This window comes from Zingiber officinale, chromosome 1B, assembly GCF_018446385.1.
Source record: "Zingiber officinale cultivar Zhangliang chromosome 1B, Zo_v1.1, whole genome shotgun sequence".
Taxonomy (NCBI): Eukaryota; Viridiplantae; Streptophyta; class Magnoliopsida; order Zingiberales; family Zingiberaceae; genus Zingiber; species Zingiber officinale.
Window position 1 is genome coordinate 161,868,259 of NC_055986.1, and position 71,805 is coordinate 161,940,063.

Genomic DNA, 71,805 nt, shown 5'->3' on the forward strand with positions numbered 1-71,805 from the left:
AAAAGCTTACAAGATGTACAATAAAAACCCTAACCCTAACTTCTTCTTCTTGTTTTTGATCCGCCTCTTGACTTGGAAAAGCCACCAAGAATCTTCAAGAACTAGCGATCTAGAGCTTGGAGAGAGCTATGGAGGTGCTGGAGAGTATCTGGAGTGAATCGGTGAAGTTCTGCCGTAGGAAATGAACGCCTGCGGCTTAAATCGACGCCAACGGTCGGATCCCGATCGATTGGATTGCTCCCAATCGATCGGGGAGGCTTTGGATCGATCCACGGATCGATCCAGAGCGCCTCTGTGTTCTCTGGAATAGCCTGGATCGATCGGTGGATCGATCCAGGGCTTATCGCGCATAAACAGCAGCTCCCAATCGATCCACTGATCGATTGGGACCTCTGGATCGATCCACCGATCGATCCGTAGGGTTTGTCGCGTGGACTCACCGGATCGATCGGTCGATCGATCCATTCGATCGGCGATCGATCCAGATCTGCTGGATCAATCAGCTGATCAATCCAAATCTGCTGAATCAATCGGCTGATCAATCCAGATCTTGGTTTTTACCCAAAACCAAGTCCAAAGCCCCCTAAACCAACATCCAGTCAACCATGACTTGTTGGTACATAAAACCTAGCATCCGGTCACCCTTTACCATCTAGGACTCTCTCACCAAGTGTCCGGTCAATCCCTTTGACCCACTTGGACTTTTCTCCTCTTGCCAAGCATCTGGTCAATCCCTTTGACCTACTTAGACTTTTCTTCCTCGTGCCAAGTATCCGGTCAATCCCTTTGACCTACTTGGACTTTCATCAGATGTCTGGTCAACCTTGACCCATCTGGATTTCCCCATGCCTGGCTTCACTCACCAGAACTTCCCTTCTGCCTAGCTTCACTCACTAGGACTTCTCTTCTGCCTGGCTTCACCAGGTCTTTCACCTAGCTTCACTCACTAGGATTTTCACCTGGCTTCACTCACCAGGATTTTCCTTTGCCTGGCTTCACTCACCAGGATTTCCTCACTGCCTAGCTTCACTCACTAGGTCTTTCACCTGGCTTCACTCACCAGGATTTTCCTTCTGCCTAACATCCTAGTTAGGACTTCTCAGTCAAGTATCCGGTCAATCCTTGACCTACTTGACTCTTCTTCAATCAACCTTGTATTGTCAAACATCGAAACGCAAACCAAGACTCAAGCTTGGTCAACCTTGACCTGAGGGATGTTGCACCAATAGGAGGAGCTTCTCCAGGAGTGTCGGTCGGCAGCTTATTTTGTCCCCATATGGAGAGTTACTCCGGCCGGTCTTCTTGAGCCGCTTGGCCTCCCGAGGTTGATGTTGCTTGCTGCGTCAGCCGATTGGCTAGTGCCTTTTGTTGCTGCTGCTCGACTATTTTTGTCGCCTGTATTTGTATAAGCGCGTTGAGCTCTTCTTGCATGAGCGTCACGGTGTGGACACGTCCAGCTTCTTCCATCTTCTCGGCTCGAATTCAGGTACATTCCCACAGACGGCGCTAAATTTGATCCTATCCGAGAGTGAGTTGACGGACGCTGGGGAGATGACACTCACGTTGACTAGATGTCGACTGAAGATGATGTGGACCTCCAACGAGCTGAGTTTGCAACCACAAGTCGTTAGTGCCGAGCCAGGGAGGGGTTCCCCGGCGATGACCCTCCGACACTCAAGTCAGTCACCGGCGGCAAGCGAATGCAATAGAGAAGAGAAGAGAGCAGTAGTGTAACTGTAGCTACAGTAGTGAACATACCTCCGTCGAAGCCTGGGGGTCCTTAAATAGGGCTACCAGGAGGTGCGTGCATGCTTCCCAAGGTGTACGCGCTTCTCAAAGCATACCTGGAAAGGACGTGTCAGAAAAGCGTGTCTGACGCCATACCCGAACAGCCCGAGCATATCCCTGACGTGACAGTAGAAGCTTCCACCGTACGATTCTCTGCCCGACCATGCCGCCAACCATGCAGCCCGTCGGTGACACTAGTCCCTAGGAAGATACTGCCAACTGCCCCTCTTGTCTGTTATTGGGTCGAGCGGGAGAGTCGCTCGGTCAGTCTGTCATCTGGGTGATATAATGGTCGGACCGAGCGTCCGCTCGGCCAATGATCTGCTACCCGGCTCCGCCCTGCCAAGCGAGGGAGCCCTGCTTGCCGGGTCGAGGTTGCGTCCACTGTTTAGCCAAGCGAGACGTCCGCTCGGCCTTTGTCCCTCCCTGCTTGAGCTTTATGAGCGTCGGAAGCTCGGTATCTGACCGAGCTGTCGAAGTGTCGGATCAGCTATTCTTCATGCTGACCATGAAGGTAGCTCGCCCGATCAGCCTCATGCCTAGGACGTTGACCACTTTGACCTCCTACCGGATGGACCCCACCTTACCACCGGATCATGTAAGGTTTAATTATATTTTTGAGATGTAAACTGATTTGGAGTCTCCCCTGAATTATAGATTTTCCATTTAAGTTTTTGTTTAGGTTTAATTAGGCTTAATCATTTTTTAGTTAAATTTAATTATTTTTTAATTAATTATAATTTAAGTTTAATTTTTTTAATTTTAAATTAATTAAGTTGATTAACTTATCATTCTCTAAAAGAGTATACTTATGATGTAAGTTTTCTTTTAATTTTGAATTTATTAAATTATTTAAATTATCTTTGTTTAAAAGATTATATTTAATATTTAAGTTTTTATTAATTCTTGATTTTGAATGGGTTAAGTTGTTGGAATTATCTTTCTTTAAATGTTTATTTTTAATATTTAATTTCAAATTTATTTGATTTTATTCTTATATTTTCTTTATCTTTTAAGTTTATATTATTAGTTTAATTTATTATATTAGTTTTATGTATTGATTTATCCTTAAGATTTAATTTTTATTAATTTAAGTATTTTGTTGGATAGAAACTTCTAGATTGACATTATATTATCAAATATTTTATTAATGTATTTATTAATTTTATCTAGATCTATTTTGTTATTTTTAATTTTTAATTTTTAAATTCAAATTTATCTTAATGTTTGAATTAATTAATTTATTTAAATTGATTTGGTCATTGTTCTATTTGACCAAATCAAGGTTGATGCCGATTTGGTCAAAGTTTTGATTGACTTGATCAAAATCTAGATTATTTTGTAGTTCTAAATGTTTAATTATATTTGAATCATGCAAATCTAAATTATCATGCACCATACACGGGATAATTTCATATTTATCTAAATTATCATGTAGATTATTTAAACTACTACTGGGGTATTTTGGTAAATTATACTAACCTTAAGTGCACGCCTTAATTTGTTCTCCGTTGGATTTGACTCGAGTCTGGATTCACTTTTAACTTAATCCTCTAGCTTCAATGGCTCCTCATGAAGCTTGGCCAGGCGGGTTCAAAACTCGCGGTCATCTTTGACCTTTCTTATCCTACATGTAACTTTGTTAGGTAATAAATATGAAATTAACTTTATTACTTTTTGGTTTGCTTTCGAATTCTGAGAAAATCGCTTCAACGCCATGCCACCATCGAAGTCGTTCATCAAGATGAAGTTTTCCATTTGTATCCTCCATAGATTGTATTCTTCCTTCTTGTATATCTTGTATGGAAGTGGTTTGTTGACATTTCGCCCGAACATTTCTTTATTCACCATTTTTCAACACTGGAAAAGAACTCACGAATATTCCAATACTATATCTTGGGATAAGTAGTGTGGGAGATAAGAAAATAAGGGTGTTTCACTAATTTCAAGAAAAAAAAATAAAATAGTAACAAAATAATAATAAAAAATATTATGAAATTTTTTGTCAAATAAGATATTTCACCAATTCTGACTCATGATGAAAAAATTAAAATGGAAAAAAAGTGTAAGAATATTTTTTTAATCAAAAACGAGATATATATATATATATTAAAAATAAAAGAACCCCCTATTTGATGGTTTCACCAATTTAGAGCGACCTTGATCTGATACCACTTGTTGGATTAAGACACATGTGAGAGGAAGGGTGAATCACGTGATTTTAAAAACTTTATCCTTTTCAGTTTTAAAATAAGTATGCAGCGGAAAAAATTAAACACGAAAGCAAAACAGAAAACTCAAACTCGGTTGGTTTTACTTGGGTCGGAGCCTTCGGCGACTCCTACTTCAAGACCTAGGTCTCGCGGATCTATTGATAGATAATATGCTAATAACCTCTTCCGGAACTACTGTAAGAGAGAAACGAGTACAATCAAAAAGTCAGGACAAGTGTAACACGCTACATTTTTCTTTATGCAGAAATTAAGTACAATAATAAACGTTCGTTACCCAATACCTTTGAAGATGATCGGATCTTGCTCGGTGTTGGACGACTCCTCAGCAATAGTCGAGTGCAGTAGCGTCATGGCAGAGTAGCAACACAAAGCTGAAGTAGTCAAAATGTCAAACGGATGCATAGAAGCTTGTAGTAGAAGTGTTGTGAAAACCTTAGTCGAATGTCTCTTTTATTGAGTGTTGAAGGCGCCTTCCATAGCATTAAAGGAGCCTTCAATCCCCAAAACTTATCTCGCAACTTCAGCTTCTTATCGTTGCCGAAGTGTGTTAGGACCTTGACGTCCGCTAGAGGGGGGGGTGAATAGCATCTCACCCAAATCTTTACTTCCTATAATGTTAGTGCACAGCGGAATACAAAAGCAAACTAACAAATACGAAAGTTAACCTAAAACAAGAAGGAAGAAGACAACAAACCAAACACAAACCCTAACACAAGGCGTGTACGTGGTTCGGAGATAACTTGCTCCTACTCCACGGCGTGTCCGTAAGGTGGACGATCCCTCAATCCGTCGGTGGATTAGTCCCCGGCAAACTCTGGCTAGCTCAACCTCCTTGTGGGTGGAGAAACCTCACCACAACTCCAACCAAGACCTCTTGGCACACAAAGATCTCTTGAGCACAAGTAGACTACTAATTAGACTTTAACCAAGTCCAATTTCGTCACCTTGGCCGGCCATACCAAGCTCCTTCTTATAGAGCTTGGAACAAATCAGAACCTGATTTACCCGTTACCAGTCGACTGGTCCTTGCACCAGTCGACTGGTGCCAGCCCAACGGCTCTATCAACGGTTCTGCTACAGTGCATCAGTCGACTGATCCATCACCAGTCGACTGCTACAGTGCGCTACAGTAACTTCTACAGTGCCGCTACAGTAACCCCTAAAACTAGTATTTTACTCCGAGTACAATCTCTCATGCACTCGTACCCTCACCCTTATGACTCATTTGACGCTTTCTTTGCAGCTTTGAACTCTTGCCTTCAAGCTTACTTCCTTTGGCTCTCGTCCCTCGGATGCATCCAAGCCCGCGGCTCGTCCCCAATGCCATCCTTCGCGTATGCCTCGAAGTCGCTTCCCTCGGCCCTTGTCCTCGCTGCCTTGTCCACGGTCCCTCGGATGCTCCATCCTTCACCGGACCCGAAGCCGTCAACTTGAGTCACATGTGTCACCTGCAGTCCTGCACAACTCAAGTACACATATCAAATAACGAGGGTAATACTAACTTAAACCCTTTGCCCAAACACCAAAACACATGGTCCCCCGGACCATTGGGATTGCTCCAACAATGTGTTCTGCGTAATCCGGCTGAAGGCACCTTCCATGATCGCATGGAAGACGCCTTGGGTTCTATTCACCCAAGGCAACTTGTGCTCTTTTTGCCCTGCAAGTTTATGTTAGCCCAAAACAAGCAATAACCTATAAAACAAAATTAGCACAATAAAAATAGTAATAATTAGTAATTAGATCCTATCTCCTTGAGACCAGGATCTAATTAGGGTCTCAATTTAGGTTTTTGAAATGGACCTAAATTAGATCGACGCCTATTGTCCCCTCAACTAGGATGCATCCTCATCAAGTCACTCTCTTCCAGTGACTTACTTTCACTTACCAAGTGTCAAGTTATCTTCTTGACATCTAATCTAACCCACTAGGTCTTCCTGTTGGAATCGCACATCCGGACTTTGCCAATCAGGAATCAAACATCCTGACCTCTTGCCGGAATTGCACATCCAGACTTCAATCTATCAGTAATCGAACATCCTGACCTCCTATTGGAAGCGCACATATGGATTTCAACCCATCGAGAATCAAACATCCTAACCTCCTGTCAGAATCCCACATCTGGACTTCTTGCCTGATGTTTGGTCCTTTTGACTAGTCAAGTTAGTCAACCCTGCGCACTCGGTAATAAGGTTAGATCAACCACACATCTAGCTTTAATCGACTTGTCATTTATCAAAATTCAGGTTCGATCATTAGTTCCAAACGCACCAACAACAGTATCTAAACTTCATGCAAAATTTATGATTAAGGATCTTGAGACTCTTTCCCTCTTCTGCGGTGTTGAGGTTTGCTCAACATCAAATAGTCTTCTCTTGTCCCAACAAAAGTATGTCACTGATCTTCTCTTCAAACATAATATACTTGACTCCAAGCTGATTTCCACTCTTATTACTGCTAGCTCTCATCTTACTTTGCTTTGATGGGTCTTTGTCTTTTGATACAACAAAGTTCCGACAGGTGATTGGGGGCTTACAACATCTCTGTATGACTCATCTTGTATTTCCTTTGTAGTCAACAAGCTCAATGGTACTAGGGATCTTGGCATTCGTCTTCTTACGGATACACCTCTTACTCTTCATGGTTTCTCAGATATGGATTGGGCAAGACATCCGGATGATCGATGTTCTATTGGTGTGTTTGTTATTTTTCAACGTGCTAATTTAGTTTCCTAGAAATCTACCAAGCAGCGCACGGTTGCACGCTCTTCAACTGAAGCTGAATATCGCATCATTGCCTCTATGACATCTGAGATCTAATAAATTAAGTCACTTTTGATATACTTACTTTTTCGGTTACCACGCTCTTCGATGTGCTTTTCATTGATAATTTGGATGTCACCTATCTTTCAGCTAATCCTATTTTTTTACTTTCGGATGAATCATCTAGTTATTGATTATCACTTTGTTCGTGATATAGTACAATCCTCCGAACTGCGAATACTAATATTCCTGTTAAGGATCAATTGATCAATGTACTTACCAAGTCACTTTCTCTACGTTGACTGTTTGTTATTTGTAGCAAGATTGATGTAATTTCTGGGACACCATCTTGAAGGGGTGTATTAGGAAATATTTATTTATTTCGGGTGTATTAGGAAATATTTATTTATTTCCTAATATTTTATGTGTTATTAGAGAATGTTTATTATTTGAGAATATTTATTTATTTCCTAGTATTATATATATATATATATATATATATATATATATATATATTATTAGAGAATATTTATTATTAGAAAATATTTTTTTTATTTCTTAATATTTTATATATTTTTTATTTTATACGAATTCTATCGTAACAGGATGAATTTAGATCGAAATCAATTGATATGTTTGAACTTAGGCTTTCAAAGTTAGGCCCAATTTTACGAATAGGATTCTCAGCCCTTTTTACAGCTTGATTTTTGTTGTAACCGATTGTGAGAATACGATAATTGTTTTTATAAAAAAAAACTCTACTTAATAAAAATTTATTGCTTACAAGATAATAAGATTAATATTATGGATCACTTTATTGCCATTTCAATAAAACTATCTTAATTTATTATATTGGGTCCATTTGTACTTACTAATTTATGTTGTTGTCCATATAAAATTTCTATAGAGCCAACTTACGTTATATATATATATATATATATATATAAAGCTCTCTTATTACACAGATGTGAATTATTATTAGTTTTTTAATCCTATATTTGTAATATTTTTAAAAAATAAGTAATATTACAAGTAACTTCCACGTAAGCATGCATGGATATTTAATTTGGTTTAATGAAGATTAATTCGCCTAGCAAATCAATTGCATTACCTAGTGTCGGTGTGAAAATAACCTTCTCATTTGCTTCCATCGGACGGTCCCAAACAGCCTAAGATACTTCATGCGGTCGTTGCGTCCGTGCGATCTCAAGCTTTCGGCTTCCGTGGGATGCTCACGACCCAAGCTTGGCTTTTCCGGTGCTCCGCCCAAATCACAGTAAAATAATTAAGGAGATCCAGCGGAGGAGTCAAAAGAGAGAAGATGAAGAAGCCGGGGTGGTGACCGGACCTCGCCGTCCCCCCAACTCTTCTCTCTCGCTTTCGGACCTTCTGACTGTACCTGATCCGCCGCTGCCGATGGGGACCCTCCGCCTCGCCGGATCGCCCATTACGTCGTTACTCCTCGTCACCATCTTCTTCTCCAGGGTGGTCTACTTGTCTGGAGCCGCCGACTCGGAGGTAGTCAATGCGACGGAGGTGATCAAGGGGGAGTCCGCCAAGGAGGACAGCTTCGCCGACATGATCGACCGTGCACTCGAGAAGGAGTTTCCGGAGAACGAGCAGAATGGTGGAGGTTCGTGCAGATCTGAATTCTTAGTCTGTCGTTCCTTTATTATCCGGATTGAGTTTGTTGACGTGTGGCAATGTGTTCCGGTGGTAGATCGCTAGGGGTTCTTACAGGCTGGACCTCTGCTTCCTTATCCTTGGTCACTTGGTCTTTAATATGGGGATGAACTTAGAAACGCCCATTTTAGGTTTTAAGGTCCTTTGCGTCTTCTTTCTTCATTTTCTCGTATTTTCTGGAAAGAAGTTCCACTATGTTCGATGTTGAAATTGTACCATTGGACTAATTATGTCTCTTGTAGGAGAGTCTGGTTGGTCGGCTGCTTTAGGGGTTGCTTTTAAGGCTCATTTAGTTGTTAATTTACGAGATCTGATTAATAGGCCTCAAAATTCAGCGTGGGTTCTGGGAATTTTGTAAATCAGGCTTTAGTAGTTCATAAAATGAAGTTTCCGATCCTTCATCTTGTAGCCATAACATTTATTTGTTTTTGTTATTTTTGTGAGATATATTGTATTTCATTGACTTCAACTGAAGTTTTATATTTTAAAGTAAAAGTTGATCAATCTAACCATTTCATTTATTCTGCAGAAATTGACCGTGGTGGCTTCAACAATAGTGTTGCTGAAAACCAGGTATAGTTTATAAAAATGTTTAGATGAGTGTTTTCATCAAAGATGAGCTTTATGCATAAGTATTTGTCTTTTAGCCTTACTCTTTCAGTTACAGATGAATTAGCTTTTTCCTCCATCTTTGTTTCTTGTCGTTCTTCCCAACAAGTACGAAGCACAGTTGTACATAGTCAACATGCCTTTGTGAGAATTAAAAGTTAAGTCAATGTAGTTGTAGGTGTTTGATGATGATTTTATTGGTTGTATTTACCATGCTCAGCATTTTCAACTGGAGTTAACTTTGTTTCTTATTCAAGCTAGATCTTGGTAGGAGGCATATTACCAAGCTGGAAATCTAAGTTGTGACGATAACATTTTGTACCTAATAAGTCGATTATCTTATCTTGTCAGTGGTATCTTGCAGATGGAGTTAAATATGTAGAAACACATTTAATGGATATCTTGGTGTTAATTTTGAAAGATCTGTGCCTCCTGATTGTGGTGTATAATTGCAGCAGTTTGGGCTGCCTCATTTGAACATAACAAGCTTGGAGATATTGATAGTAATTTGCAGGTGCTTTTGTCTAGTTGGTATGTGTTATAAAGAATAGAAGCAAGGAAGAATGATGACAGAAACCTTGCTAAACAATTGATTTGTGTATACAACTAGACAATAAAAACTATCTCTAACAGCTATTGGTGAGAATTAACTAGTTCATTGTTTAAATCTATTTTGACCCTATTATTTGTATTATTAACTGATGTTACTTATATCTGGTCTTTGCTATAGCACCAATCTTGATGCTGGCATGTATCTGTCAGGAAGTTACTGGATGTAGATTATTGTACTTTTTGAATATGTTCTTTTGATGTTCATAATTCTGTCCTTTCAAAAGATTTGTAGTTTCTTAAGCTTTTCTAGAGGTATATTCTCATCCTCACAATGCTTCTTATCCATAGTTTGAAATCTTGTATAGTGTCGAGCATCGTTTCAATAAATTACAAAAACTCAATATTACTTGACACATGTAATACTTCCTGTGCCGCTATATCTATCATATCGATGAGTATTGTGTCATGCCGACACTTGACATCCGACACCCCCCTTGATATGCTACAATACGTGCTTAAGATGAATTGAGATAAATATTGTTTAACTTTTTTTTAGCTTATGTCAGTCCGTACAGAGTGATATAGTACCATTTCAGATGGAACACAAACATTTAACTATATATCTTTTTTCTTTTTTATTTCCTTCCTCCTTGCATCTCTAATTCATCATTGGCATCATATATCAGAACATATTATCTTTCCGATCAAATACTAAAACTCTAACATGGCTCGAGATTTTGAACCTTGTTCTCAACAACTACATTGCTTCATGATGCTGACTGAATTCACTGTGGACTTATTACATGAATACATGAAGTTCCAACAGATTTACTTTTCATTATTATTATTATTTATTCATTTTTACCTAACTTTATTTAGTGAGGCACTAGCAACAATATGCATTTTGAGAACTTAACAGGGATAAGTCTTCTTTGGTATACTAGGCAGTTCTGGAGACTGTAGCTAGAGTCACTACAAAGAAGAATGAGACCAAAGAGGAAAAGTATGTGCTCCTTTCTTTTAATATATATTTTATTTACATTTCTATTCTTTTAAATGGTTTGCATAAAGTTCAATAGAGGGATAAGATCAATATATCTGACTCTGAGTACTTGGGAATATGTACTGCACTGCTTGTTTTATTTGTAAATGGATGTAAAATTATTTTTCACCAAATGACTTCCTTAAACTATCTTATTTTCTCTCTAGATCCTTTCAGTTTCATGATGTTTTTAATCTGGATAATGAGAACCGAGTTGAAGACATTCCTACCTTAATAGATCGGAAGGTACGACAACTACTTGCCCAAATTGCAAAAGTGTGAATGCTAGATAATTTGTTGTATACACTGATAAAATTAGTGAATCTTTTCTGTTTTCAGTTTTGCCTATGTACATATTGACCTTTCATCATTTAGAGTATTCAATTTTCAATGTACCCTGTTATAACAGGATAATGTCTTTATCATATCAAATCCAAAGTCAAAGTATCCAGTATTACAATTAGACCTGAGGTAAATTTTCTAGATTATGATTGCGAAGGTTTTATTAGAATGACTTCTTTGACTTACATGATATAGATGAGCTGTGCAGGTTGATTTCTGATCTGGTGGTGGTTATTGTGTCTGCAACATGTGGTGGAATTGCATTTGCCTGTGCTGGGCAACCAGTGAGTATTAAAGTATTAGAAAATGGTGTTCCTTTATCAGTATCATCTCCATTGACTGATTAATAAATTTAGCCATCATTATTATTTTCTTTATCTACACTGCACTCAAATTGCAGTTCCCTTTACTATGTGTTTTAAAATCTACTGATTTATGAAGCACTTTAGGTAATTACTGGCTACTTGCTTGCTGGATCTATCATTGGACCAGGAGGCTTTCGCTTTATTAGTGAAATGGTTCAAGTAAGTTGTTTTTACTTTCGTTGAAACTTGAAAGGCTACTCTGAAGTTAAGCCAACTCTGATGATTGAGTTTGATGACTTTATATTGTATCCAAAAACTTATCTCATTTGTTCATCAGTGTTATTTATATCTGGCTATGATAATCCACTTTCATAAATCAAAAGAAACAAAGAATACTCTTGAATATTTTTTCAGTGAACTATGCTCTACTTGTGAAACTAGATTATGATAACCCAACAAACGTTGCTTAGAATCAGTATAAAGAACTTTGCAAAGATTGGCAATGTTGCAAACATCTTGTGGTAGTAATTAATATCAATATTTTTTATCTGACTTATCATGTTTTTATTAATACATTGGCAACTATCTATGTTGTTTGTACTTAGCAATCATCTTTGGCATTACTGCATGTAGGTTGAAACAGTAGCTCAGTTTGGCGTAATCTTTCTTCTTTTTGCTTTGGGCTTGGACTTCTCCATAAGTAAGGTACTTTGTCAAAAATTTATACTTGACTTTGAAGTTACTTGGAAGTTATAAATCTTAATGTTATTATAGTTGCTCTGTCACTGACACTGCACTTACAGATTAGAGTTGTCCGCGCCGTGGCTATTGGTGGAGGATTTCTCCAAATTCTACTATTTATGTGTTTATGTGGTATAATTGCATCGGTATGTTTGCAAGTTACACACACTGTTTTTGTTGGAATATCCTTTCTACTATCATATGTGATTCATACTAATCTAACCTACTTTAGCTTTAGTTTATTCATCGTGACTGCAAAATGAAAGTCATTTCTTGCCCTTTGGTTTCAGAAAGTATACAGGCTGTATTAGAAAAGGCTCAATCTGTACCTTCATATTCTAAACACCATGCTAAAGTTAGACACATTCACAATGTTTGTACCATACTGATTTAAATTATCACAAAATCAATTGTAACAATAACAGAATGGCAAATAAATTTTAATTCTAAAGTAAAGCATTTATTTTGAATCTATGTTATTTATGTGTACTTCATTCATCACAAGCTTTCTGCCTATTTACCATACTCTTATGGCATCTTGATTCAAGTATGGCTTAGGTTTGTTTGTGCAAATGAAATATAATAATAATAATAATTCAATTTTAAGAGGTTGCTAGCATTGCATGTTAAGTTCATTGATTTATACAATGTTATGTATACATGAGTAGAAGAATTTTGCTTTGCTTTGTTCTAGTTTAAAATTTTGGACACTTACAAACAGCAGTTAAAAAGAATTTACCAGTGGGAATTAAAATGATTTTTTAAATTTATTTTCTATGCATGGAATCTTTGGCATAGAGCTTGGAACATTGTCATCAATATTTTATTTAATATTAGCTGCCTATTACTGTTCTTGTAGTTGTTGAAATTTTACTTTAATGTTTATGTAGCCTTGTCAGTCCCACTATTTCTCCTGTATCTGCTGTTTGCTTTGTGGATGTAGTTAAATTACTGTGTTGACTGTTGAGACTCTATGAATATCTAATTACAATATATAGTACTTCGCTACACTCAAGAATGGTTAGTGGTATATTCTTTATATGAGTTTGTTTTTCAGTTATGCGGAGGCAAAACTTCGGAAGGGATATTTGTTGGTGCCTTTTTATCTATGTCTTCAACCGCTGTGGTGAGTTTCCATTTAAACCATGATGTTAGTTAGAGGGGTTTTTTGTTCTTTGAGAATATAATGATAAATACTTCAGAAGTTAATACTAACAGCATCTCTTGCTTAGTAAATTTCTATTCTTAATTTCTTATCATCTACATCCCATTTCTTAAAATTATTTGAGAAAGCAAGAAATGGATACATCCCATTTCTTAAAATTATTTGAGAAAGCAAGTAATGGATCCCAAATAGTGTTTGCATGAACGTCGTCTTGTGAGTTTAAAGGCTTACAAATATGACATTTTCCCCCTGTGATTGAACTTGAATAATCATTGCCTTTAAATTTTTAGTACACCCTTTACATGTGTAAAGTAATATTGATGAAAGTAGTTCAACAGATGAAAATATTCTTGTTGAACTATGTAATGTTCAGGTATTCTTTCTTTTATTGTGCCCTTTTATTTCAAACTTGGTCCTTGTTGAGAGGTTACAATTTGCAATGAGCAACCAGAGGCTTCTGATCATCAACTAGCTACAATGGCCCAAATGATTCGTTTCAATTCATAGTTTTAATAGCAGGTTCACCTTCTCTATGTATTGAATAGGTAGTCTTTTAATAAAATGTTCCTTTGTAGCATGATGAAATAATTCTTGTTGTTTTGCAGTTTAGATGCCCAATGTTCTTCTAAACATTAGTACCGTTCATCCTTGTTTACTTGAAAATCATCATTCATTGGAAGCATTCGAGTCTAAGTCCCATTGAGTAGAATTTTAACAATAACAAACCTGGCGATGCAGGTTTTGAAGTTTTTGATGGAAAGGAACAGTATCAGTGCTCTTCATGGTCAAGTTACAGTTGGGACACTCATACTCCAGGTGCTAGGATTAATTTTAAAGAGTTTCTTCTAGTCCTTTTTGATAAGTCTTCCACAGCATAGTTCCTGTTTGCATGAACTGGGATATTAATAAAATTTTAAGAAACTTATAGGAAGTGCTATGCTAATTTCTTGAGATCATTGAATTTATGTTTGTTCTGGTGGAAACTTGTGCTAGGATTGTGCTGTTGGCTTGCTGTTTGCACTACTACCCATTTTGGGTGGCACGTCTGGTATTTTCCAGGGGCTTATGTCAGTTACCAAGTCGTAAGTAATATATTAGGTTTTTTAATCCAGTATTTTTCATCTCAAATGTAATTGTTTTAATTTTGTGAAGTTATTTTTCTATGTTAATTTTAGCCAAAAGATATAGCTAAATTTTATCTTGACATTGAAGTCCACTCTAGTGTTTTTTTTTTCCTTGTAAACTGTTTGAATTTTCAATAATTTTGTGTCTTTGTGTTAAGTAATTGCTTAGAGCTATTATATCAATCTGTGATCCATAGTATATGGGCGTTATGCTATCTTCTAACATATGGAGGATCCATACATTAGCTATGTCCAATTACCATTTATGATGGTAGTATTTAAATCTTATTAACACAACATTTTGTTTTTATTAAAATAAACATTAATTAGCTTCTATTTTAGTATTTAAATTACTTTGGCTAGTTGTTTAGAAGTTGTGATGGGAAACTATTCCTGAATTTACCTTCATAAATAATTCCCCGCCAATTGGGTGTTGAAGATGGTTACATATAGGAATAGGCTAGTCTGTAATCTAGTTAGATGTAAAACCGTTTACACTTTTGGGCAATTAAAAAAAAAGAAAAGAAAAGGTGGAAGCTCGTTTTGATTTTTTTTATCCTATTTTCCAAATTCATGGAGGATGAGAAATTGAACATGCATGCTTGTATGTAATGCCTCCCCATTTTCACATACTATCAAATTATTATATGCAATAATCCACATATTTCAAAGATAATTTATGGAAATAGATATCTATTTTCATAATCATCGATGCGGTCTTTTACAAAAGTGAAGCATATGAATGCAATCAATCACATGCCTATGTGCACCTGCAAGAGATGCATTAAAGATTTTGACATATTTCATTTGAATCTCCTTTTTCTTAGTTGCATCTGGCATTACCATTACTCTAGCAAATTACTTTCAACCTTTTGATACTCATTTATCAAATATGCATTAATAAAAATAAAGGATGATTAGTAGAATATAAGAGGCAAATTCAGAGAAAATGCATGCTTTCAACATATCTAACATGTGTGTATTTCAAAACAATTATTTACCATGCTTTCCTTAGTATCCAAATTAGAGTATTATTTTATTTATATACGTTCATGCCTGAGATGATTTATTAAGTGCATCGTATTGCATATCCATCAAATGTAAGCACATACCAACAAACTTAATTAAATATACTGCATTTACAAACGCATTATGCAATGAATATCATACATGTTACCATGTAAATCCATGATGCCACTATGGGATATAGTATAATTTAAATGTATACTTTTGCTCCAGATATTGCATCATATGTATTAAGTCAAATGCTTGCATTTGCATTGAATTAAATTTGCATTGAATTAATTGAATGCACATTTATGCTAATGACATTAGATCTATGGGTAGGTGCTACACTTGTTCACTATATATGCAAATACCGTGATGCCTAATGGGTATCTACTTTGGTCACTAATTAAACAAAAGAATTGTGTTTGTCATAATAATTCTAGTGAGCGTTTAACACAAATTGGAAACAATTTGGATTTGCCTATTCCAATCAAGAGATATGAGCATTAATAAACTTAATGCATAGAGATAATTGAATAAGTCAAATGAATGTAGAGATAAGCCAAAGCTCACTCTTCTAAGGCAAAGTTTCAACCTTTTCACCGGATTGATTTCAATCTTATACAATTCCACCCCCAAGGATGTAATTGATGACTTCCACTACTAGCACATCAGTGTGGTGGCTTGGTGTAGACCATTTCAATGTTCCACATCCTAGATTTCTAACATAATTACGAAAATATTAAAGAACTAAAAGGGGATGAACATTAGAGAAGTCATCACTACTTTTGACTAGGACTGTTTGCTGCATCATGACAATGGAATGGCTCTCCTTTCATAATTAGGGATGCACTATGTCTGCTTAAGATTTACCCTTATTGGCAAATCACTTTTTCCTTATCCCCTTGATTTCTGTGCACTTTGTCTGCTTAAGATTTACCCTTATTGGCAAATCACTTTTTCCTTTTCCCCTTGATTTCTGTGCTCTTACCCCTATTAAATTTCACAAACAACTACATTACAAGCTGTGTTGATAGCTACAACTGCAATCTAAATTTTATAATCTCTTTCCGTGCCTTTTCTTCTTTAGAAAGATGATCCAAGATGAGTTGTATGAACTTCTCACTGCATGGTGCATCCTCAAATGCATACTCCAAAAACATCTCACTGCAGTAGTGTGCATCCTTGAATGGGATTGTTGTAGTACTTATTGTCATATTTCTTCAAGATCTTCAAGTCTAAAGGGATGAGCTGTTGTCCCTCCCCTGATAGCAGGCTCAAGTACCTTAAACTCAAGAAATCAGAGTATTTATTGCAATGATTAAATTCCTTCAAGGTTTTGATTTGATCTTGGTCTTAGAGCCTCCCTCTGAAGCTAGGCATCTGACCTCCAAATGTGTGACTGTTTACGGTGATTAGTTAACAAATTTGTGAATTAAATAAGATTTTTATATGTTGCGAGATTGCAAAACTAGTTGGTACTTGAGAAGTGGATCCAATTGGTCAAGATCATACACCTGGAAGTTGGAGATGTATGAACTTTGGTGCAGGTGTCTTCTTTTTGGTCTCACTCAAGCTCTTTCTTTTGGCGAACTTTTTCTCCCTAACACACCTTCCATGTTGACACACCATGGTACACAGTTGAATCAGTGAGTTATGAAGGTTAGTCACAACAAGAATTCATCTCTGAATTTGAATTTGCCTGGTAGCAGTGTGGTTGTGCAACTCCATAACTCTTGGTCATCCATCAAAGCAAGAAGGCATGAAAGAACTGATGAGTTAAAGTACATTTTTACCTATCCTGGAATGTAATAATTTAGTTAGGCTTATTTAAATAATATCATAAAAGAGGTGGATAAACTACTGACATGGACAAAGTGCAAGGAAAAAAATTTCTCAGATAGAAAAATGAAAAAGGGATATATCTTATGTAGGCAATGGACCGGGTTTAAACTCGACCCCGTATTAAACCCGCCCCGTTTACGGGGCGGATCTAAACCCATTGACCGGGTTTAGAAGCGGGTTACGGGTTTCAATGAACCCGCCCCGTATATATATATATATATATATCTTAGCGGGTTGGCGGGTCCAACCCACCCCGAACCCACCGGGTTTTGAGTGGGGTCAGGGCAGGGCAAGTTGAAAAAGTAGGCGGGGCAGGTCCGTGTTCATTTTTTTTTTCTGGCGGAGCGGGTTCTGGGATTGGCCAAACCCGGCCCGAACCCAACCCGTTGCCATCCAATCTTATGTGGGAAAAATTATACTTCTCTTAAAATTGAAGCACTTCAACAGTTTCATCTTTGGTTTAGGTTAGTGAATTAATCATTCAATAACTTATATCCGTACAGTCAATATGAATTAAAGGGTTTCAATATGCACTGTGCATGGATTGTAATTGTAGTACATTATATTTTGGCTAATTAGCCACTGCTTTTAGATTTGATAGTAAATTTATGCCCAGATTGTGAATACTACATCATTCTTCCAGGCTCTTCTGCTTCATGTTCACATTTTATTAATTGTTGTGTTCCTGTTTATGAAAATGTCACCAGGTTGATTATGCTGTTCACTTTTTTAGCAATTCTTTCTATACTATCACGTACTGCTGTTCCATGGTTTCTCAGGCTGATGATCAGTCTTTCATCTCAGGTACTTTCAACCAAGTAACAAGCTGTTTGTGCAAAAAAAGTTTCTTTTGTTATCATGCTCAAATTTTTATGACATTTTCAATTATATGTTTACAATGTGCATGTCTTCTGTGCAGACCAATGAACTTTATCAATTGGCCTCTGTCGCATTTTGTCTGCTGGTTGCTTGGGTTTGTTCCATATCCCTTTGGTTGTTTAGTCTTATCCTTTGGATTATTTCTCCATGTTAGCACAATTTTTTTTTATGTTTTCAATTATTGCACTAATTTTTTTAATTAAATCAATTGCCTTTTACAATCAAATTGTTCCATATTTTAGTAGACACCACTTGTATTCATGAATGTTTGATCAACTAATGCCATCCAAACTAGTATTTTTGCTGCAACACACTGATGATGCAATTAGCACCAGAGACTGATGTGTTTAGTGGGTTCTGATAACATTTTTATACCATCTGAATAATAATCCACTCTCTAATTCAATCTGCTCCATATTTTGGTAAATCATATTAATGAAATAGGCATTCTTTTCTGATAGTTTCAAATTGCGCTTTTTCTTCACCATTTGAAGCGAAGGTTGGAATTGACAACCAAAGTTTAATTTACTATTATAGTTCATATTTTTCTTATCTTTTTTTTTTTTGAAAAAAGATCTTTTAGTATTGACCGTCGAGTATGACTATATATATTAATTTTTATTCTAAATTTAATTTACTATTAACCAAGGTAGTTAGATTGAGATCCTACATGGGAACAAAAAGATGTCCATGAGTTTAGATTGTAGCACTGAATTGTTGGATCATAAGATTCTACTTAATTCTAGAACTATATTTCGCATTTATGATTTATCATATATATTCACTTTCAATATTATAGTATTACATTTTTTAAAGTATCATTCCGATAGGCCGAAGCATAAACAAATATATACTTTATCTTTATATAGCAAATGACACTTCTATAAGATAAATTAATTAATATGCATGATAGTGATAATAAAAAAAAGAATATTCTTCTAATAAGGAGATGAAAGGAACCTAAATTCTATCTAGTCAAAGATGTTTGGGGTAGAGATCCTATGTGTGAATAGTAAGCAGGTATAGGATCAATTTGTAGGTTTATAAATCTTCGCCCAATTTAGATCATATTTGGGATTTGGATTGTTTAGGTCAATTTGGATCAGAAGATGCTGAGTTCTGGATTTCAATCTTGACTATCATTTATAACTAGTCAGTATTTTTTTTTTCTTTTTTCTTTTTTTTGAAAAAAAAAGGCTTTAGAACTGTTCCTCAAGTATGGCTATCTATATTCGATATTGATCTTTCTCCTATTTTTACAACATTTGCATTTAGTGTCTAGAGTTGTGGGAATTTATTTTGCAATGTTTGTGAATTGGCTTTAATTATTGGTGTCTCTGAGGAACTCTATTTGATCCTCTCTTCTTCTTCTTTTTTGTTTGTTTGTAATTTTGTGTTTCTTTATTTTCCCTCACCATCTAAATTATATGCTTGTTTTCATGTTATTTACTCAAAATCTTATACACATGAACATAATAGTTTTCTCTCAAATCTTTGTTTACTGCCTCTGATGCATTTTGCCTATTTACATTAAACATAATTTAAACCTTGGGATCTTCATCTTCTGTTGTTTTCTGCTATTCCTCCAGTTCTAGAATTTCATCATCTAAAGTTGTTTCTATCTCAAGATTTATCTTTTTCATTATCTCAGTGTAGTGACAAGCTGGGCTTGAGCCTTGAACTGGGTTCTTTTGCTGCTGGAGTAATGATATCAACGACAGATCTTGCACAACATACCCTCGAGCAAGTAAGTACTTTTTCATTACTGTATTTTTGACTCATAATAGAGTTATGATTCATGCTATTGATAATTTCCCTGTTTGATTAATTTTATTAAGTATGTAGACTTTTTTATTTGTGTGTAAACTTCTCAGAAGGAAATCTTTCCTTTTTATTTTTTTTTGCTACCTTTTTTTTTATTTGCACAATTGGGCCAACCTTTTAGTTTCACTTATAAGTTATAACTCATGTTTAACCTTTAGGAACGTGGCAATTTCCATACATATTTTTCATTAAACTCAATTTCAAGTGTTAGTGTTGTGCTTTACACCCTTAGTTATTCATTGTGCAAGAACAAAAAAGGCTTCAGGGCCTAAGGTATGATGCCTCCAACCTTGATTTCACACAAATTAGAATTGGTCTGACCCAACCATATTCCAAATCTTGGGCTTTACCTTGTCCATTTGTATCCAGGTCAGATGAGGTAATCTCAAGGTTAATGCTTAATGGTGTGTGGAAAGAAAACATCGAATATGCTAATCTCTAGTAGATTGTTCATCCTCTCTATCACTTGACTCCAGCTAAGCTATACATTTGTTATGATGCAATTTGGCTTCGTAATTAGTTGGAACTTGCTGACAAACTGATGAAATTGACATTGATAAAAATTCAATAATAACTCTTTCTTAAGGTGGAACTAAGATTTTTCTTAGGGTACACTATAATGATGTTCTCGTTTGTTTTATTGTTTCTCCTAGTATTGCTTTATAGTTGCAATATTTTCTTTAATATTGTCTCACTTTTGGTTCTTTCTTTCTGCAGATTGATCCCATCCGTAACTTCTTTGCAGCTCTTTTTCTTGCTAGCATTGGGATGCTAATACATGTTCAATTCCTGTGGAACCATGTAGATATTTTGCTCGCAGCTGTAATACTAGTAATTATTGTAAAAACACTAGTCGTGACACTAGTTGTGAAAGGATTTGGATACAATAACAAGACTTCCCTTCTTGTAAGAGTCTGAATTTCATTCTCTTATTTTTTTGGTTTTTGTTTTGTCATATTATGCTTGTCTTATTTCTTTCTTTTCAGGTTGGCTTGTCTCTAGCGCAGATAGGAGAATTTGCATTCGTCCTCTTAAGTCGTGCTTCAAACCTTCATCTTGTTGAGGTTATATGGATAATTCCTTATGGAATTCTTAATTTAGTTTGTGCTAATTCATCATCAGTCAAGTTTGGAATTGTCATCTGGTCCAAAGCTTCGCCTTGCATTGTCACTGAACTATTTTTTTGTACCTTTAATTATGGTTTCATGGGTCAGCTAAAAAGTTGACTTGTGCTTCAATCAGATATGTTTTAAGAAACTGCTTTCTTGCTAATTGCAATAGTGGTCATTTGATAGCTTTCTATTTGGAGCACAAATCTAGAGCTAGAATAAAGTCTTACTAGGCAAACACTAACCTGATGATAGGGCCCTATCCAGTTATGCTGCAACAAGAGTTGACAAATTTCATTCATATATACAATTTGTCTTTTTAATATCCTATATTGCCACTTATTTTGGATGTCAAATTTTATATGTAAATAATTTTTTCTGGTAGTTATCCTTGAAATTGTGTAACTTCAGCCTCCATTTTACAGGGTAAACTGTATCTTTTACTTCTGGGGACAACCGCACTTAGCTTGGTAAGTACTTCTCGAGAATCAATTATCTATTTGAAATTTAGGAGATTGGAAGCTACTGCTATCAAGATCATAGTTTAATTTACAGCTTTCTCTTCAAGATTTGTCATAAGATTACTCGTCTTTACCATGGTTACTCCTTACAAATTAGCATGCTAACCATGTTATTGACACGATACATGGTTCAGGTGACTACTCCATTGTTATTCAAGTTTATCCCTGCAGTCATTCATCTTGGAGTTTTGCTGCGATGGTTTGCTCCTGATAGCACTGAGGTAATGACTTACATCCTCGACTATTCTCTTTTGGATGCTTTTATGTTCCAGTTCCGTTCCATGTTAATAAACTGGTTTCTTCTGCAGTTAGGGCATAAAGGGGATAACCTTCGGTCCGATAGTGCGAATAAGCGCGTGACTTCAATGATTCAGGGCCCTCATGATTCATGAAAAGAATTTTACATGAGTTTATGTTGTGGATAATGATTTGCAAGAGCATGTGTCGCAGCAATATAGGCTGTACCGGAACCATGTTATTTCAAGGTTCATATTAAATTTCAAAAGCACGGATAAGTTCCATTGCATTGTCATCTGAAGGAGGTTACTTTCTATGCACAGGAGAAAGACTACGAGAAAGCTCTATTGATTGAATTTTAGCACAAAATGGGATTTAACCTGTTCTATCCTAGTCCATTTTTTGTGTGTAAAGTACACGAAATGTATATTTAGTTTATTGATATGCTGCACCTGTGAGATTTGAGTTTTCCTTCATATTCATACGAGTCATAGAATTGCTGATTCATCAGCATCCGTTTTGTACTTAAACCTTATCCTCAATTTTTTATTTGAAGTCTTGATTAGTTGTACAATGTATCCATATTGGTAACAGAATTTCTTGAAGTATTTCAAGTTCCTCACAACAAATCTCGGAGAATGACTAAATGGCGGAATTCAATTTAGTGCAGCTGTGGTTTTTCGAGCTTGTGCTGGGCCTGGGTTTAGAGGTGATACGGCCATTTTACTTGCTGAAGACTGTATACTATCTAATTTGGTGGTTCATTCATGTTGTCGCTTAGAACTTATTTCACAGTTATAACTTTCATCTGCAAATGCAACTTGTGAATCTATGATCCACTTATATGATTTCATGTAAGCGTAATTTTACTGATCCCAATCTATTTTTTTTTCCTGCTGAAACTTTTGAGTTCACTATTCCCGCTATAATTTCTAATTTTACTGGCAATGCTGATAGCCAACTCTCTTATGCCTGGAGCTCGAGCTGTCTGCATTATCTCAACGTTTCATTTATTTGTTTGTTTTGCAAATTGTTGACCCCTACTTCGATTCTCATTTGCAAGTGTTCACATCAAAATAGGTTGTTTTGTGGGTCGAAATTATGGTCGGCTGTTTGCTCAATCTCTTTACCTGAATCAACATGACCAAGTCAAGTTTAGAGCCCCATGAATGCTGATGACCCTCCTCACTGGCATAGTGATTCGTTCGTCATCATGTCGTCGTTTTTTTGTTTTTTTTTTTGTGAACGACATTTTATTTATTTAGCTAAGATGCATGGAAATTGCCATGCACTATCCGTGCCTTGGTCTTCGTCAATGACAACGATTGTGGGGCGTGATCTACCCCTTCCAAGAAATATGTGGCCGTTCAACGATCGTGAGCAGACTTGATCGCCAAGAAACTACATATAGGGACGAAGCCATCAGCCATACCGTGCGGATCAAGCTTCTTTAACTTCACTAAGTCACGTCCAGGTAGTAATAAAAACACAATAACAGCACGCCAACTAAGACCACTAGATGTGATGACCGTTGCCGCAGCCTCACCCAAGCAATCGCCATTAGCGAGGAGTTATACAAACTCAACTTGGATATCTCATCGATTTATCACGTGGAGACAGGGTAATTTTTTTTTAAAAAAAAAAACTTTCAATTAGTCCTTTTACTGCTCTTCAAAATGCTTTATTATTGTACCACATCATTGGACTAATATGTTAATTTCAACTCTGGGGCATCCGCATTAGTTTCCATGTTAATATATGCTATATTTATAAAAGTATGTCATGTATCTATTATATATTAAGAGTATCCATAGTGATAGGAGTTCTCCAAAAACTCCCATCAATATTACATCGCTATTTCAAAAAATAGAAAATTTTTATATATCTCTTCAATATGAAAAAAAAAACCTCTCAATAATCCCTTTATATAGATTAAGTACTTTTTTTAAAAAAATATCACTCTTATTATTTCTATTTTAAAAAAAACTAAAATAAAAATTCATGTAAATTAAAAAATAAAAACAAATGAAAAAAAAATCGAAGGAGCGACTCCCTAAACACTCTCACAGTTGAAAATGAAAGAGCTCCCCTATTTATGGGAGAGAGCTCCCTTCTACTATGTCAGAGCTCCTAATATAAATAGTATAATCTTTTTTTATTAATATACACTCATATTTATTTTAATATTAATATTGATTATTTGTTGGTCCTACAATTCACTCATATATTTTCATTCTTATATTTAAAATTATATGAATGGAGATAAATCATGAACGTCAACTTATAATAAACTGTCAAGTAGATATGAATGAGAGGAGTTTTTTTTCCAAGGAGATGTGATCGTCAAAAATATATTTACATCCCATTATAATAAATTTATCACCCTACAAAATTCAATATAATTAAAAATTATTAATATATAGGTGTTATAACCCTCATTCGATGATTATAATATTATTTAAGTATTATAACATTCCTATATTAACATAAATAGGGATGCCATTATAAGAAAATGTTCATTTAGTGTTAAAATAGAGATGAACATGTATACACGTTTCTATGATTTTTCTATTTTGAATGATGAGTGCGGTTGATCCCCCGTTTAAAAAATAGAAAATACTGGTCCACGTGGACAAAAAAAGGATCCCAGTTGAAGTAATCATCTCCTTTATACTTTTTTTAGCGACACAACACAACGTGTGCTAATTAATTCTATAAACAAAAAATAGAAAGAAATTGAAGTCCGTGTAAGCCACGTTTGATGCCGTTGACTACATTTATGATTTACTTACCCTACGTCTTCTCTCACTCTTCTTCGATCTCGAGAGAAAAAATAAAAGAATAAATAAAAGTGTCGTATCTTTAAATTATTAAAATATATTATGACTAATATTTTTTTTTAAAAAAAAATCTCCTCCCATCATGTTCCCACTAGAAATTAATAACTTAAATTTATCACTGAAACAACATCATAAGAATTCTTAATAGTTAATATATTGTTGGGACTATGATATCATGGTAGGATATCTAGATTATTTTTCAAATATTTACGATTCAAATCCTAATTATGATATATTTGTAGGAATTTTTTCTTTAAATGGGGGACATAATCAAAGGATGCTGGGCTTCTCGGTTGACCACCGCGTGTGCTTTTCGATTTACCTTGGTGACCGATGAGAAACTTCCGACTCTCCCAGAAATAGTCAATGAGGTTAATAAGGATTATCATTTTTTTTCTTAATAGTTAATATATTATGAACGTTAGAAATTAATTTTTTGGTCGATTAAATGGGAAAGAATTGTAAATATTTAAATCTAAGTAATATTGTTATGATAAAAAAATTAATCTTACTGTTTCTATTACAGAGTATAATCAATCGTCTTCAAAACAAATATATCAGCATTTGGTTATATTTAGTTATAATAAGTGTATATGTTTGGTTTTAGGAAATATATATTTGGTTAGTATAATAGTTATCTTTTTATTTTGTAAAAAAAAATAATTAAAATATAAGTACTTATGTTTAGCTATAAAAGATGCATTTATTTAGTTTTAAAATGTATTTAGTTGCACGCTCGTTTCTTAACTTATAATATTTGTCTTTATTTTTATAATAATATAAGCAATGCATATATATTTTTTATTAATTTGGTATATACATCGTACTAGTTTAATCTAGTATATATATTATGATAAATCAACACCTCAAACATATCCTATAATTTATCACTATCATATCAATATAATTAGTCATATATATTTTTTATTTTATTATTTATTATTCATTATTCATTATTCAAAAGTCATTATCATCATAATATAATACAAATACTATCTTATATATTTCATCATGTATCTTTCATTGTTACCAGACAAAAGATAACTACAATATTTTTTTAGGCAAAAAATAAAAGAGAGGTGGCACTTCTTTTTTATTTTTAATTAACAGAGCATCCCATCCCATAAAGTCAATCTAAATTCATCAATCCGAACTCGATCTAAATTGCTACCCCTAGCTATAACAAGACTTATTGTTCAATAACATTTACATTGTAGCAGTTAATAAATCATAATTAATACAACATAGATTTATATTGTTCAACAACATTCGTATTGTAGCAACAACAAAATCATAACTACTACAATATCGACTTGTTTTGTTCATACAACTAGCTGATGGGACTGAGTAATAGAAGATAATAATATGGGAACAATATTTTTTATAATCATATTCAGCTCTTGAAATCAATTAATCTTGGAAGTAATCATCTCAATCCAATGAAAATTTCTTATCTACTACCAGGATAAATTCAAAAGCACAAATGACTCATCGCTTCATAGCCACCATTTTAGGGTTATCTTCCCATCAGAAAAAAATGCTCAACAGAGCCCATAATTAGGAATCAACCTGTGGTTGTCTGATTAACTATAGAAGTTCTTTACCGTTGCGTCATAGCCAAGGGCATCCAAACTCCATTTTTTTCAAAACAACGAAACTTTGATACTGATTCAACACAATAAAGCCAACAAGAATACAATACTCATTCAGAGAAAAAGTTTATCGATTTTCAAAAGAAAATTATAAATTAGATTAACTCAAAACATGATGAATACATGGGATTCTAACTTAGAGGCTAGTGCCATTAATTTAGGTTGAATTTATTCGGTTGACTCATTATGTTTAAGGTAATTTTGATGAAGTTTAAATAATTTTGATTAAATTGGTAAATAATATTTTAATATAATAGTGTTTAGAAATTCTAAACTCTAATCTCACATTAGACACGTTATAGTAGTTACCTAGTAGTTTCTATACGCTGTGAAGTTACTAAGTAACTTCTCCACATTATAATAGTTATTAGATCATTTTTACACGTTATAATAGTTACTGAGTATCTTGTGCACATTTTGGAAGTTATCCAATAGCTTTTACATATTATAGAAGTTAATAACTTTTACATATTGTAAAAACTATTCGATAATTTTTACAATACCACTATGTCAAGAAATATTTTCGAGATAAAATTATGAGAATGATGTCCATTTAATTTTTTTTTAAAAAAAAGACAATTTATAAAATTTAGGGTGCTTTTTTATATTTTTCCCCTTAAAAAAATAATATATTATTGATATTAGAATCATTATAAAAAATTATGCGCAAATGATGCATAAAAGAGAAAGATAACTACAAAGATATTTAATTAAAAAAGTTCAAGTTGTATTATCCTGTCCAACACAAGTACAAATGATTTAGAACATCCATAATAGAGGTGTGTTTTTTAGCTTTTTCACTTTTCTCTTTTCGACATGTCATCAAAAACCCAGCTTTTAAGTTTGATGGACCACATCAAAAAGCTTTTAAGTTTTATTTCAGGTGTCAAATTTATAGAGCAATAGGCTTTTAAAAAATGTTTATTTTTAAATGATATTTTTAGAATTTAACTTCTACATTTTGATTAAAATTTAATTAAATACTAAATACTTCTCTAACATCACATATTATATTTTGAAATCCTAAAAATTAAATATTTGATTAAGTAAATTTTTTTTAAATCATTGATTTATTTACTACCTATTGATTTTTAACATCACATATTATTCATTGACTTCCACAATTGCTGATATGCATTTATTCGGCACATTTTTTGAATATTATATTTAGCTGAAAAAAACGGAGCCGTATATCATGAATTCTCGTGGATGCATGTTTTATTCGGCACCTTTGTCATTAGCATTGTCATTTAATTAATGAAGCCTAAGAAACACAATGAGATCTCAAGATCATAGGTAGGCCTCACCTTACCAATTGGTCAACCCATCGTGAGACACTTTTAGACCTTTTGACCGCTTTATTCTAACTCCTATTCATTATAATAGAACATAAAATTTTATTTTTTAAATAAAACTTTAAACTAACTATAAAAATTAATGAATTAAATAACTTTTAATAAAATTAAATTATTAGTGAATTCCTTAAGTATATTTTTATCCTAGAAGAAAATAATTAAATTGATTGTAAGTGTTTCCAAGAAATTTTTGTTTAAAAATTATATATTTAATTATATTTAGTTTAATTATTTAATAAAAAAATAAAAATCAAAAGGTACCTCAAATTATTAGAGAAATATAATTTGAGCATCCTTTTTCTTAAAAAAAAGAAATTAAATGGGCATCCTTCCATAATTTTAAGATTCTTCCATAATTTTATCTTAAAAATATCTTTAAATCAACGCTATTGTAAAAGCTACTGAATAACTTCTATAATAGGTTTAAAGTGGATTTAGAATTTAAGATTTACATGGTGTAAAAGTTATATAGTAATTGTTAGAATATGTAAAACCTACCACGTAGCTATTACAACATGTTCAGGAAATGTTTAAAGTTTAGCAATTACATAATAGATTCTGCAACTGTATTTAAAGTGATTTTGATAAAATTTAAATAATTTTGATTAAGTTAGTAAATAATATTTTAATATAATAATGTTTAGAAATTCTAAACCTTAATTTTACATTAAACATATTATAGTAACTACCTAGTAGTTTCTACATGAACTACGGAGTAACTTCTATATATTATAATAAATAATAAATAATAAATAATAAATAATAAATAACTTCTGTATATTATAACAATTACAGAATATCTTCTGTACTTTTTAAAAACTATCCAATAATTTTTACATAATGTAGAAATTATTTGATAATTTTCACATATTGTCAAACTAAATGATAATTTTTACAACGTCATTGGGTCCAGAAATATTTTCGAGATAAAATACGAAGAATGGTGCCCCTTTAATGTTTTTTTAATAAAACAATTTATAAAATTTAGGGTGCTTTTTATTTTTTCCCCCTTAAAAAAATAATATATTATTGATATTAGAATCATTATAAAAATTATGCACGAATGATACATAAAAGAGAAAGATAACTACAAAGATATTTAATTTAAAAAGTTCAAGCTGTACTATCCTGTCGAACACAACGTGTCCATGATTTATTGTCATCTTTCTCGAGGCACAAAATATAGAATATAAAAAACTCAGTTTACATGGGAAAAACTCTTTATTGCGCCTTTGAAAAACAAGATGTCTATTTTTAAGTGATATTTTTAGAATTTAACTTCTACATTTTTAATTAAAACTTAATTAAATACTAATACTTCTCTAACATCACATATTATACTTTGATGTCCTAAAAATTAAATATTTGATTCAATAATTTTTTTAAAAAAATCATTGATTTATTTACTACCTATTAGATCGACTTCACCACTTACTTCCAAAATTGCTGACATGCATTTATTCCATTCCATGAACTATTAATGAAAGTTCGGCCTTATTTTTCAGTATTATATTTAGCTGAAAAAGAAGGAGCCGTATCTCATGAATTCTCGTCCATGCATGTTTCTTTTTGTTGGAAAATAATTCAAAATGAAAGAGACAAATCAATATAAGCGATATAGTTGTTGTGCTGGTACTTCTCTTCCTATAGACCAGAGGTTATTTGCCATCTGCTCAGAGGAAATCCTTCTTCAGCGATCTCGATAAGCATGGTTTCTTCACAGTCACACAACATTCAAGGTAGAATCCTCCTCAACTCTATATTTCCCTCTGAAATCTTTCAACTTTCTTCTCCCTTTTATTTATTTTCCATTCTTTCGAACTGTTTTCTTTCTTCTTTCCATGCATCGATCTTCAGATAAAAAAAAAAATCTGATTTTGCAGGCTGGTTCAGCTTGATCTGTGAGGAAGGATTTGATCTGGGAGCGCCGTGCACAGAGAAGAGCATAATAGACTTGATCAACACTGTCTTCCTCATCACTTACACCCTGTGCTTGCTTATACTCTGTCTCAGAAGACAATACATCGGCAGAAACAGGCACAGGGAATGGATTCCCTTCGTCATCTCCCTTTGTTGTGCTTTAACAGGCATCTCATACTTGACTGCAGGTTTGAGAGCCCTAACTCTCAAAGAACACAAGTCTATCAACTGGTTCTTCTGCTTCATCAGAAGTCTAGTTTGGATAGCTCTATCAGTTTCCTTGACCGTCCAACCCACGAAGCAGCTGGTGCAAATCATAAGCTTGGTGTGGTGGACTTCATTTCCGCTTCTATTTTCTGCATACAATGTGAATTTCCTCTTGAGACATCACCAAAACCTTCAAATCCTCGATCTCTTATCCTGGCCCGTGTGCTTTCTACTTCTGTTCTACTCCATCAAGCTCATCGCTCGAAGGGAGCTTCAGGGAGGAGAACATGACTTATGTCAGCCACTGTTGAGCGGCCAGAAGAGCTCAAGGAAACCTGGTTTTTTTAGTCTCTTGGCATTCTCTTGGTTAAACCCTTTGCTAAAGCTTGGTTACTCCAAACCTCTGCAACTCAACGACATCCCTCCTCTGTATCCCGAAGACACTGCTCAGCAAGCTTACGACAGATTCTTCCAAGCATGGAGTACTGCTCGAAGACACAGCAAAGGAAAAGCCACCAATTTTGTTTCTTCATCACTGTTCAAATGTTACTCGATAGAGCTTTCGGTGTCAGGGTTTTATGCATTACTGAAAGCTGTAACGGTTTCTTCTTCCCCGATTCTACTCTACGCATTTGTGTGGTACAACTACCTCGAGGAGAGAGAGCTCAAGATTGGCCTTGCGCTTGTCGGTCTCTTGGTCGTGATGAAGGTGGTGGAGTCCTTGTCTCAAAGGCATTGGTTTTTCCAATCGAGGAGGTTGGGCATGAAGATGCGATCGGCTTTGATGGCGGCTGTGTTCGAGAAAATGCTCAAGCTCTCATGCCATGGAAGGAGAAGGCATTCCGCAGGAGAAGTTGTGAACTACATTGCGGTGGATGCTTACCGGCTTGGGGACTTCCCCTACTGGTTTCACATGGCGTGGAGTCTTCCTCTCCAGTTGCTGCTCTCAGTGGGGGTCATCTTCTGGGCTGTTGGTCTTGGGGCACTACCAGGACTAGTCCCTCTGGCCATCCTCGGGTTCGCGAACGTCCCCTTCGCTAAGATCCTTCAAGATTGCCAAGCCAAGTTCATGGTGGCTCAGGATGATAGATTGAGGGCAACATCTGAGGCCCTGAACAACATGAAGATCATAAAGTTGCAGTCATGGGAGCAACACTTCAGAAGCATGATCGAGAGCCAGAGAGATGTAGAGTTCAAGTGGCTTTCGGATATTCAAAACAAGAAGGCTTATGGGTCTGCGCTATACTGGATATCGCCGACAATTGTTTCCACTGTGATCTTGGCAGGAACAGCTGCCATGGGAACTGCTCCTCTGAATGCTAGCACAATTTTCACAGTCCTGGCAACACTCCGAGTTATGTCGGAACCGGTGAGAATGCTGCCTGAAGTGCTCTCGATTATGATCCAAACAAAGGTTTCATTAGACCGCATCAATGCTTTCCTGCTCGAAGATGAGATCAAAGAAGAGGATGTCATGAAAAACCAGGCACAAGATTCAAGCCTTGGCATCCGAGTGCGAAATGGATCTTTTCTCTGGGAGACAGATGGATCAGTTCCCACATTGAAGAATCTGAATTTGAGCATCAATAGAGGAGAAAAGATTGCGGTTTGTGGGCCTGTCGGTTCCGGAAAATCGTCACTCTTGTATGCTATACTCGGCGAGATTCCTAAACTTTCAGGATCTGTGAGTCACTAAACAAGTTGCTTTCATTGAATCTTTCAGTGAAACACAGTACTTCATAGCAATTTTTGTTCAATATTCTTCTTCTCTTGTAGGTCGAGGTCTTTGGATCAATTGCATATGTTTCACAGACATCCTGGATCCAAAGCGGGACAATTCGCGACAACATTCTATATGGCAAGGCTATGGACAAGGCACTATATGACAAGGCCATCAAATGCAGTGCATTGGATAAGGACATCAACAATTTCGATCATGGAGACCTTACCGAGATTGGGCAGAGAGGACTGAACATGAGTGGAGGGCAGAAGCAAAGAATTCAGCTTGCAAGAGCAGTCTACAATGATGCAGATATCTACCTCCTGGATGATCCCTTCAGTGCTGTCGATGCGCATACTGCTGCAATTCTTTTCCATGTAAGAAGTGTGCCATAAGCAAACTTGTTTGATTCATCTCATGAATATTTGTACTCACTTGAATGAGAACTTGTAGGATTGCGTGATGTCGGCTTTGAAACACAAGACTGTCATTCTAGTCACCCATCAAGTCGAGTTCCTCAATGAAACTGATGGAATTCTGGTGAAGTAGCTTTTTCTGAAGGATGATTTGCCTCGTGGTGATTTAAATCTTATTCGATATGTGGTTTTCGTTGCTAGGTGATGGAGAATGGAAAAGTTGCACAAGAAGGAACCTACGAGGAACTACTGAAGTCCGGGGCAGCTTTCGGAAAACTTGTAAATGCTCATCAATCTTCAATCAACAATTTAGGGTCTTCGCAACTTGAAAACCAAGCTCGAGCAGAAAACACTTATGGTGATCAAGAGATCAATACCAATCAACCCACAAAACAGGATAGTGAGGTTGAAATTTCGACAAAGGGTTTCTCAGCAGTGCAGCTAACAGAAGAGGAGGAAACTGAAATAGGTGATCTTGGATGGAAGCCATACCATGATTACCTCCAAGTTTCAAAGGGCTATTCTCTTTTTGTTTTGACGATCTTGCTACAATTGATATTCGTGAGCTTCCAAAGCCTTTCGAGCTATTGGCTAGCCATTGGTGTGCAAGTGCAGCATTTCAGCAAAGGAATTCTGATAGGAGTTTATTCATTTTTCGCCATTCTTAGTTGTTTCTTTGCATATTCTAGGACCTTGGCAGCCGCTAAGCACGGCCTAAAGGCCTCAAAAGCTTTCTTTACTTCGTTCATGGATTCGATCTTTGAAGCTCCTATGTTGTTCTTCGACTCAACTCCTGTGGGAAGGATTCTAACACGGGTACGATACATATTTTGGGTTCAATTGTATCATAATCTACATAATATGTACTTTGAGTTCCTATGCAGGCGTCTTCCGATTTGAGCATCTTGGACTTTGACATACCTTACTCCATTGTGTTTGTCATTGCTGGATCAACTGAACTCATCGCGATGATCGTAATTATGGCATCTGTGATATGGCAAGTTGTGATCGTAGCAATTCCAGTGCTGATCATAATGGTCTTTGTTCAAGTAATTCTCCATCATCAACTCTTCTACTGTTGAAAATTTTAAGCATTGTTTTACTTCTCAATCCAATCATGCAATTTCTAACTTCTCATAACATTCAAGAGGTACTATGTGGCTTCAGCAAGGGAGCTTGTGAGAATCAATGGAACAACCAAAGCACCAGTGATGAACTCTGCGGCTGAGTCATTGCTCGGTGCTGTCACAATTCGCGCTTTTGGCATGATCGACAGGTTCATCAGAACTAATCTACGACTCATTGATACGGATGCATCCTTGTTCTACTACACAGTGGGTACACTTGAGTGGGTGCTACTTCGCGTCGAAGCACTCCAAAATTTGACAATTTTTACTTCATCTCTTTTCCTTGTTCTGCTTCCTCCAACAGTGATTTCTCCTGGTACTTGAACTACCCATCTTTTTTTTGTTGCTTTATTAACCTTGTGTTTGATGAGTGATGACTAAACTATTTCAGATATGTTTCAGGATTTTCTGGCCTCTGCCTATCCTATGCTTTGACGCTCTCTAGTTGTCAAGTCTTCTTGACGCGATTCTACTCCAATCTCGAAAACTTTGTCATATCGGTAGAACGGATAAAGCAATTCATGCATATCACACCTGAGCCGCCGGCGATCATCAATGAGAGGAGGCCTCCACCTACATGGCCTAGTGAAGGGAGGATAGATTTACAAGAACTCAAGGTTAGATGTCTTGCACCATTTGAAAGACTGAGCTCTTTGTTCATAAAGTTACTGTCAACAATGTTCAGGTGCGATATCGTCCAAATGCTCCTCTTGTTCTCAAAGGAATCACTTGTGCCTTCAAAGCAGGCAACAAGATTGGGGTTGTTGGAAGAACCGGAAGCGGGAAAACCACCCTCATAAGTTCTCTTTTTCGTTTGGTCGATCCTAGCAGTGGGAAGATTCTTATTGATGAACTTGACATATGCTCGATAGGCCTTAAAGATCTTAGGATGAAGCTCAGCATAATACCTCAAGAGGCTACTCTTTTCAGAGGCAGTATCAGAAGTAACTTGGATCCTCTTGGCCTTTACACTGATCAGGAAATTTGGGAGGTCAGCCTTGTTCCCGATCTAAACAAACTCGTAATCGACTACGATAATTTGGTAACATTCTATTTGGCATTTGCAGGCTCTAGAAAAATGTCAACTGAAAACAGCCATCAGTAGCCTTCCTACTCTTCTGGATTCAGCTGGTGAGTGTGATTTCATATTCATCGAAATAAACCAAGATCTAGACTTGTGTACATTGCCTGATTCCTTTCAGTGAATGATGATGGCCAAAACTGGAGCGCCGGGCAGCGGCAACTCTTCTGCCTCGGCCGCGTTCTTCTCAGAAAGAACCGAATTCTCGTGCTGGATGAAGCAACTGCATCCATAGACTCTGCAACTGATGCTGTGTTGCAAAGGGTCATCAGGGAAGAATTCTCAAACTGCACAGTTATAACCATCGCGCACAGAGTGCCAACCGTCATCGACAGTGACATGGTCATGGTTCTTTCTTATGGTATCTTCCTGAACTCAATTTGTGCACTGAACTCAGATTTACTTTTTTTCTGCCATGGATTGTATTTGAGCTTAGAACATTATGTTTGTGGCAGGCAAAATGGTGGAGTATGATGAACCTTCGAGACTGATTGAGAGCCAGAGCTCTGCCTTCTCTAAGCTTGTGGCAGAGTACTGGTCCAACTGCAGAAGAGATTCCTCTCATTCACTTTCAAGCCATTGAGAAGGGATGTGCATCGTATAATATCTTAGTAGAAGTTAAGTATTAAGCATGTGAAATTAAATAAAGTATTAAGCATGTTAAATGAATTTCACGTGTTGTTAGAAACAGAAATTTATTAATCATTTCTCATTATTTTCTCCTCAATTTCTTAGATAAATTCAACTTTTTCTCATTATTTCTCTTTTATGATCTTCAATTGTTAATAAATATAGGTAAATGATGTTGTAAAAAGAAAATAATCTCCCGGAGATATTTGGGACTTTGTCGAATTTAAATTATACAAAATTAAATTTAACTTATATTTATAGATGACTTGAGCAAATAATCTTAGGTTATCAGTAAGAGCTGGTTTCTACTAGTTGTCGAGTGCAGATCGAACTCCGAGTCCGAGTAGCAAAGTCCGAGCGAACTAAAGGGTTGGGCGAGCAAGCAGTAGATTGGTTGATCGGGTAGACAAGTCGAGCGGGCAATTAGCCTTACAGTGGAAGGCAGAGAGGCTGAACTGTCCAAGCGAGTGGCCGGGTGAGTGAGCGACCAGATGGGCGAGTCGCAAACAAAGTGACTGAATTGTCGAGTGAGTAAGCGAGCGGCCAAGCGAGTGTGCGGCCGGACGGGAGAACCGGGCGAGCAAGTGGTCGACCGGGTGAGTGAGTGGTCGAGCGAGTAAACGAGCGAGCGGTCGGGCGAGCAGAGGGACTTAGCGGTTGAGCGAGTGACCGACTGAGCAGACCGAGCGAGTGACCAGGCGAGCAGAGGGCCGAGCGAGTTTGCGGCCGGACTGGAGAACCAGGCGAGCAAGCGGCCGACCGAGTGAGCGAGAGGTTGAGTGAGCAAATGAACGAGCGGGCAAGCAAACTGGGCGAGTGACCGAGCGAACTAAGCTAGCGAGTCGAGCCCGATCGGGCGTGCGATCGTACGGACAAAGAGGCTGACCAGGCGGTCAGAGAGGCCGATCGGGCGGTCAAAGAGGCCGACTAGGGGGTCAGAGAGATCGACCGGGCAGTGCGACCGGGCGAGCAAGCAGCCGACAAGGTGATCGTACCGAGGCCTGCGCTGGACGCAGTTTTCTTGAAACATATTCGCCCCACCTCCGGTTGTGCTTCAAGGTTTCCTCGAATCGTCTGTTTCCCAAGATAGAACGGTGAACCGTGATTCCCACTAAGCACTGATGGTCACGGCGAACTGAGAAGTACCTGACTGCTATCACGGGCTCTCCGCCGTGTAAGAGATGCACGACAAAGGAGAAGGGGAACGTTGGTGGAGAGATTCAACTTTTTGAGCATGTAACCTTTTGTTTGTGGTTGCAACCTCCTTATATAGGAGCTCAGACCAATGTGTAACATTAATGATCGTTTAATTATCATTATTTGCCAACTGTGAAACATCAATATTTCACTCGACTGTATTAATCTTTCTTTGATGCATCCGTTACACAATGTTGATTGTTCCACTTAGGTAAATTTTGTGCAAGTCGTGTCCGCACACGAGTCAACATGGTTCAATGCAATTCAAACCCTGGATTTGCACCTCCCTATGCACCCACGTGTGAGAGAGAGCTTCTCCCCATGCATTTATTCACATCATCAAAGCATGCGAATCAATATAAATCAACCAAAATGCTCTAAAACTCCTAATGTGGGACTAAAGTCTCATTCACAATGGAACTTCTTCCCTCTTCCACATCTTCTCCATTCACATATATCCAACAATCCCCCACATGAATGGAGATAGGGTCTGTGATAGCATTTAGCAATTGAGTCCAGTATAGGACAGGTAGATTTTTACCCTTTGAACCTTCCCTTTGTGAAGATCTGTTTACTTAAAGATCAAGAAACATAAAGATTGATAAGAGGATGACACGGTCTATGGCTCATGAATCAATTTAGATATTAAGAATAGAAGGACCAAGTTATACAAGATAATAGACACAAAAAGGTTAGGTCAGATCTAGACATTCTCATCACTTGGGTAACAATGATGCATTGTTAGATGTCACTTATTACTTATATATCTAAAATATTGTTTTAAAGACATTGCTAACGTTACGAGAACCTGTTGAGTCACACACAAAGAACATGTTGATTTGAAAATTAATTTATTTAGTTTGATTAAAATAATATAGGTTTGAGCCATAAGTCCAAAATGAATTCGGACCTTAAACCCCAACCCAACTAAGAGTCAAATAAGAAAAACACTAATAGTCATCTCATCTTATATGGTGGAGAAGATGAAGAGTTAGTGTTTTCTCTATGACACCTTAATAGTCATCTATTAAAGAGGACATTTAAGAAGGAGAAGATGAAAAGTTAGGTTGTCCATTCATTGCCACGTTAAGTAGTCATCTCTAGCAAGATGACAAGGTGTGTTAGTCTCTTTGTTTTTCCCTTTCTTCTTCTTCTTGAATTCGTGAGTAGAAAGAAAGGAGATGGGTGAGATTCTCCAATTCTGATGTTTGTGAGACAATTCACAGGGAAGTGCTCGTGTGGATATCATAGAGGTAAGACCATTCTAATCATGCTGAGGTCTGCGGAATCAAAATTACTGTCGGGATTGTACCGTTCACGTAACAAAGGTAACCACTCGCTCAAACTTTGTATGCTGTATTCGTTTGAATCTATGGAGAGAACAAAATTTTTCACTGTATTTATATGTTATTTTATACATAAGATCCCTACTCAAAAGACTTTGATTACAATGCTCACTCGATCAAAGTAGGGAGATCAGCAAAGTGATCATACCAAGAAGGTCTTCAGTTGCTGGTGAAAAACAGGATCACTGGACATCCCAAAATATCCATGATCAGCAGGAAATTACAGCAAGGTGACAGATGGAGTAGGAGTGCACAATTCACAAAAGCCAAGCGGAAATGACACAAATTTGATTGCTTAATGCAGAGGAGTTGATCGTAGCCACATGATGCTCGCAGAACCAGAGAGGCCGCTGAACCAGAGAGGGGAGCTGGAGCTCAACAATATATTGGATAACCTGTCAAAGATACTAAAAAATTAGCTAAACTAAAATTATAATTTCAATGTAAGAATAATCTGAGTGGATAATCTCAATCTGTCAAGTAGGGAAGGAGTTGCTTGGGAACTACCTAGACGACTAGACTATCTTATATGGCTGACTGTTGAGTCCGAGTACAAAATTCTATTACAAAATCTAAGTCAGCCGAGTCCGAGTATTGAATCCAACTGGTGACCTCCTGGTGCTGACTGCCGAGTCAGCCGAGTGTCGACTCCGAGTGATGACTGTCAAGTTTGCCAAGTGCCAAGTGTCGAGTTGCCAACCGCCGACTGCCGAGCGTTGAGTCACCGATTACCGAGTCGCCAAGTGTTGAGTGCCGAGTCGCTGAGTGCCCAGCCATGCCGATTGCTGAGTCATCGACTATTGAGTCAGAAGAAGACGTCGAGGCATGCTATCAGACAGTTTCCTTGAAACAAATTCTCATCTCCGATTGTGCTTCGAGGTTCTCTCGGATCATTTATTTCCCAGGATACAATGGCAAACTGCGATCCTCACTAAGCACTGATGGTCTCGACGAACTAAGAGGTACCCGAATGCTATCACGGGTACACAGAGAAGAAGAGAGTGAGGAGAACGTAGGTGGATGAAGATTCCTTTTTTGCACCACTTTGCTTAAGATAGACCTCCTCTTTTATAGGAGCATCTCTCCTTTACTGCATTAAATGATTGGTTAACACTTGGATTGAAATGTCCATTGGTTAGAGATTTTCTATTAATCATCGATAAATGCATCAGTTTCATTTAAGCAACAGACACAAGAAATTCATGTGGCAAAATATTGGTTATTTCACATGGATAAATTTTGTCTCGACCGATCTAGCATTCAATGCACACATGTCGTGCTCATACATGAGTTAACTTGATTTAGTGAAAATTTAGACTCTAGATTGTTAGGATCCTTTGTACGGCTAGAGAGGGGGGTGTGAATAGCCGACCCCAAATCGCTCGCGTTTCTTCCTACACTTCGTTAGCGCAGCGGAAAAATAAACTAGAAACGAAAGGAAGAATATCAAACCTTAACACAGCGATGTAACGAGGTTCGGAGATTAGGGCTCCTACTCCTCGGCGTGTCCGTAAGGTGGACGAGCCCTGTCAATCCGTCGGTGGATGAATCCCCGGAAACCCGGCTAATAAATACTCCTTATGGGTGGAGAAACCTCGCCACAGTCTTTTGCAACAGCAAACAAAGGAGTACAACAATAGAGACAACAAACAAGAACAACAGAAATTGTAAAACACTTGCTTGCCTCTTGTTGTCGACTGGAACCTTGATGAAGCAGCAGCTTCTCAGATCCAGCAGCTAGAACACCAGCAGGAAACTCACGCAGAGCTTCAGCAGCGATCATCAGAAGTGACCACCGAAGATCAAGAAAAAAATCGAGAAGAGAAAGGAGAAAAATGCAAGCAGTAGCCCTTTATACCGCTTGAAGATATCAAAACTTGCTATTTACAGGTGATGAGGTGAGACGGCGTTTTCCATGGATATCAGCAGTCTTCCTAGGATATTATCATGATTTCAAAGCCCTCATGAATGCAACGTATTTTAATAGGGGATCCGAAAGCAGACCTTTATCTGGAAGAACTGTATATTTATATTTTTTGGTGAACCTTTCGAACCCGATCAACTCCCACAGCTGAATTTCAGACCACAGTCGAAATTCAGCAAATTCAGCACGCCCGATCGGTCACCAGACCGATCAGGAAACACTGAGTATCACTGGATCGGTCTGCAGACCGATCCAACTCCTAGGTTTAGATTGCCCTCTCTAACCTAGTTCGGAGAACGAGCTACCGAGCCCTCTCCGACTCCATATGCCAAGCTTTACTCACTTGGACTTCTCAACACCAGATGTCCGATCACCCTTGATCCATCTGGATTTTCCCTTGCCCGGCTTCACTCACCAGGACTTTCCACCTGGCTTCATTCACCAGGATTTCCACACTGCCTAACATCCCAGTTAGGACTTTCTCACTGCCTGGCTTCACTTACCAGAACTTTTCAACTGCCTAACATCCCAGTTAGGACTTTCCCACTGCCTGGCTTCACTCACCAGGACTTTCCAACTGCCTAACATCCCAGTTAGGACTTTCCCTCGTGCCAAGCTCCCTGCTTAGACTTCTCCGTGCCAAGTCTCCATACTTGGACTTTTCCAGTGCCAAGTCTCCATACTTGGACTTTTCCAGTGCCAAGTCTCCATACTTGGACTTTTCGCGTGCCAAGCTCCCTGCTTGGACTTTTCCAGTGTCAAGTCTCCATACTTGGACTTTTCCAGTGCCCAGCTCCCTGCTTAGACTTTTCCGTTGCCAAGTCTCCATACTTGGACTTTTCGCGTGCCAAGCTCCCTGCTTGGACTTTTCCCGAATCAGGTCAACCAGGTCAACCTTGACCTAAGGTTGCACCTACAATCTCCCAAACACCTATTCTTGTCAAACATCAAGAATACAACTCTCTCACGAGTGTCAAACATCAACATGCAACTCAACTAGGTCAACATTGACCTAAGGTTGCACCGACAATCTTCCCAAGTCAAACATCAAAATACAACTCGAGTCAAGTCACCTCGAGTCGGGTCAACCAGGTCAACCTTAACCTAAGGTTGCACCAACAATCTCCCCCTTTTTGATGTTTGACAAAACCCATAATCAAGTTAGGTTAACCCGATAACCTAACTTAGGTTTTCCAACCATCTTCCAATGTCCAATGTTCTTTCCTTGAACATTCTCTGGACATTCTCCCCTTAGGTTAACTCGATAACCTAACTTGGGTTCTCCAATAATTCTCCCCCTTTTTGACACACATCAAAAAGAATTTCAATGTTCTTTTCTTGAACATTCCTTGACATTCTTTCCCTAGCTTAGGTTAACCCGATAACCTAACTTGGGTTCTCCAATAATTTCTCCAATGAACACTCTCCCCTTTTTGACACACATCAAAAAGGAAAAAGAGGGTATCAAGGTCAAGAGTTTCTTCCTAATGAAAGTCTCATACCTTTCATTGAAACTCTTAATTTCCCCCTTGATACTAAACTCAACAATCAACTTAGTGATAATCCCATATCACTCAAGTCTTTAAGAGTAAAAACTCCCCCTAAAAGTCAACTCCCCCTTGACTAATAGGTAAAACTCCCCCTAAAGGTCAACTCCCCCTTGACCATTGCACCAACAATGTCTTGGAGAGTTCCAAACCTTTAGAAATCCAAAACACCAATTCCCAGCTGAAATTTCAGACAAACAGTCGGAAAATCAGCATTTGGCACGACCTGATCGGTCAGCAGACCGATCAGGATCCCATTGGATCGGTCCCCAGACCGATCCACATTCACTGGGATCGGACTGCCTCACTGCCTCTTACTGGATCGGTCTCCGGACCGATCCACACCTCCCTGGATCGGTCCAGTGACCGATCCAAGCTCCCTTATCAGAATTCCTGAATTTCTTTTACCCGAAATTCAGAAACCCATAAACAATTCCAGAAAATTTCAAAAATTATGAAACTTTGAGGATACACTCCTCATAACATATACTATCGAGAAAAAATAGTTTTCTATGAAAATAACTTCCATTTTTCAATCTTGATACAAAGTTCAAAAACTTTGAAATAGTTCAAGTTTTAGCTCAACTTTGTATCACTTTGGTCAATGATGAATGCTATCACTAGGAAAGCTTCATCAAGGTTTTCCAAATCAATTTCAAAATGCTTTTAAAACCATTTGAATTTAGGACCATAATCTTAGGGCTAGATGTACATGACTTGTACACAAGATTTCTCTATGATCCTTAATTTCTTGAATTAGGGTCATCTAAGGACTATGCACCTTGATCCTAACTCATGATCCTAATATCTCACACACATCTAAGGTGTATCAAACCACACTCAAGTCAATTTGATGTGAGATATGGATTAAGGTCAACTTAGGCTAAGTTCTCATGCATTTTCTAAACACCAATTTGATCTCAATATCAAATTATATGTTTGTCCTTAAATCAATTTCATTGATTATAATGCAAGAGATGATGACATGGCATATAATGATATCATAAGTAAAAACATGTGCCAATGTCATGATGTCATGGCATAAAGTTTGAAAACTTAAATAAAGCATGACATATAAACTAGCCTAAGCATTATCATGACATTTCAAATGATAATAAAACTAAACATGATGTCATGACATGTGAGGGCAAACAATCATGTCAAGATTCAGCATAAATAAATATACCTAGATTACCTATCTAAGTATCCTTAACCACTTTGCTAACCTAAAATTTAATCCTAGATTGCCCCAAAATGCCAAAATCCTAATTTTGACACTTCTTGAACTCTGGATTAATTCATGCCACTTAAAGATCAAATTTATCCTCAAAACTTGGTATGTTTCATTTTTCCTCGAGAGTTCTCTAAATTTTCCCAAATTGTGCCAATTGAGATTAAAAATGAAATTTCCAATCTTTAGGCACATTTAACTCTTCAAAGGAGTAAATGACAATTCCATTTCATTTTCAAAAGTTCTCAAAACCTTAAAAATGCTTCTTGAGTGTCAATTTCCTCAAAGTTGGGTTAACTACCCTTCTTATTGGAGTTGACACTCTCTAACCCATCTATGGGGTAGAGAAGTGCTCCTAGGAACCCAATACCTATTTGAACTCATTGGGTTCACTAAATATTCACTAGGGATAACTTCCCTAGCAACCCTCCTAATGACCCTTTTAGGCTTTGAAGCCTTGGTCATTTGGGACTCATCAAGATCAACTCTAGGGGTGACTCCCCTTGTGACCTTGGTGGTGGTCTTCCTAGCCCTAGGTTTTGTTCCATAATCGAATGGAACATTGTGGTAAGTGGGCTTGACCACTTGGGACTTAGGTTTGTGACCCAAACCTTTCTTGTCCTTGGACATTGGTTTTTGACCCTTAAACCCTAGAGATGACTTCTCCAAGTTCTTAAGAGCCTTTTCCAAAGTATCAAGTCTTGACCTCAAGACTTGATTCTCCTTCCCTAATACCTCAAGTTTTAATTTGTCATTGTTCTTTGAGGCATTCCTCGGCATGTGTCTAGTTGATTTGGGATTTCTACCTAGGTTTTCCTTAACTTTAGAAGCGTTAATCCTAGGGTTGGTATTTCTAGTGTTATCCTTACCTAGGCTAACATGTTTAGCACCTAAGCACATGTATTGATTTCTAGTGTTAACATGCTTATCATTATTGACTAATGCAATAAAATTACTAGCATGTATCCTACTAGAATTGCACGAATGAGCCTTAAAGGATACCTTAGGGGTTGCCTTCGCTCCCCCTTTACACGTGCTTGGTCTTTTGTCCTTGTGAGATTGCCTCCCCCTTGGACATTGACTCCTATAGTGTCCCCGTTGCTTGCATTTGAAGCACACCACGTGCTCCTTGCCCTTGCGTTTTGGGACTCCGACTTCCTTGATCTTTGGCGCCGGTGGAGTCTTCTTAGTCTTCTTTGGACATTTACTCTTGTAATGTCCAAATTCCCTACACTCAAAACACATTATATGCAATTTACTTGAACTTAAAGTGTTTGAGTTACCTAGGGTCGAGGATGGATGGATGCTCTCTTCTTCATCCCTCCCGGAGGTAGAAGCTTCTTCTTCGTGCTCCGATCTTGAAGAAGAACTCACCTCCTCTTCTTCTTTAGATGTTGAGTAGCCCTCAACTTCTAATTCCTCACCTCCACGATGTGAGCTACTTGGCTCACTAGACTCCTCTTCATGGCTTGAAGTGGGGCTCTCCTCATGGAGTTTGGCCAAGTTGTTCCACAACTCCTTGGCATTATTGTATTCACCTATCCTACACAACACATCATTAGGTAAAGAGAATTCAATGATTTTCGTTACCTCATCATTGATGGTTGATTGGTGGATTTGCTCCTTCGTCCACTCCTTCTTCTTGATAGGTTTTCCTTCCTCATCCATCGGAGGGGAAAACCCTTCTTGTACACAAAACCAATGTAACATATTAGTTCTAAGAAAATACATCATCCTTACCTTCCAATATGTGAAGTTGTCGTGAGACTCGTAGAAGGGTTGAATCGTGACATCTTCTCCATAGAGATCCATCTCTAGCCCGTGCTCCCCCGGGTGTTGATCCGTCGAAGAGCGGCCTCGCTCTGATACCACTTGTTAGGATCCTTTGTACGGCTAGAGAGGGGGGTGTGAATAGCCGACCCCAAATCGCTCGCGTTTCTTCCTACACTTCGTTAGCGCAGCGGAAAAATAAACTAGAAACGAAAGGAAGAATATCAAACCTTAACACAGCGATGTAACGAGGTTCGGAGATTAGGGCTCCTACTCCTCGGCGTGTCCGTAAGGTGGACGAGCCCTGTCAATCCGTCGGTGGATGAATCCCCGGAAACCCGGCTAATAAATACTCCTTATGGGTGGAGAAACCTCGCCACAGTCTTTTGCAACAGCAAACAAAGGAGTACAACAATAGAGACAACAAACAAGAACAACAGAAATTGTAAAACACTTGCTTGCCTCTTGTTGTCGACTGGAACCTTGATGAAGCGGCTTCTCGGATCCAGCTAGAACACCAGGAAACTCACGCGAGCTTGGCGATGAGAGCTCAAGAAAGCTCAAGAGCACACCGGCTCAAGAGCGAAGAGAAGAGAAAGGAGAAAAATGCAGCCTCAACCCTTTATACTGCGAAGAAGCGGCGAAGAAACTAGCTGCGTCAGCAGCTAGAACCCCGATTGGTGTGTGGACCGATCGGGAAGAAGCCTTTCGTCCTCGATCGGTCCATGGACCGATCAGAACCTCTGATCGGTCGTGGGGACCGATCAGGCCATCGGTCCCCGGACCGATCCAGCCTCTGAAGTGAGAGCGATCATGATCGTCTCGATCGGTCGTGGAGACCGATCAGATACACCTGATCGGTCCCTGGACCGATCAGAGCTTCCTCTGATCGGTCCAGGGATTTCGGACCACGTCGAAACTCAGCAAATTCAGGAGTCCGATCGGTCACCGGACCGATCAGAAACACTCTGGCACTGGATCGGTCTGCAGACCGATCCAACTCCTAGGTTTAGATTGCCCTCTCTAACCTAGTTCGGAGAACGAGCTACCGAGCCCTCTCCGACTCCATATGCCAAGCTTTACTCACTTGGACTTCTCAACACCAGATGTCCGATCACCCTTGATCCATCTGGATTTTCCCTTGCCCGGCTTCACTCACCAGGACTTTCCACCTGGCTTCATTCACCAGGATTTCCACACTGCCTAACATCCCAGTTAGGACTTTCTCACTGCCTGGCTTCACTTACCAGAACTTTTCAACTGCCTAACATCCCAGTTAGGACTTTCCCACTGCCTGGCTTCACTCACCAGGACTTTCCAACTGTCTAACATCCCAGTTAGGACTTTCCCTCGTGCCAAGCTCCCTGCTTAGACTTTTCCAGTGCCAAGTCTCCATACTTGGACTTTTCCAGTGCCAAGTCTCCATACTTGGACTTTTCGCGTGCCAAGCTCCCTGCTTGGACTTTTCCAGTGTCAAGTCTCCATACTTGGACTTTTCCAGTGCCCAGCTCCCTGCTTAGACTTTTCCGTTGCCAAGTCTCCATACTTGGACTTTTCGCGTGCCAAGCTCCCTGCTTGGACTTTTCCCGAATCAGGTCAACCAGGTCAACCTTGACCTAAGGTTGTACCTACAATCTCCCAAACACCTATTCTTGTCAAACATCAAGAATACAACTCTCTCACGAGTGTCAAACATCAACATGCAACTCAACTAGGTCAACCTTGACCTAAGGTTGCACCGACAATCTTCCCAAGTCAAACATCAAAATACAACTCGAGTCAAGTCACCTCGAGTCGGGTCAACCAGGTCAACCTTGACCTAAGGTTGCACCAACATAGATTTGCACCCCTTACACACATGCGCGTGAGAGAAAACATCTCCTCATGCATTTGTTCACATCATACATGCATGTGCAACAATATAAACCAACCATAAAGCCATGAAATTCCCAATGTGAGATTAAAAACTCATGCACAATGGAGTCTCCTTCTCCTTTTCCACCTTTCCATTCACATTTCTAGCAATCTTCCACATAAAAGGAAATAGAGTATGCGATAACATTCAATTGAATCGAATATACAATAGGAAGATTTTATCCTTTAAACTTTCCCTTATGAAGATATGTTTGCTTATAGACTAACAGTAGACACGATGTTCTTGAACTGTTCTACAGTATATGTAAGCATTGACATATCTCACACAGGATTCTCCCCGATACAACTCAGTTCTTATGAGTGTATTCGTTCTTGGTCATGAACATGTTTGGTTCTATGAGAAGCTCTAAAATTCGTGCCTCTAATTCTCTTCGAAGTAGCCCTATTTCTCTCTCACATATGTGATCTCTTAAGAGTATTTTACATTACTCCACCAGTTCATTAAAAGTCATGTGTTTAACCTCTATTATTCACTGATTTATTGGGGCATTCACCACAGTAACTTTTTCGGTGCAGTTATATTGTCCTTTTGAACCTAGTTCTTGGAATCTCCAGTCTGTATAGATTTGATTTCCTTTGCATCAATATTTCTCATTGACATAAACTACATCCCTCGTGATGAACTTCCAATTAACTCTCTGTTTAACCCTTTTGTTAACGGATTTACTAGGTTATCTTTTGATTTCATATAATCAATAGTGATAACTTCTATTGAGAATAGTTGTCGAATGGTATTATGTCTACGACTTATATGTTTAGACTTACTATTATACAGATGACTCTGTGCACGACCAATTATTGATTGATAATTGAAATGTATGCAAATTGTCAGCACCGATTTCGACCATCTAAGAACATCTTTTAAGAATTATTGTAGTCATTTAGCTTTTTCACCAGATTTGTCAAGAATTACAAACTCATATACCATAGTGGATCTAGTTATTACGGTTTGTTTAAAAAAATTCTATGAAATGACTGTACCTCCCAGAGTGAATACATATCTCTATTTATAGACTTAGAGTCTTTTATGTCAGATATCAAACTCACATCATTGTATCCTTCGATCATAACAGAATATCTCATATAATGCAGTCTATATTTACAAGTATACCTTAAGTACCTTAGTACTCTTGTTATCCCTTTCCATTGCTCAATACTAGGATTACTCATGTATTTACTCAATTTACTCAATTATATGCATATCCAATAAATATGCAATTAATAGTTTTTAATCATATCTTAATTTATTTTGGATCCGATACTAAAATTTTGGCAAGATATCCCCACATTTATAAATATTTGTAGGATGATTGTCTTCCATTCCACAACTCATAAAGGGTCTTATCTATTTTCTTTTAGGACGCCTTATTTAAAAGATAATTAGTTGTTAACATATCTTCTCCTCCCCCACATTAACTTTGGAAGTTCAGAGTTCAATAGAAGAACATTCATTATCTTGTTTAGAGTTTGATTTATTTTCTTAGCAACTCTATTTTGCTAAGGAGTATAAGGAGTTATTGTTGTTAGGATGTATACTAAAAGCCTAGCTTTTGGTATAAACATTTATCTAGAAATAAGAATCACATTGGTCAAATGTCTACATTTATGATAAATGTAATTGTTCAATTAATTTATATTGTAGATAACATGGTGTGTGGTGTCACACACAGAAGATCATGTTATCGGTTCCTTATAAATTATAAACAGTAGCTCACGACCAAGATGGAAAGGAACAAACCATTGGAAGGTCGTAGTGTAATTAGGTATTAGTTTATCTTAACTATATAATTACACTAGTACACTTAGAGTGTATTGAGTAGGACCATTTGAGGTCGTTTCTTTTATACTGACTTTATAAAGGAACAAAGACCTCAGTTATTATGGAAGTGTGTGCTCTTAATCCTAATATAATAACAAGCACATATATTTGATATTTATTTCTTTAATTTATCAATGGGTGAGATTTAGTTCGATAAATCAATAAGCCCGATAAGTTGGGAAATGATATCACTTATAGTGTGTGTTGTTGATTATAGAAGGAAACTGTGTCCTAGTGTTCTAGGTTGAGAATGTCCCCAAGAGGAGCTCATAAGAATTGTCATGTTAAACCCTGCAGGTGGACTTAGTCCGACATGACGATGAAGTTGAGTGGTACTACTCTTGGAGCTAGATATTAATTAAGTGAGTTGTCAGTAACTTACTTAATTAGTGGACATTTGTTATCTTAAACACACGGAGACTAACACACTCATAATAAGAAGGAGCCCAAAATGTAATTTGGGATTGGTACGGTAGTTCAATAATAGTTCTCTAGTGGAATGAATTATTATTGATAAAATTAAGTTGTGTGTTCGGGGCGAACACGGGATGCTTAATTTTATCGGGAGACCAAAACCAATTCCTCCTCTCGGTCCCTATCGTAGCCTCTTAATTATAGAGTACTATACACACATATACCCACCTTCTTACCCATCCCATAGGGGCCGGCCAAGCTAGCTTGGAGACCAAGCTAGGGCCGGCCAAAGTTTGGTTCATGGGTGCTTCAAGATGGCCGACCCTAGCTTGGGTTCAAGCTTGGTGTGGCCGGCCCAAATTAAAATAAAAGGATTTTATTTTTTAAAATTTTTCTTATGTGGATAACATGATTTAAAAGAGAGTTTAAAAATTTAAATCTTTCCTTTTATAAGATTCTACAAAAGATTAAGAGAAGAGCTAAATCTCTTTCCTTATTTGTAAATTAAAAGGTTGATTTTAATTTTGGTAAAAACTTTCCTTTTAATTATGTTCATGATTTAAAAGAAAGTTTAAAATTAAAAATTCTCTTTTATTAGTTTCTACAAAAGATTAAGAAAAGATTTAATATCTTTCCTTATTTGTAGATTGAAAGGAGATTTTAATTTTTAGAGATAACTTTCCTTTTTGGAAATTATCCACATGTTTAAAAGAAAGATTTTAATTTATAAAATTTCTTTTTATTAACCAATCATGAAGGGATTAAAATTATTGGAGAAATTTTTATAAATTTCTAGAAACAAATAAGGAAGTTTTAATTTTTGTTTTAATTAAAACTCTCCTTGTTTGGGGGAAAGAGGTGGCCGACCAAATAAATTGGAGAAGAGAAAATTATTTTTAATTAAATAAATTTTCCTTTTCATGGCAAAAGAATTAAGGAAGTTTTTATTTAAATTTCCTTATTTGCCAAGACCAAGGATTATAAAAGAGGGGGTAGAGGAGGCTTCATGGTGAACGACTCTATTTTTTTTCTTCCTCTCTTTTCTTCCTTGGTGTGGTCGGCCCCTAGAGGTTCCCCTTCTCTTTCTCTCTTCTCCTTCTTGTTGCCGAGACTTCATCATCTCTTGGAGGCATAGAAGTGGCCGGATCTAGTTTGGAGAAAAGGAGAGAAAGGAGTCTTGTTTCATGCATCCCTTGGAGCTTGGTTGGTGGAAAAAGATCTTCATCTTTTGGAAGCATTGTGCTTGGCCGAAACTTGAAGAAAGGAGAAGAAGGTGCTTTGGTGGTTTCTCATCTCGGAAGATCGTTGCCCACATAACGTCCGAGGTTAGAAGAGGAATACGGTAGAAGATCAAGAGGTCTTTCTAAAAGGTATAACTAGTATTTTTCCTTTCCGCATCATACTAGTTATTTTTGGAAATAATACCAAATACAAGAGGCATGCGATTCTAGTATTTCGAATTTGTTTTCGATGTTATGTTCTTTTGTTTTTTTTCCTTGTGATTTGATTGTTCTTTTCGGTTGACCTAAAGTTATTTAAGGAAATTAAATATTAACTTTCCTTAAAAGGCTTTGTCTAGTCGGTAGTGGTTGTTCCCATATCCAAGAAGGTCATGTGCCTCGCCACGTCAGTACTGGAAGCCAATTTTGGAAATTAATATTTAATGAAATTAATAACCTAGGTGATTTGGATCGAACGTGTTAAGTTCCGCAGGAGATCCGAGTCTAAACCTAACAGAACAAATAGATTAAACTTTGGATCAAACGTGTTAAGTTCCGCAGGCGATCCAAGTTTAATTTAAAAGAACACATGGTAGCTAGGAAAAGGTTCAGACCTTTGTACAAAATTTTTGTACAGTGGAACCATTAGGTTTTCCGATTAGCAACCAACAATTGTTTCATGTCTGATCTGTTAGTACCCCAGGTAGTTTTGATATGATCAACTAAGTCAGATTAGGTCATGTTGGTTTTTAACCCTGTGTCTAAGTGTGCAGGAACTTAGGAACGCAGGATGTCAAGCAAAAGACACGTCTAGCGAGAATGATAGCACGGGAGAGAGTCGAGGGGCTCAGTGCATCCGAGGGACGAGGTGCTACGAAAGAGTATGCGACAGACGAGAAGGAGGTGTGCGACGTTTCTGAGGGACGAGAAGCCAGAGCAGAAGTTTGCTCGAGAATGCCGGAAGTTGGGTTCGGGTGAGCTCTATTCCAAATGGCCGAGATCACCCAAGCGAGCGGAACTAGAGCGGAAGACACAGACCAAAAAGTCATCAGGATGTTGACTTTTTAGCTCCAAGCGCCCTGATTGGGTCCGAGCGCCCGGACTCAAAATGTTATCAGATCGCGATGTGACACGATCCATTGCGACGGAGATAAAGTTTTATCCCACTCCAGGCGCCTAGAACCCTTCTAGGCGCCCCGATCAGGGCTATAAATACAGCTCTGGTCCCAGAAGTTGAGAACAACACTTGTTATCGTTTCCTTTTGAGTTTAGCTTCCTAATTGTGAGATTTAATTGTTGTAAAAGGTTTCTCCGCCCAGAGGAGATTTTTACTGAGCTTTTCATCTTCCTTAGATTAACAACCTCCCCGGTTGTAACCAAGTAAATTCGTTGTGCCTCTTTTTTTTAGTTCCTTAATTTTTTATTTATGCAAGTGTTAATGTTAATTAAGTTATAAAAGTTCGAGGAAGGTTTTCCATTTTTTTTTGCAGGGTTATTCACTCCCTCAAGCCGGCCGCCCAGGGTCCTAAATGATCCCATATTCAGCACACAACTCAGTGAACAAAGATATATATCCACTACCTCGATCATTTTGAACCAACTTAATCTTCTTATTAAGTTAGTTTTCAACCTCATTCTTATAGAGAACAAATTTCTCTATAGCTTCATCCTTACTTTTGAGAATATACATATAACAGTATTTTATGTTATCATCTACAAAAGTAATGAAGTATTTATTCTCACCACGAGTCAGTGTACCTTTTAGGTTGTACACATCAGTGTGAATTAGGCTGAGCAGTTCAGTACTTCTTTCAATATGTTGAAAGGATGACCTTATCATTTTCGCTTCTACACAAATTTCATACTTGTATTTCAGGCCAAGGTGGAATGTTGGTATGATTTATATATTAATTAATCTACACAACATATCATAGTTAACCTGTCATATTCTACCATGCTACGAATATGAAGACTTAAGCATATAAACGGAAGAGTTTATAATTTTATTAACTTTAGGCATAATCGTCATTATAATGAGCTTGAATAGCCCTTCAGTTATATAACTCTTTCCTAAAAATATTTCATTTTTAGACAGAACAACTCTGTTTGAATAAAAAATAATGCAAAAAGCATGTGTTGCTCAAAAATGATCTGGACACTAGATTCTTTTGATCTCTGGAATATTCAACACATTGTTGAGAGTCAACTCTTTGCCCAAGGTCAGCTTCAACATCATTTTTCATTAGCCCATGATGTTTGAGCTTGCTGAGTTCCCCATGAACATTTTCTCTTAATCTTTGATTTCTTCAAAGTTATAGAGCAGCTCCATGTTGCAGTAGATATATCTGGTGGCACCAGTATCGATCCACGATTATCACATATTTGAACCCACCAGGTTCAGTTCAAAGACCACGACGCAGAGGTCGTCCATTTTTGGTCTCTCGTTCAGGTTGACCTCCTGCTTCTTCTTTGGCTTTTTGCACTCTGAAGATTTGTGACTAATTCGGTCATAGTTGAATCACTTCCCATAGAACTTCCTTTTGTTGATGTCTCCTCTGGGTTCCATCTTGGAAGATTTGGAATTCTTCCATTTAGAGCTTTGGTCGTGCTCGACCACGTTAGCTTTTATAGTAACCTAAAAGAACAACTTTCTCTCTGAACTCTCGTTATCTTCCTCATTGAGAAGTCTAATAATGAGTTCTTCCACATTCATTTCCTTCCACTTATATCTCCTTCCATTTATACTTCAAGTAGTTCTTGAAGTCCTTTCAACGAGGAGACAGCTTCTTAATGATTGTTATCACCTGAAAGGTTTCACTTAGAACCATACCTTCCAAGTGGATCTCGTGCAGGATCACCTGAAGCTCCTGAACTTAACTGATCACCGTCTTGAAGTCAATCATCTTGTAGTCCAAGAATCAGCCCATAATAAATTTCTTGGCCCCTACGTCTTCCTCCTTGTATTTCTTGTCCAAGGACTCCCACAACTCCTTAGTTGTTCTCATCATGTTATACAGAACGTACAGCGAGTCAGCAAGGTTGTTGAGGATATAGTTTCAGCATAAGTACTCATTATGAGTCCAAACCTCCACTGCAACATCCTTAGCATACTTGGGAGAGTCCTATGTTAAGAACTGAGCTAGATTAAGCATGGTCAAGTATAAGAGCATCTTCTGCTACTAGCTCTTAAAGTTCAACATAGTGAACTTCTCTGGCCTTTCCCCATGGTTGATTGAAACATTTCCAATCGAAGCGAAGGGTACCTTCATGTGATGAGTCTATTGCACCTCAATACTTTTTATGGTCATCTCAACAGAGCGTCTCTGTTTCAAGATTGTTAAACAATCTGTGGGAGATATTGGAGAATTAGATGAATTGAAATTACAACTTCAACTTCTCTATGAGAGTGACTTGAGCGGATAATCTTAGACTGTTAAGCAGGGAATGAGCTGCTTGGGATGACTGAACAGCCTGGAAGATTGAGTTGTCTTCTAAGTCTGAGTGCAAAATCTGAGTCAACCGAGTCCAACTTCGGGAGCTGAGTTTCAACTCGCACACGAGTACGATCTAAGAAGTACCCGAATGCTATCACGGGTACGCATAGAAGAAGAGAGTGTAGGTAGATGGAGATTCTTTTCTTGCACCACTTTACTCAAGCAGACTAATTCAACATTCGATGCGCACAAGTCGTACTCGCACACGAATCAACTTGGTTCAGTGCAAATTCGGGTCTTGGATTTGCACCCCTTGCACATCCACGTGTGAAAGAGAATCTTTTCCTATACATTTGTTCACATTATACATGCATATGCAATAATATAAACCAACCATAAAGCAATAAGACTTCCAATATGGAATTAAAAACTCATGCACAATGTAGTTTTCTTCCTTTCCACCTTTTAATTCACATTTCTAATGCACCATGGAGAGGGACACGAGTGTGATAAGAGGGATAGGGATTGTTGGTCAACCTAGACATGTTGGTAACTACTCCAAATTGAGCGTTGCTGAAGTTGCAATGATGTCTATAGTCAGGCATTGCACATGAGAGGCACACCGAGAAAGGAGGAAAAAGAGGGCTCCGACAATGAGAACCCTTTCTATAGGTTGAGAATGTGGGGATCTATTGTGAAAGACAACATATATACGCAGTGGAAAAATGATCCCTCCAGAGATCCAAGCGAATGCAGAATACACATTTTGATCGAATTGTTATCTTTGTTGCGCGAACTAAATAATCCTAGCAACACTGATGCTTCAACAGATCTCAGTGCGATTATAATATCCGCGCCTCTACAGTATCTACACAAGCAAATCCCTCGGTTCTTCTCCAAGAACTTCGGAAATTGGAGAGCTCTCTCTTCACATACAAAAATGGAAGAGAAAGAATTGGATAGATACATGCCGCTATCATCTTACTAGAAATGATATATACCATGGAAATCCAAGAGACACATATGTCTCTTCACCTTCTTGACCTCTTTATGACTATTTAAGGTGACATTAAAAGAAGAGAAAAACACTAACTCTTCGTCTTATCCAATAAACTCTTCATCTTCTCCGATGAACACTTCATCTTCTTCGATTAACTCTTCATCTTCTCCGATGACTATTAGTGTTTATCTTAATGGACTTTATAGTTAAGTTGAGTCACAATAAGGTCATAAGCCAATTTTAGAATTAAGGCTCAAACTCATACAATTTTAGTCAAAATAAAATAAATCAATCTCCAAGTCAACATGCTCTTTATGTGTGACCCAATAAATTATCATAACGTTGACAATGTTTCTAAAACCATTTTAGAAACACAAGTAATGAGCGACATCTAGTAATGCATTATTGCTACCCAAATGACAAGAATGTCAAGATCCGACCTAACCTGTCTGTGTCTATTATCTTGTGTAACTCAATCTTTCTATCCTCGATATCTAGATTGATCTATGAGGTATAGACTGTGTCATCCTCTTATCAATTTTTGTATTTCTTGATCTCTAAGTAGACTCATTTAATCAAATGAACTCAATATCTTATATTGATTTATTTGAGCATAATCATGCATTTTAGTAGTCCTACTTAATCAAGTAGCCCACAGATATCACTTCCGTCATATAGAAGAAATAAATTTCATCTACATTACTTACATCTCTCCACATAAATTATTGCATACCTAGTGATCGACTTTATAGTCCATCTTATTATAGGTGACGTTTGTCGATATCAAAATATACAACTCCTGATGTAGGGAAATATAATGACTTCAGATCTAAAAATTATTTATACTAATAGTCACTATGTGAATGTTTATCACTCATATTACGATCCATGAAATATTCTCATGGCGGGTCAATTCAGTATAATTCTTTAATATATACCCATGTATCAAGTTAATATCTTATATTTATAACTTGTGAGAAATAAGTCATCAATTGACCTACATGCTAGCCTCAGCGTATTAATATTGCCCTTATATATTAATACTTGACTAGAAATAATTAAGAATGGTATTTCTATATATGTTGATAACCTCTCACAATCAATTAATAATTGATATACTATAGACTAGAACCTACTATTTAAGATATTATTATATTTATTCAGCTAGCACAAACATAAAATAAATATAATAACTAAAATATTATCTTTTATTGATAAACATGAAGGGGAAGGTAAGAGAAGTAAAGTATTTATATTTTCCTTGTTTGAGAGGGAGAGAAGGTTCATTAAGGTAACATGTGTTACCATGTTTGGAAGGAAAGTGGGGATAATGAAGGTTAAATATATGAAGTTATAAAATTACCCTCACTTTTATTAAAGATTTGAGCGTTCAAAAACTGCATCTTACATATATTTATTGGTTAAGACTTTCACATTCAAACAATTATAGCTCATTTGTTAAAGTCAGCGTCAGCATCGGTGTCGGCATCAATGTCGATGTCGACATCAAAATCGACGTCTGTGTCAAAGTTGATGTCGACGTCGATATCAACATCGAAGTCAGTGTCGAAGTCGACATCGACATCAAAGTCGATGTCTGCATCGACGGAGTGCAAGCATTAGGCAATGCGAGTGTTTTTCGTTGTGATGTAAAAAAAAATATCTAAAACAATGATTTTTAGAATTAATATAATAAAACAGGGATAAAATTGAAACATAGTTTTTTTTTAATTCTCCTTACTCTTCCTTACACCTAATTGGAGTGTAAGAAATTTTTTTATTTCATAGATAAAAAAGATTAAAACTTACAAAAAAAATTTTCATTTCATAGATAAGAAAGATTAAAACTTACCTTTTCTTACATTTCATTTATGTAAGTCACTTCCTTTCTCTTTCCTTTCTTTACTCTGCAGCCTTCCCCTGCTTCCATACAGTGCGTTAAGGTCAACTCATGATTGACTTTTAGGCTGAAGGAGTGACGAAGGCCCTTTCTCTAGGTTGAGAAGGCGGTGTGGCGGCTGCGGTGTAGCGAGGGAAGTGGAAAATCTGCTAGAGATTTCATGTAGATCGCTGAGGCAGACATTGCTTTTGCAATTTCAGGAGGAGCGAAGGAAGATACTCGGAGAGGTCGGGAAAAAGAAAGAAAGAAAGAAATAGAACAATGCAACAGGTCGTGACCAACAGAAATATGCTCATTGCTAAGATGAAATTTCTGAAAGAATCAGTTCATTACATGGAGAGCTAAAGTGTTTGAACAGCTTAAATGCTGGGTAAATTGCTTGTTTCAGAATCCTCACCGGCTCACGCTATGGGTATTTACTAATCTATTATTCCATTTGATGCCAACGACCTTCAGAAAAAGGTTTGAAATTTTATTTATTATCTACGTCAATGAAGGAATTGGTACTATTAAAGAAAAGATCAGAACTGAAAAACAAACAAAAAAAAAGTGTACAACCTCGTATCAGTAAAGAGAACCAAGTGAAGCTCCTTCACAAGCAAGAGAAGAATGGAAGAAGAATCAACGAGAATCTTGTTTTCAGGCTTCAGCATGGTTAGTGTTCTCTGTCACAACTGAAATGGCTGCTACTTCATCTCGAGACGGAACTTTAAGCCAAGATTTCATTACGTCATATGCGGTAAATCCTATTGCCACTGATGGCACAACCTGGAAAACATGTTTTTCAGTTTTATAATAACGTAAAAGAGAGACGAAGCATTAGCATCAGTCCCATGTAAAAAAAAGTACATGAATCCATAGCAAATTACTCCTGAGTTTATGCATTTATGGACGCAAGAAACATCTGATACGTATAGAATAAAGTACTAGAAAGAAGAATTGACCTTCAAATAATTGATGCTCAGTCCAGAAAAAAGCTGTCTCCAACCCTGCGTTTGAATTATCATGACAAGGCTTCCAAAGGTTCCTCTCCCCATTTCATTGTTAGCTGTGGAGAGGGCTTCTACCTGGATCATGTTGCCTTTCTTAATTTCACATGCCTGTCATGCTTAACAAGTTCAATGTATCTGCGGATCGTTACCTGCATTTGCCGTCTAACAACATCAAGGGGATACGTCAATGTCTGCCCCAGTAAACCAGCAACAGATCCACATGCAAGTTTGACGGAAATGCCCTTTTTGTGATCTTCAGGAACATGGCTCTTCATTTCCTCGTAAAAATAAAACTTGAGACCAGAGTAAGGAAAGATTCCATACAAGGATGGGCCTAACAAAAAAAAATACAAGTCAATGGCCAGCCAACAAAGTGAGTAATAAGGCAGGGGTAAAGAAATGAAACTACTGCTAAATAATTGTGTTGAATCTCTAAAGATTATGCAATAATATTTGACTTAAGCAAAGTCCAAATTAAGGTACTCAATCTAAAATAACTCAACTAAAATAGGACCAAAACATGAATAAAATCCAGCCTAAGCAATTCCTATTCACTTTTTTTTCTAGACATGAGCAAAATATGACCTATATCCTTTCTTTACTTGTAGAATGACCTAAACTAGTTGGCATGCAATTTGCAGCTGGTAACTATGCGAAGACAATGCATAGATAGTTATCTAGTGCCACACTTATTCACTTATGTTTGGAAATTGTTTGTTTCACCATTTCAACCTAGTTATCAAGTAAAACAAAAGGATCAGACTGATCGAAATAGGAAACAAATTCAATTGCTTCATGGATAGCGGCCATCCACCTTGCTTTCCCGAACATAAGCAAAGATTAACCCAATACACATATTGGTATACTTCTTCCAAACCTCCGCTTCTAGATTACAGTAGTTGAAATTGTGTAGAAATTCCAAATTATTGCAAGTTTCTACTGATAAATAATAATTCTGGAAGTAACACATACCTACACCACGATATAGGCCTCTCAAGCCATTTTGTTTGTATATCTTCAAGATACAATCAAGAATTCCTCGATAAACTTGTTCAGGCAAACTGTATAGTTTTCTATCTTTTAGTCTTGATGGTCCTACAACCTGCATACATTCATAAAGGCCATTCCAAGCTTGTAAAAATTTTACACAGAAATTAGCAACCAGTGGTTAATAACAAATCTCATGATAAATAATAAGACCCTGAGTTTAGGAATAGGTATATTTGCCTATTAGCAAGAACATGCTAGATGGATATAGCTCTATGATCAGGATAGTCTGGTCAATTCAGCGGAGAGGACATGAAATAAAATGACAACAATTCATGTATCAAAATATGGCAGGCATATACCTGAAAAGCAAGCTTTGTTCGAACTAAATCAAGTGGGTAAGTGAAAATAACTGCAGTTCCTCCTGCTATTGACCCTGAAACAAGATCAAGAACAGGACCCTTTCCTATATTAGGAAACCCAAGAACAATCCAGCGTCTATACTGCTCATATGCCATATAATGTAAAGCTGCATAGGGGACAATTCTTGCAACACTGGCTCCATTTCCCCTGAGCAAAAGCACGAGGAACAATCAATCAGGATCAAACAATTAATAGCCAGCACCAAGAGAAGGTAGAAAGATTGATTTGCGCCAAATACAATACTTTGAACTGTCATACAGACCTGTAGAATCCTAACAAACCTTCAGTCTGTACAATCTTCCTGAAGGATCCCAACAATCCTATACTCTGGAACTCTGCTCTTCTGGTCTAGCAGCAACAATAGGCATTGACAAAATTAAGTAATAGACCATCTCATGGTAGACCAAAAAAAAAAAAGAACAAAATTCCTTATGCTTAAATGAGTGGGTAAATGTCTTCAGGGTTCATCATTTTGACACTTTTAAGCTCAGTTTGTATTTAAATAAAACTAACGCGGAGAAGTCCACATAAATGAATAGCACTGGATAGAGTTGGTTCGACTATTTCAATACTTTCTTCTCTGATGGATTAATCCAAGTAGAAATCAAGAAGGTTTCGAAAGGAGGCACTTTTATTAAGCCTGAACATGTGCATGACCAAAGAAGAAACAGTCACATAATTTGGCTGCTTATATCAAGCTTAGGCAAATTAATCGTCATAGTATTTGAATGTACCAAACATTCAATTCACTTATTAACACCCAACTGATTGGAAATGTTAGTGGTTCTTGTACTTATTTTCAAATTCCCATATGTCACCATCAACATTCATTTTCTTCATTTTGAAGAATTGATGATCTGTAAGTTATTCTTTAATGATATGTTTACAAGCAATTTTGAAGTAAATTTCTTTCTCTTCAATTACAAGAAATACTGAACAAATGTAGTTCAATCCTTAGATTCATTCAGGTGCTCAAAATTAGCTAAAGCAATGTGACAAGAGAAATTTAGGCTGCATCCAGTTTGGCTAAGTTGCATAATCAAATGAACACCAAAAACGAAAAAAAAAATGACCAACTAGGCTAGTTAAACGAAAAAGGATTAGAAAGACTTCGAACCTCAGTTCAAGAATTCAAGACGCTTCACAATGCCAAAAAAAAACTGCATCAGTCTAACAACTCCAGAAAGCGCTTGCTCAGATACATTTAGGAGGCACCTAAAGCACTTCCAGTAAATTTTTAATCACTAATAAATAAATACAATGATAGCCCCCAAATCCTTCCGATTATCCGGAAAAAGGATATATAATTTCAAACCAGACCCGACACAAAATCCGAACTAAAGGATCGTGATGACCAAAAAATCAGTGAAAATGAATCAATATTCAGAAATAAGCACGATAACCTCACCTGAAAGAGAATCTTGACACGCTCAAGGGGAGCAACGGCCGACTTGGCGACTCCGCCGGCGACGCCCCCGGCGACGAGCTCTTTCACAACGAGAGGGATCGTCCCTGCCCTGACCTCTTCCTTCACCGCCGTCGACACTCCGCCTCCTCTCTCCTCCGCCATGGAGGAAGAGAGGGGATCGTGCAATTTGGACTCGAGATTTCGAGAGAAAGAAATGGAAGATGACGAATGACGAGGACGACGAAACGCGTAACTAAGTTAATTCGTTACGACGCCGTAAAAAATAATCTACCACACCGACCATCATGGGCCAGTTCCCACTCTGTCTTCAAATCAGGTAACGGGTATGATTTGGGTAAATTTAAGGTACTGACAGATACGTAGATAGACGCTACGAATTGTGAAAATCCAGCGGTAAAGGATTTTCCCGCATATGATACAACTATGCGACGGTAAACCGGGAACTCTTCGCTTTTCGATTGTTGGGGTCAAGATAGGAGGCTCCAGCTAAGCTGGGTGTCTAAACTAAGTCAAAATGAATCGAACTATTAAAATTATTCAAATTTATTCACAAACATCCAATCATCATAGCAAATCTGACCGTCCGATGTGAGATTTGACGGTGGATATGGTCTCAGTGACAAATTATTTTATTGTTTTGATAAAATAATTCCTTACAGTCTTGGTGAAGCAGCAGCAGTAGCCGATTGGATCACAATGTCTTCCATAAATTACTCAAAATAATAATAATAATAATATATTACCACGTTTATTACATGGATATTATCTAGTTTAAATGGAACAATAATCAAAGGAACAGCCTGATAGGACAGCTGAAAAAGCCCCTTATTGTTTGTTATATTAAAGAATGAATTTACACAAGCCATTGAACAATTCCAGCCAGCCAACAATATCTACAGTCCAGTAACACTGGTCTTTACACCAAAACCCCCCCACAAAAAATAAAAATAAAAAATCTTCTATATGTATAAATAGTCTCACGGTTTTATATGGTCCACAAAATTGATTTTGGCATTGCAATTGGTTTCAAACGTCAAGGGATACTCTTGTCTTGATGGGCTTTAGCTTTACTCCCATGCTTTCCGGCGAGAGCAGCTCCGGTGAGATGCATAGCGGACTCAGCGGACTACGGGGGCTGTAGCCCAGCTGGCTTGGCCGGCACAAGCCATACCCCATCAGAAAGTATTCCATTGGAATCAACATTGCGTGGGGTTGCTCTTCTGTAATGACCGAACCGCATGCCTGAACCTCGACCAATGCACAGTATCTCTTGTCCAGTTTCGATGTCATATGGATGGCTTCTGAGTGAAATGGAGAATCCTCGCCCACGAATATCAGTGTCCTACAATGAAGCTTCTTCAATGCTTCCGTCAAGTCGTATCTCCTGTTTAAGAATGGGTTATTATTATAAATTTATCGCTAACTTCAATGTATATATTTGATGATTCGGTTAAGCAAAGATTAGGGGGCATTACCCATTAATTGACTGAAGAAACCGCCAAACATTAACGCTTTGCTTTTCATCCAGCAACTGCAGGCAGATGATACGCAAGAGATATTCATGAGTATTGGCTTTTCACTTGGACAAATTCCAAATATCAACAACGAGAAAAGAGTGATATACTAACACTTCTACAAGCTTGCACAATGTCTGATTCTGGGACCTGAGAATTTCCTCGAACCTCCTTCAACATATCGAAATAAATGAACAACTAAGGTTCCAACTAATAAATTTTGTAGACAAGTGAAATAATGAGAGTTACCTTGCTAAAGTACCGTTGGAGAAAGTAATCCTTGACCAAGCCACACATTCCATAAAAATAAAGAAAATTTGATACTACCTGAGATTTTCAGAATAATATTAGTAGCAATTCACTGATCGTAGATAAAAAAAAATAGTCAATTGAAACATTGGAAGGTACCTTACTGCATAACCACTCTGACCATGAGGGAGCCTTGCAAAGAGGTGAGACAAGTATGAGCCCCATAACCCGTTCCCTATATTTAGTCTGAAAGCCAAGCATACAAAGGGTCAAATTGAAAAGTCAGGGGATTTAATAATTTAAGGGTTCTCATAATAAAAAATACTTACAGCAAAAAGGGTGAGAATGTAGGCACCTGCCGTAACACCAAAGCACATGACAGAACCTAGACTGAACAGATCAAAACCATACAAAATTCAAAATTGTTGCAGAAGAAGAAAAAAATGAACAATTTTGTAGTATGGAAAAGTATCATAAGGATAGAAATCAAAAATTACATATCAAGCATGATACATACATATAGAGAGAGATTATTACCCAAAGAAATTAAGAACTTCTGCCACCTGATCGACTAACTGATCCACAGAAAGCACTGGTTCATGCGAAGAAATTGGAGCAGCACCTAACTGCAGGACACTTAAGGCAGAGGACCAACATAATCATGTTAAATTATAAGCAGAAAATGGATTAGAGACGGGTTTCAATATTCTCATAGACAGATGGCATAAAGAGTGGCAACAGTATTACTGACCTCATGTCCTGGAGGACTAATATGGTAGATGCAAAAATTATGAAGCAGTAAAGAAGCAGCTTCTGGGCAAAAAAATAATCCTTGAAAGCATGACATATCTGGGGGAAAAAAGGAATTTAGGGCACTTCTAAATATGTACATGAGAGCTAATAGAAAGCAATTTTGTTTTCTTAAGTTTAAACAAAAAAAATAATTTCTTCTGATTATTTTTGGGAGAGATAAATAATACAAAGTCACAGAAGAGCACAATACAAGACACAAATTAGTTACTCCAAACCCTAAACCATTTAGACTTAGAAATCAATATAGAATTATCTTGAAGAATGAAACTATGGCAGGATAAGGATGCTAAAGAAGAGCATTAGAATGATTGAAACAAGGAAAAGGTCACCAAATAGTCTGTAATGTGTATAAAACACCTTGTAGCTTCATGTTGAGTACAAAGTGAACATAATCAAAAGAATGAGGACATAAAAAATGCAAATATAAATGAAAAAACTAGGAATGCTAAAGTAATGATTTAGTTTAACTTACGATTTAAGGCTACATCTGGATAAGTAAGAAGTGCAGGCTTTTCCAGATCACCATAAACAGCAACCGAGATTGGGCCATTATTTGTCAACACATGATGTTCCTGTGGGGGGGAACAACTTGTTTTTAGATCAAATGCCAGCATGTACATCAGGTAAAAGAAGGCAGGCACTCGAACCAGAATTAGTATAGGTGGATGATTACATCAACAATAGAATATAAAGAATACTTTTAGTTGAGAAAATGAAGAAGAGAATGTACATAGGATCCCTAGCAAGCACTGACGTCATCTTTGCACATTGAAAGTGTGGAATGTGGAATAGGTGTACTAGGGGAGGCAAAGGCAAAGGCAAAGGCAAAGGCAAAGGCAAAATAAGGACCAAAGATTGAGTGAACTTGTCAGCAATGTTTTTCTCATTTCTAAAGACACTTATAACCACAAGGAACAAGATGACTTTACTAGCAGCCTTTTGAGATCATTGAGATGCACTGAAACTAAACTCGATACATGCCTAATCAATTCAAATTATTCAGACGTCTGAGTCTCTTGATTTACCAAACATCCAGTGTCCTGTCAACAATGGTCGATTCGATTAAAATAGCCATTGTTCAGTTTATCTTTCCTGCTTATGAAGTAATATCCTGGCGATGCTTCAAGAGAAGATTAGCTCGAAATTAAGCAAAGGGCCTGAAAGGCAAACTGACAACTTTGATCTCCTCACGGAAAAAGGTTTAAACAATAGAAACATAATTCCCTTTAACACAAGTGCATAGCATAAATATATAATCATTTAGAAGAACAGCTCATCTAAAAAGGATAACTTTTGTCATGAAAAAGAATAGCCCAAAATTTTATCCACACAGTGGTTAATGATCAATCATTACAAAAATATATAATATGAAATGAGAAAGCAACAATCAAAAGAAATAAAGGACCAGAAGAAGTCACAAGAAATCCCTCTAAAATCTAATACCAATTAATCAAACGACGAAAGAAACTCAAAATCCCCAAATCCAGCAGAGCCAAATCATGTCTCACATTGAAGGGGGGAAAAATATACCAAGGAATGGCATTTCCATGCCGAAATAACCACTAGAACAACATTTCCCCCCAATTAATCAGCCAAAAAAAAATCCCCCAAAAGGAACCACAACGAAGAAAAAAGAACCCTTACCTTCCCTCCAAACGAGATCCTCTCCACATCGACCGAGACCGACCCGCTCGACTCCCCCATTTCTTCAAGAACCAGCCTTCTTCGTCCTCCTCTGCCCTCTTTTGCCCGTTGATTTTTTCCCCTTTTTGAGCCTTTCTTCTCCGATAGATTCGCTTATAAATAAACCCACGAGGCCCTCCCCTTCCTCGCCCGCCCGGTTTAACTTCCACCCGCAGCTAAAACTCTCCCTTTAACCGCGAGTAACCCGAGCACCGTCACGACCGACAGCTGCCCGAATTGACGAAACTAACCTTGTCCTTCTATCACCCGCACGATAGAGATCTGACGGTCACATGGAGCCCTCGCATGCGGCGGGCGCCAGGTAGGTTGGAGCCTTTGATTAGAGTTCCAGACAGCAGGCCAGCCACGTGTTTGATTTCTATAGCTCCAGACAGATGACGCAAGTAAGGCCGTCGGATGATCAGGTACGAGTGGGTCCCTTCTGCAGTCGACCGTTGGCTAAATGCCGCGTGGGACGTCGGTGGCGCTGTGAAACCTGCTCTGGCGTGGAGCAGCGGCGCACGTGACGAGGCCCTCAGGTCGCTCGCGTGCAGGACGCGTGGAAGAAATAAATGCTCAGTTATGGTGAATGGTGTTTGCACGCGGAAGACGATCCCCGCCCGGCACTATCGTGACGTAAATTAAGGGCGAAAATGGAAAGAAAATAATTACTGGGATTATCAGGCGCCCTAATGATAAGTATTGCTATTATTTCCTTTTTAAGGATAATTTTGTATCTATATGTAAAAAAAAACTCATAAAATAAATACGCTGATGATAAAGTAAGAAGAACAGGATTATCATAAATAAAAAATATCTGTCAGTTTAATTAAACGAGCATGGAGAATAATTTTTTAAGTGAAAATAGGCGTAAACAGCGTACAAACACCGTCGCCCTTGTGGCTTATCCAATTATTGGATTGCCGCATCCACAAATTTTCTCAATCAATATGCATGAAGCTTAAGAATATAAACCAACATTGGAAAATAATAGTCAAAATAACAACAGAAGACAGAACAACCCTTTGTCGTTTTTGCCAAATACTAGACAAATAATACACCTCGCCGCACATTTAATTGGAGAAGGTGGCAAGTAGCTTTCCGGCTTCCACAAGAATGTTCTTCAACCTCACACATATTTCCCACGAGGTTATGGAAGGCCACCGACGAGTTTTTATTTTAACTACTGCCATGGAGATGTGTTGAGCAAAGCCAGAGATATGGAGCCCAGCATCTCTGTCAACTGGGAACCATCACATCTGTTGATTTATACGGCATGCAGAACAACTGTTGAATCTTTTAGATGTTACTGTATGTGAGATCTGGATCTGTTTATCCTGGCATATGATTCACCAAAAATCGAGTAGTCTCTGTTCACGGAAAGCCAAAAAGGATATGAAGTCAGAAATGCAATAAAATTTGGCTTTAGGGTTTGGGGTTATATTACTCTGAAACAGAGTTTCAGTTTCCACCACACTGAAGTACAAAAGATATACGATAAACAGGGTAAATACGTCATCTATAGCAATTCACATGCATCAGCTTATTTTCTCAGGAGAAGGATAAGATAATTCAGTCGATCGAAACTAAATGGTTGGATAAATACAACATTTTATCGTTCAGTCGTACATGTAGCATAAGAAAACTAAGTGCACGACAATATTACATTACACGTAAATTGGTTGGAAATAAAACTTTCATTCTCATAGGCATTGTTAGTAAAGAAACTGACAATGATAACAGATGCGAAGATCACTGTCCATGTCTTTAATTCCTACAAGCAACAGTGGGAAGTCCAAATCCAGAACTGTGAATTTTTTTTTTTGAAAGCAATGTTTTCAAACTCAGATCTGACCAGTGTTAAACGAGCAACTGGAGACCACACTGGTTCAGGATTGGTTGACTGGAAAAATCAGGAACCAGTAGGGCCTCCTGTTCCCTGCCCAGTTTTTAAAAACACTGGTTGAAGGATCTACTTGGCAGGGCAAATCAAAATAAACTTGAATTTAATATTCCATTTTGCTAATATTGACTCTATAAATTGCAATGCATCACGACAGGTCTAATACTTAAGATGAATAAATAAAAATCTACCAGAACCATAAACATTTGGAGTTGTATTATTGAAAGCATGGTGCCAGACATTATGACACGCCATAAGTACACAAGTCTCCAGTTGGTGGTCCGGCTTGGAGGAAGCTACATGGATGCCACGCTTCCAAGAAGAAGCAAAGCAAAAGGGTAGGTGGGATTAAACATTAATGAAATTAAAAAGTCTAAACACCATATGAATGATTAGGTCATCAAAATGTGCAAAAAATTAGGTGTATAATGTTCCTTAGAAAGCTAGTAATTAAATTATCACACCAGAGGCATGCCTTTTGGTTAGAACAAGTACTTTATAGTTTAAGCAAAGCTCAACTTTGTTCACATGTGAAGCAAAGTAAAAACATTTAACACGTTAATCATTGCAAATCTACCGATTTCAAATCCCAAATGATGGCCTCTCTCTTTCTGCTCGGGCCCATGCTTGTCCATGATTGGATCTTCTTATTCGACAGGGTATAAGTAATTCAATTAGAGCATCAACAAAGAATCACTAGTAAGTACTAACACAGATTTTGCTATTAATTTACTGACCTCTGAAAAAGGTTCTTTGACCGCATCATAAACTATATGGTGTTAGGAAAAGCTGTTGATATTTCAACTAACCTCATGGAAGCCTTCAGAATATACCATGGATTTATTAGGTAGGATTAAGTAGTTAAACATTAGAAATTAGGTCGATGGCTTAATAAATTTGAATATAATCCTACATCTTGGGGTTTGGTTCCCTGTCAAAGGAATCCATTTTTCACTCATGAGCCATGATCTTCTAATGTAGTGAATATTTTGGCACATTTCAATCTGCTAATCAAAGCATCAGTATTTAATAATTGTAAGCAATCCAATGATTAACCTAATCACGACAAGAAAAAGTCATTATAAGTTGACTCACTTGATTGCTAACACCATCTAATCATCATCTGGCATTAAATTCCAAGGTAAATATGTAGGCCAAAAGTTTGGGCTACCCAAAATCAAGAGACTTTTGACAATTGTTACCCTAATAAATTGATATTAAAAACATAAATGACTAACTAGAAATTGTGCAAAATTTGCATAAATAATGTCAAATCTACAGCATACATAATATTCAGCCTAAGACAAATGTAAAATTGGGTTAACTGCTCTATCTAAATAATTATTATGTACTTTTCATGTTTTAAGAATGTCAACTCATTTGATAAAAATAAACAATAAGTCTGATAAACTTAACCTGCCTACCCCTATCTGATCACCATCATCATCACATCCTACTTCTCCAGCATCAACAAGCTCAAGTTGTTCATCAACTTATTGTCATTGTTGTACTCGTATCTCCAATTGCATATCGAACTTGCCCTTCCCATACACTAGCCTCCCCTGCATCGCCACCTACCACCTACTATGCAGGTCACTTGCACACCTGCCTCTTGAAACCCTCTTTTGTCATCAAGAAGATACTTTATCCTGTACAAGTGCACCTTAAACTTTATAGCGTTGAGCGATTCTTGTTCGCAATGACAACCAAGGGCTTCGGCCAAAAACCTTAGTGCAAGCAAGAGCCAAAGATTGCTCCCTAAGATCCTCTTCCTCATTAAAAAAAAATATATATACACAGAGAGCCAAAAATGATACTTTTTGTTTAGGAAGATCATGGGCTTACTACTATCAGAACTTGCAGCCTCAATTAGTTGTTTAAGATCTCAAGAGGACTGGATTCCTAGCTTACAAGCTTGGTTGTGTATCTTCTAACAGTAGTAGCATTCATAGTGTACCGTAGAGCTTCCAACCTTCAACATAACACACACAAAACGTGCAGTCCTCTCCCAATCAGACTCATCAGACAAGTTCACTCGCAAAGGTTAGGATACTATGTGTCTGAGTAATTGATGCTTAAATAACTTTTTTCCTTTCAACCCACCTCACTTCATTGCTCTCTAACCTCTCACCTATTTGCATCCTCCTTGATGAACACCTTCATGATTCGTGATTCCTCAACCTTGATGAACATTTCCCTGATGAAAAATAAGTAGGGAACTGATATGCATAAGCTAGATGAGTTGGTACCCTTCTGTTCAACTCTAGATGGATAAAAAAGTGGATGTTATATTTGTTTCTAGTTTCTAAAATATAGGAAAAACCGGATGTCAAAACACGCAAAGTATTTAATAACTTTACCATTTTACCAATTAAAATTTAGCCATGACAACAATAGCATAATAAGAAAGAAACATCTTGGAGCACGAGTAGTAAATATTAACAGTTCAAATAAGAGTAAACCTCCAGCACCTTAGCAGTGGCAGTTTCCAATGGAGAAAATGTAAAGCATGCTAGTAATAAAACTCGAAACATTTTAATTGTATTAAATCAGAACGTTAGACATGTCAATAGGTTCTGCAATTTCTAAGAGCAGAGGAATAAGAATGCATGGAAATCTGATGAACCATGAATAACTATGCAAGAAGCAAAAAAAATAAAAAATACTGCAAACTTGGTAATATGCCATACTTTATTGTTGATTCAACCTCTAGTTATCCACATAAACCTCACAATTTTCATCTGAATTGAAGACAAAACTCACAAGAAAAATATTTGGTCAAGAAGATAGAAACAAGATATGTGAACGAGAATGATGGTGGCACACCTTGGAGCTCCACCCAATTATTGAAAGAGTGATAGGGCATCATAACTTTTGCACAAAATGGTAAATGAAGTCCTTAGCTAACATACATTTGTGATATAATCATTTGTAGCATACAGAACTAGGTTAGTAATAAAAGATTAAGTTTGGAGGTGCTAAGTATGGCCAAATTGATCACCTTATCAACAAAAAAACGGATTTCCAACAAGAAAGGGGGGGAAACCCAACTACTCTGCTATTGAAATGACAAAGATTGAAAAATCAAACAGGCATGAGCAATCATCTGTCAACCATCTCTAGAAGAAATTCAGAAATTTGCATTTTTGATCTGCATAATTTCCAGATAGCAGCAAATTATCTACATATTGATGTTTTTTCACCTCTGGAAAACTGTAGTTAAATTTAACAAACATGTCAATGCTTTGTCTCCTTCCCCAAGATTACATATTAAAGATTCAGATCTTGTAAATGTAAACTTTTCAAGATCAAAAGAACATGTGAATTCAATCCAAATTCTCATCTTGGACATCTAATTTTCTAACTCAAATAACTTGCAAGGTACTCACCAAAATAATGTATGACCTTCACTAACACCAATCAATTTAAACAAATTAATCTTCTATGATTTGATTAAATAAAGGCATTTCCATTTGAGATCGTGCTGCAGGTATTCAACAGAATCACCATCACTGTTTCTCGTTGCAACGACATGAAATCATTTTTTTTTAACATTGACACTGCCCATGTACCTCCTGAGGCATTGGTAATGCCATGAAGCTTGCAAGAGAACTAACTAGGCCACTCACTCTTGCTGCCCACGCAAGACATCATCAAAATCTCTTTCATCAGGGACACTCTATAGGGAGAAAAACTAGATATTTTCCCCAACTGACAACCAATAAAAACTATTACAACCAATATGTCAATTTTCAAAGACAATTAATTCTCTTGAGCATGGAAAATCTTTAAAGTTGCTTCTTGAGTATATGGAGAAGAAAAATTAAAGGTTTATTACTTAAGAGGGAGGGTGATTCTCCATACAAGGGGCAGAAATGCAGTTGCAAAATAAGGAATTCCCAAGTTTACTCCAACCAAAAGTGTGAAGGGAGTGACATAGGAATCCAAGACAGTTTTTGCCTCAAATGCTTCAGTTTTGTGCTAGAGATGGAAGCTTTCTCTAATGCAAATTCTACAAGGTCCTAAGCCTCAGAAACATATTAGGCGAGCAAAGGGAACACAAAGATCACAATCCTAGACTCAAGCCTCTCAAATTGGTCCTTTATGAATCACCAATAACAAGAGGGAAACTGGCCATCGCTCTGGCCTAACAGCCCCATCAGCTAATGAGGAAGACAAGGGAAGTGTGATGAAGAATAGCTGAATAGAGCAGCAAGATCTCACAGAGATAGTGATGGTGGTGATGGAGGTGGCCAAGCACTGCTATTTGCGTCACTGCCCTGGCCTTTGAAACACAAGTCGAAGTCTCAAAGCAATGCAAAAGATCATAAAAAATGCTACCGAGAAATAAAGGTCAAAGACTAAGACTACTATACCGATGAGGCAAAGCAACTTTTGTGTAGAGTATCGAGCAACAAGGTGGGAATTGGGAAGAAGTTTACTAACTTCATAATCTTCTCATCTTGTTTCTTCCTTCTCTTCTATATCCCAAGTAAACCACATTTACATCCGTTCTCCCTCCTTCCACTCTCTCCTAAACTTCTTCCCCATTCATTTCCCTCTCGATTTATCAGTACTTGCAGGATAATAGCAGAGATGCTCCAATATGACACTAATATGCACCCAAACAAAATCTTCTCATCTAACTACAGAACTCGACCAAAATTTGCAAGACAATACGTGAATCACCAGAAAATAATAATAATAATAATAATAATAATAATAATAATAATAATAATAATAATAATAATAATATACAACAGTAAATTCATGGTGGTCTTGATTCGGATTGAAAATATTCAGGATAAGATGTACACTAAGACGAGGCATACACAAGTATCGAAACCTAATGCCACGGAACGAACTCGTTCGTGTTTCTATACATAATTTAACCAAACTATAGAGAAAGAACATCTTCCTCAGAAAACTTCAGCAAAGTCTGGATGCAAGACAGAACATGCGCGCGCGGGCGTATAATACATATATACAACAGTGACTAGACCGTCGATACCTACAAGAAGTAGGTATAGCCGGGAGTATGAGAATCACCCGTCGGCGACTACGGTCGTCGCCGTCTCCAATTGCAAAAAGGTCAGCGCGGAGCGCGAGTAAGCCCACAGAAAGGCGCCCAGCCCTACCACCATGGACACAACCGCAGTACGGCGACAAAGCCTAGCGTAACCGGCGAAGTTACGGCGGTGCATGATGGCACCAGCGGCGGCGGAAGCGGAGAGGATGAGCGCGAGCACGAGCGTGTAGAAGGCAGCGGGTTGGCCCCGGAAGAGCACCGAGGGGACTTGGCCGCCTCCCCCTCCCGGAAGCTCCTCGTATGGTAGACGGTTGAGGGCGAACCCGGCGAGAATAACGACCCAAAGGAGAAAGGCTTCGAGGGAGACGATCGCCATGGCCGATCGAAAGGAACAGGGTCAGTCAAAGCCACCTACTGTTGCGTATTCTCGAAGCTTCTCGACGCGAGCTTTAAAATAAGCGCCCACGGATCGGACGGACAGGATGACCTTAATCGATAACCATTATAATCGAACAGTTTGTATGGGGAAATAAAAATAAAAATATATTTTTTATTTTTCTTCCTCTTAATAATAATTGCATCAATGGAAAAGTAGACAAGCAATTATTTGTATGTTTTATTTCAAGCGAAGTATCTAACTTTTACTAATCAACAAAATTTTTCACTGATTTAAATCTGGATAGATCCTGACGCACATAAGATAAGATTTAAACACTTGTTAACTAAAGAGCTCATCCACGTAAATCGTAAAATTTTCACCAGCCAGCACAAGTAAATCATGAATTTTTCACCAGCCGCAAGCTTTAAACTATCCAAGTGTAATGTATGCTGGATAAAATTTAAACCTTTGTTGCCTATGAAGTCGTCCCACCTTTTATCGTGGCACCATAATCCCTGGGCATACAAGGCATTAATTTTAAATTATATAAATGATTCATACGGTTCGCGAACTATTTGAAATTTGATTTAGTAAAAAAATTCGTTCGAGTTCGTTCGTTTATCTTTCGAGCCGAGCTCGAGCTCAATTTTGAGCTCGATAGTTTTATCGAGCCGAGCTCGAGCTTAAGGATATTCGACTTATGAACTCGTGAACATGTTCGTTTATAGGCTCGCGAGTCAAAAAAGCAAGCCTTAAAACGAACCTTAAACCGGGCTAAAAAATGAACTCTAAAACGAGTCAAAAAAACGAGCTCTAAAACGAGCCTTAAAATGAGCTTTAAAATGAGTTAAAAACGAGCTCTAAACGAGCCCTAGCACGAGCTCGCTTAACGAGTTAGACTCGTTAACTTTGATAATCGAGCTAATAACAAGCCGAGCTCGAACTGTTC

At 37.5% G+C, this 71,805-nt stretch overlaps 4 protein-coding genes across 8 annotated transcripts; 2 read left to right on the forward strand and 2 right to left on the reverse strand.

Moving 5' to 3' along the window:
* Positions 1-7,968: 7,968 nt before the first annotated feature.
* On the forward strand, positions 7,969-22,375 carry LOC121987088 (K(+) efflux antiporter 4-like). 2 transcript variants are annotated; one of them, XR_006113429.1, is made up of 21 exons: positions 7,969-8,417; positions 8,997-9,040; positions 10,573-10,631; positions 10,838-10,916; positions 11,080-11,141; positions 11,221-11,296; positions 11,462-11,536; positions 11,951-12,022; positions 12,121-12,204; positions 13,116-13,184; positions 13,962-14,039; positions 14,217-14,305; positions 17,908-18,004; positions 18,120-18,173; positions 19,731-19,826; positions 20,621-20,809; positions 20,890-20,967; positions 21,438-21,482; positions 21,668-21,754; positions 21,842-22,018; positions 22,094-22,375. XR_006113429.1 is itself a non-coding variant. In XM_042540995.1 (20 exons), the coding sequence occupies exons 1-20, from the start codon at positions 8,201-8,203 to the stop codon at positions 21,923-21,925; spliced, it is 1,734 nt and encodes a 577-aa protein (XP_042396929.1). In that variant the 5' UTR covers positions 7,969-8,200; the 3' UTR covers positions 21,926-22,375. The 2 variants fall into 2 exon arrangements, 1 of the variants encoding a protein (XP_042396929.1); XM_042540995.1 differs by having other exon boundaries at positions 21,842-22,375.
* A 6,819-nt stretch (positions 22,376-29,194) lies between these two features.
* LOC121987102 (ABC transporter C family member 8-like) lies at positions 29,195-34,815 on the forward strand. Its single transcript, XM_042541007.1, has 12 exons — positions 29,195-29,356; positions 29,501-31,428; positions 31,521-31,841; positions 31,918-32,004; positions 32,082-32,696; positions 32,765-32,929; positions 33,029-33,323; positions 33,410-33,624; positions 33,693-33,998; positions 34,075-34,138; positions 34,210-34,449; positions 34,544-34,815. The coding sequence occupies exons 1-12, from the start codon at positions 29,326-29,328 to the stop codon at positions 34,669-34,671; spliced, it is 4,395 nt and encodes a 1,464-aa protein (XP_042396941.1). The 5' UTR covers positions 29,195-29,325; the 3' UTR covers positions 34,672-34,815.
* A 20,914-nt stretch (positions 34,816-55,729) lies between these two features.
* Positions 55,730-59,500, reverse strand: LOC121987113 (mitochondrial carrier protein CoAc2-like). Of its 2 annotated transcripts, XR_006113431.1 has the most exons (8): positions 59,266-59,499; positions 58,120-58,205; positions 57,797-58,004; positions 57,420-57,549; positions 56,597-56,781; positions 56,400-56,522; positions 56,014-56,223; positions 55,730-55,905 (listed from the first exon to the last, which is right to left on the reverse strand). XR_006113431.1 is itself a non-coding variant. In XM_042541019.1 (7 exons), exons 1-7 carry the CDS (start codon positions 59,425-59,427, stop codon positions 56,095-56,097), a joined length of 1,023 nt encoding a protein of 340 aa, XP_042396953.1. In that variant the 5' UTR covers positions 59,428-59,500; the 3' UTR covers positions 55,730-56,094. The 2 variants fall into 2 exon arrangements, 1 of the variants encoding a protein (XP_042396953.1); XM_042541019.1 differs by having other exon boundaries at positions 55,730-56,223; positions 59,266-59,500.
* Positions 59,501-60,092: 592 nt separating this feature from the next.
* LOC121987128 (protein NDL1-like) lies at positions 60,093-63,663 on the reverse strand. Of its 3 annotated transcripts, XM_042541025.1 has the most exons (10): positions 63,507-63,663; positions 62,335-62,434; positions 61,801-61,898; positions 61,587-61,675; positions 61,379-61,439; positions 61,209-61,295; positions 61,050-61,127; positions 60,915-60,971; positions 60,762-60,817; positions 60,093-60,670 (listed from the first exon to the last, which is right to left on the reverse strand). In XM_042541025.1, exons 1-10 carry the CDS (start codon positions 63,564-63,566, stop codon positions 60,313-60,315), a joined length of 1,044 nt encoding a protein of 347 aa, XP_042396959.1. In that variant the 5' UTR covers positions 63,567-63,663; the 3' UTR covers positions 60,093-60,312. The 3 variants fall into 3 exon arrangements, with proteins under 3 accessions (XP_042396959.1, XP_042396965.1, XP_042396973.1); XM_042541031.1 differs by lacking the exon at positions 62,335-62,434 and having other exon boundaries at positions 61,587-61,685; positions 63,507-63,659; XM_042541039.1 differs by lacking the exon at positions 62,335-62,434 and having other exon boundaries at positions 63,507-63,642.
* Positions 63,664-71,805: the final 8,142 nt, after the last annotated feature.

Excerpts from the sequence above, each read along its gene's own strand:
- LOC121987088 (XM_042540995.1), top strand. The coding sequence starts at position 8,201 with ATGGGGACCCTCCGCCTCGCCGGATCGCCCATTACGTCGTTACTCCTC. Across the intron at positions 11,297-11,461 it reads TTGCCTGTGCTGGGCAACCA|GTAATTACTGGCTACTTGCT; the intron begins GTGAGTATTAAA and ends GAAGCACTTTAG. Across the intron at positions 13,185-13,961 it reads CTATGTCTTCAACCGCTGTG|GTTTTGAAGTTTTTGATGGA; the intron begins GTGAGTTTCCAT and ends CTGGCGATGCAG.
- LOC121987102 (XM_042541007.1), top strand. The coding sequence starts at position 29,326 with ATGGTTTCTTCACAGTCACACAACATTCAAG. Across the intron at positions 31,842-31,917 it reads CTGCTGCAATTCTTTTCCAT|GATTGCGTGATGTCGGCTTT; the intron begins GTAAGAAGTGTG and ends GAGAACTTGTAG. Across the intron at positions 33,625-33,692 it reads TAGATTTACAAGAACTCAAG|GTGCGATATCGTCCAAATGC; the intron begins GTTAGATGTCTT and ends AACAATGTTCAG.
- LOC121987113 (XM_042541019.1), bottom strand. The coding sequence starts at position 59,427 with ATGGCGGAGGAGAGAGGAGGCGGAGTGTCGACGGCGGTGAAGGAAGAG. Across the intron at positions 58,005-58,119 it reads GGTTTGTTAGGATTCTACAG|GGGAAATGGAGCCAGTGTTG; the intron begins GTCTGTATGACA and ends GCTTTTGCTCAG. Across the intron at positions 56,523-56,596 it reads TTGTTAGACGGCAAATGCAG|GTAGAAGCCCTCTCCACAGC; the intron begins GTAACGATCCGC and ends AACATGATCCAG.
- LOC121987128 (XM_042541025.1), bottom strand. The coding sequence starts at position 63,566 with ATGGGGGAGTCGAGCGGGTCGGTCTCGGTCGATGTGGAGAGGATCTCG. Across the intron at positions 61,296-61,378 it reads ACATTCTCACCCTTTTTGCT|ACTAAATATAGGGAACGGGT; the intron begins GTAAGTATTTTT and ends CTTGGCTTTCAG. Across the intron at positions 60,671-60,761 it reads TTTCTTCAGTCAATTAATGG|GAGATACGACTTGACGGAAG; the intron begins GTAATGCCCCCT and ends ATTCTTAAACAG.